General features: G+C 36.3%; 1 protein-coding gene and 1 long non-coding RNA gene across 19 annotated transcripts; both read right to left on the bottom strand.

Annotated features, from left to right (window-relative positions):
• Positions 1–22384: 22384 nt before the first annotated feature.
• Positions 22385–26292, bottom strand: LOC110881578. Of its 18 annotated transcripts, none has more exons than XR_004873035.1 (13): positions 25510–26292; positions 25089–25315; positions 24929–24984; positions 24791–24839; positions 24513–24593; positions 24341–24400; positions 24194–24236; positions 24059–24118; positions 23630–23713; positions 23394–23525; positions 22929–22960; positions 22793–22855; positions 22385–22703 (listed from the first exon to the last, which is right to left on the bottom strand). It is a non-coding gene; the product is annotated as an uncharacterized LOC110881578 (long non-coding RNA). The 18 variants fall into 18 exon arrangements; XR_004873033.1 differs by having other exon boundaries at positions 22793–22841; XR_004873036.1 differs by having other exon boundaries at positions 22385–22691; positions 22793–22841.
• Positions 26293–31676: 5384 nt separating this feature from the next.
• Positions 31677–32279, bottom strand: LOC118484054. The gene is made up of 2 exons (XM_035979943.1): positions 31984–32279; positions 31677–31884 (listed from the first exon to the last, which is right to left on the bottom strand). Exons 1-2 carry the CDS (start codon positions 32277–32279, stop codon positions 31677–31679), a joined length of 504 nt encoding a protein of 167 aa, XP_035835836.1.
• Between the last annotated feature and the right edge of the window lie 39810 nt (positions 32280–72089).

Raw genomic sequence — 72089 nt, 5'->3', positions numbered from 1 at the left:
TTTATGTATAAGCTTCACTAGCATCGTGAGTTTAAAAGATACTGAATAGTGAATACGCCTATTCATTATATATACAACTTTTATTTAATATATTAAGTAGATATCATAACCAGTTTCATCTTATTTCTTGTGTAGGGTCATGTGGTGAAGGTTGTATTTTAAGAAATGAAGATGAAAGATTTATGGAACGTTATACCCCAACAATGAAGGATCTTGCATCAAAAGATGTTTCAAGATTTACGATCATGAAATATAAAACAATGTGTGCTCGATTGTTATTTAAAAGATAGTTCCTTTTATTTGTTTTTTAAAAAATGTTTCGCTTTTTATAATATATTTTTAATTAAACCTTAAAAAATTTATATTCATTCGTCGTTTAATAAAAGGGCTAATCACGAGAATAGCCAAGTTTTGGTCAAAGTTTCAAAAATAGCCAGTTGACACCCCATAAAATGGGCTTTCACGAATTCCCACACGGCTCAAATTAAAAGTTAAGAGCTTTCCCCACGACCAATCACATTTTGCCACGTGTGCAACTACAACTGTATTTGCTTCAATAATTCTTGACACGTTTCTGTTTAGTCCCTCTCCCTCTCTCCACTGCTTCCATCATCATCACCCCTACATTTCTAGGGTTTCATTCTGTGTATGTATACATAATATACATATCTTCTTCTTCTTCACCGAGCACCATCACCCTCTACCCACCGTACACCACCACCACCCTCACCGAGCACCACCACCCTGCAACCAACCACCACCCACCACAACCACCACCGTAAACCACCACGGTCCACGATCACGTACCAACCAACCACCATTATCACACTCAAATACTTCGGATTCACCGGAGCTATCAAACCGCATCCACAGCCTCGCCTCACCTGCCTTCTTCTTCACTTTGGCCACCGCATGAACCAGTTTCGCCGTCGAAACAACCTCGTTATTGGGAGACGGTGATTGCTCCGACAAAAGAAACGGAGATTCGACGGCCTTCTTGGTCGTCTTCCGCCGTCTGGTTGTGCTGCTGCTCCGGCGAAACGAGAAGGGGTTCGTTTTGCCCATTGGTTGACCCCTCAATCAAATGTTTGATGGGAAATTGGGTTGGATCTTGATGGATTAATTAATTAACGATATGTTGTGTTGATGGAATCGATAATGTGAAGGAGAAGGTTTTGTTGCTGAAGTGAAGATTAAGAAGAAGAAGATGTGCACATAATCATCAAAGAAGAAAGAAGATTTGCAGAGACAAAATGTATACAAACGAGATAGAGAGAAAAAGAGAAACACTTGGTGATGACAGAGAGAGACTGGGGGAACAGTGATGATGACAGCACACACGTGGCAAAATGTGATTGGTCGTGAAGAAAGCTCTTAACTTTTAATTTGATCCGTGTGAGAATTTGTGAAAGCCCATTTTATGGGGTGTCAACTGGCTATTTTTGAAACTTTGACCAAATATTGGCTATTCTCGTGATTAGCCCTTAATAAAATATGGTGTGCATAGTTTTTTAACAACCACCCATATTTGTAGACGAGTTTTACCTCTAGTTGATATAAGGGGGGAGATTGTTAAACGGGACTAAGACACGTGGCAATGGAAGTAGTCAATTCTGTCCTTGAAAAAGAAATAAGTAATTCTATCCTCCTGAAATAAATGGAGTACTATTTTGTACTTGCCAGACATGAAAATCTAACCTTTGATATTCTCCTCTAGCTATGTACCATGGTACATAGGTGCTAAACTATTGAAAGTTTTGCATTCTTTATAACAAGGACGAAAGCTTGTTAAAGTTATTATGAAATGAATCTTGTTTCACTCCCATCTAACCAATGAGATATACACACATATATATCATAGAATCATACACCAAACGAACGTTGTGAATGTGACATGACAAGACCACTCTTGATGTTTAACATTTATGCCTATAATTTCCTACGAAATTATTATATTGACTGGTGTACAACTCAAGGATCATATTTCAGTATTATATTGGTCGCTAAAATTTCCTACGAAATCTTAAGGGTAGTCATATCGAGATACTCTAGACGAATTTTGCTGTAAGAGCCTAAAGAGTGGGCAAAGCAGACTCTTTTAGTATATGGGTATAACTAATCTAATAGTTGAGTCACCAAGCATTCAATTACATTATCATGGTGTCTAAAATAGTGTTCTTCCCATTAGGTTGACGGTTTGAGTGCCATGGTGAAAAATAATATAGCTTAAGAGTAGGATTAAATTATTGTTAAAAAAGGTGTATAGACTTTGCATCCCAAAACATTTCACATCAAGGAAGACATCAATTAACAAAATTAAATGTGTCATTTTTTTCGTTCCAATAAAAACGTGTCGTTATAACTAAATTTATCTTTGTACTTTTTGGTCGATGTAATTTTATTAACCTCATCATTATTTACGGTATCTAGCAATAGGTAAGGATTTTTCTACAACGAACATTTTTCCTAAAAAGTGTGAGAATTCTATGTTGTAAATTTTAGGTATGATGTTTTAGATTCTTTTGACATGGTATTAGATAGAAAAACATCAAATGTAACAAATTAGAACACAAGTAAATGTATTCTAGGTATAAAATCTAAAAGACTATGCGAAGAAAGTTAATCAGTGTATTTAAATTTAAATTTGATTGTATTTTAAATTGTTAAATTTAATGTTTTTTAATATAATACTAGCAAAAAAAAATCTAAAACATTATATCTAATATTTAAAACACAATGTTTACATAGACTTTTAACACTTTTTTTTTTCAGAAAAATGCCCCTGTAGCTCTAGCAATATATTATTACACAAAATCATTAGTGGCGTTGATGTTGTTTCGATCCCAAGCTAAAATAAGGGTGAAGGGGGCACCCCCTTAATTAGGTGAGGGAAAACTTTTTTTAACCCAATCATACGTTGCCATGTCATTTCCCCTCTATAACTTTCCTCTTGTCCAAAAACGTACGGGGTGCACCCCTCTTAGGGGAATTGTTTTTTTATTCAAAAAAAAAAAAAATGAAAAATTTTCATTGGTCCATCAGTTCCCTCTCTCCTTCCTTTCTTCGGTGACTCCCCACCGATTTGGGCCCCCGAATTCTGTCACCGCCTGGATGACGGCACCACCACCGAGCGGCAACAACGGTCCCTGCAAGGGGTTACCGATTGTGCCCCGCTCACCCTAAACATAATATAACTTAATGAGAATTCTTTATTTCAGGTATATGATTTGATTATAATATTTCCTTTCTTGTTTTCTTTCATGCTTTTTGTAATAAAAAAAAGCCTTGTCTAATACGTTTTAGACGAGACATAACCACATCACTAGTTATATATTATAGATTGTTCTTTTAGGTCACAAGTTTAATTGAGGATTAACAACCGGCATGTGTAATCTAGTCATGAGTCACTCAATGTCTTTTCTGATTTCTAAATTTGAATTACCCTTTTGAACTTCAAGTCATATGTTTTAGTCTGAGGATCATTGCTATATAATAATAATAACAATTCATTTTAAATAAGTTCATTTTTATTCTCTCATTTTATGGAAAGTTATACAATTCACTAATCAATTATTTAATAAGAATCATAACTCTAAATATTTAGTTGTAAATAGAAAATTATACACAACACATATTTCTAGCCTTTTTTGATGTGTCAAATTCATACATTATGGTATAGCGAATGAAACTAGGCTACAAAACTTATATTTCTTAGATAAGAAATATTCAACTCCTGGTTAGGACTAATCTTAAGATCGATAATTGAAATATTTTTCTAGAACCGATTATAAATGCTATATTAAGAATAATAACAAGAATTACTTTTCTAGACCCATTATAAACACTAATATTAAGAAATAAGAATGATAGTATTATATAAAACGTTTTAAATATATGTCTTATGGCCTATTCCTATAGTACACAATGCATGGTGCATGCACGTAAAAGCATGAGACATAAAGTTCTTCAACCCTTGTGATTAATCAACATCATCAATGAATGTATTGAAGACTAAATTCCAATCTAAAGCATAGTGTTTCTCTTATAAGGAATGTTACCCTACCTTCCTCTTAAAGTCGCCAACAAATCACACCCTTCAAATACCAATCTTGTCTTTCTCAATTAAGCAAAAGTTTAGCATCTTTCTAATCAGAAAATTTTGTTTGGTACATACTCTAGACAAGCTACCGGTCAAAATTGCCTATGATATCGATAGAAACCCGATAGTTATGCATATCAACATGTGTTTCGCTCATTTTTAATTACGTTACATGTATGTCATGTTTATTTACCGGTTGTGTTTATTTTACAAATAATAATATCAAAAAAATATAAACAAATGTTGAGAGTAAAAGATATTCATCATAATAACGCAATTAGAGTATGAAAACATACTTAACTTCTATCACTATTATAATATACACACGTTGGACTTTAAAAAAATATTTTTTTAACAGCTGAGAATAAATTATATTTTTTTAACAGCTGAGAATAAATTATATAAATAACCCGATTAGCAAGCAATTAGCCAGAGGAAATACCGTTAGAGATACACAACGATTTATTCAACCACTCAACCGAAGTAATACAAACCTTACTATTCTAATGACATATAAGGCTATAGGGTGTGGTCATGATACTTATGGTCACCATGACCCTCCACATCAGCGTCATGTCACCCACTTCTAATTCGTCATCTAAAACCAGTACCCTAAGGGTGTGATCATGACCCAAACCACTATTCTCTTATTTTAATTATTTTTTTCTGAAAAGGAAAGGTTATATTTAAAAGGGAAAGGAGCCGCATGGTTGTCATGGTTTAATCCATGCAAACCATGATGTATGAGGGCAAGGGGATGGTGTAGCAAACCATTAATGGTCCTACATGGCGATTGATGAACTCATGCCCCTCACACCCTTCAGCCTAAGAATAACTAAAAATAGAATTAACAATCATCGCATTGACTGTTTATTACTCTGAAATATAAGGTGTTCAAAACCGGATATCCGAAATTTTCGGATACCAGATTTCATTATCCGAATCCGTATCCGAAATTTCGGATATCCGAATATCCGAATATCCAAATTTTTATTTAATTTTTATTTTTTTATTATTTTTTTTATTCTTAAAATCGGATATTTCAGGTAGTTTCGGAAATCCGAATATAGATATTTTGGTTATGTTCGGATACTTTTCGAATATTCGGATATCCGAAAAACATAAAAATTATATTTTCGGATATTTCAGATATCCGAAATATTCGAATATTTTTAAATTCACTATCCGAAAATTCGGATATCAGATAATTCGGATCGGATTTTCGGATCGGATTTTCGGATACGGATAGTTTTGAACACCTCTACTGAAATATAAGAATGTTCACGTACGGCCAATTAAACCACCAAGTCAAAAAAAAAAAAATTGAATCAAACCCACTTCATCCTCCATGAACCAAACCCACTTATTTGGTTAGTTTGACAAATGAAATGGTGTAACATATCTAATAAAGAACTCAATTGCGACGCTTCGACCCCTCCTATAGTTAGGCGACGCCAATGCCATGCCCATTGACTACCACGCCTTCGATCTGTAATCCATCAATCTTTCTCCAATTCTAACTACTACAATCTCAAAAATATGGATCAGCGTGGTTCATTCCCAGCCCAAAAAAGCGAAGATTTACCATTATGTTTCCTCGATGATGAAAAAGGAATTATTCCTATTAACACCATGTGTAGTGGGAGGGAGAAGACCCCTGGGCATTTTCCATCAAATGGCGGTCGAGTCAGCATGTGGCATTGTAGGACATTATGTTAAAAGGTGTTTAGTGAAGCTTGAAATCTTGCAATGATTAGATATTCTAATAGAATTAAATAAAATAGTAAAATGCACGGATAGTCCCTGTGGTTTTGCAAAATAACACCTATAATCCCCAACTTTTGAAAATTACACCGGTGCTCCCTGTGACAGTTTGTTACTCGGGTAGTCTCTGGAGTGGATGACGGTTAGTTTTCTCTGTTAAGTGGATGTGAAATGACAAATTTACCCTTCATCTTCTCCACTCTATACAAACAAAACAACCCCAACCCACCCACTCCCCACCTTTCTCTCTATTTTCTCCCACCATTAACCGCCAACCACCACCCACCACCCACCTCCCACCTACACCACAAAAGTAACCACCTTCACGTTGAATGAGCCCATAGATTGAAACACTTGCACATAGAAACCTATCAAGCAGATTGGATGAAACAAATCTCCTCCTTCCACTAGATTGTGTTATCGCTCTCATCTGCCTTTTTGTTCTCTCCCACCATAAAAACGAGGGTTTTGAATGGAGTGTCATCATCTTCATCATCCGTCTTCAATTGTTTAGTCAATTTGTCTGTGCTGATAATTCTGCGCATTCATTGATTAGTCTTGTTAGGGTTTTGTTTATGTTCTGATGCTATCGTATACTTTAACAATAATAATAATAATAATATCTGTGATGCAATGAATTTCAACTAACATTTATATTTCCAAATGAGATTGAATCAACACCCTTTCATAGTGAATTTCGATTTCCATCGCCACCGCTCATCTACCAATCCTGTGACATTAGCTTTGATTTCCTATTTTCTCTTCACAAAACTTGCAAAGAAATGGTTACAATTCCAAATGAATAGAGGTGCAAAGATCAGATAGTAAAATGTTTCAATCTGCCGCAGCAAGACATGAGTCGGGCAAAGCTCAAAACTACCGACAGAAATCTTCATGAGTACATTAATATGCTTAACGATTTGCTTTGGATCTTATCCATTAACAAGAAAAGATGGAACTTGGAACAAGACTCAAGCTTCCGCCATTACCACCAAAGGTGAAACATCTTCAACTTTCTTCCCCTTTTCACAAATTTCATGCTCAAAAGTTACTATTTGTTTCATCCAATCTGCTTGATAGGTTTCTATGTGCATCTGTTTCAAATCCAAATGGGCTGATTCACCGTAAAGGTGGTTACTTGTAGTGTAGGTGGGAGGTGGGTGGTGGTTGGTGGTTAACGATGGGGGGAAACAGAGAGAAAGATGAGGGGTTAGTGGGGTTGTTTTGTTTTTATAGAGTGGAGAAGATGAATGGTAAATTTGTCATTTCACATCCACTTAACAGAGAAAACTAACCGTCATCCACTCCAGGGACTATCCAAGTAACAAACTGTCAAACCACAGGGAACACCGGTGTAATTTTCAAAAGTTAGGGACTATAGGTGTTATTTTGCAAAACCACAGGGACTATCCGTGCATTTTACTCTAAATAAAAATTAAAAAAACCATAAAAAATGCTATTGGCCAAAAAAACAAGTGAAGGCGTTTAAAAAAGGACGCCCCACCATTTTTTTTTCCAAAAATAATGCCCCCAAGGTCGGTTCCAAGGCGTGTTTGAGCGTTTTTTAGGGATAAAACGCCCAAAAAAAACCCACTACGAGTGGTCTAAGAAAAATCAACTCTTAGGGGTGGGGGGGTGGGGGGGGGGGGTTTAGGGGTGGTCATCACTCATCACTTACTCACAGCTTTCAATCAAGTTCCGCCATGTCATCAATCATTATTCCATCACTAGGGATGGATTTTAGTGGAAATGTCCATCACTCATCACACCAAACAATTTTCCCTCACAACCAACAATTTCCCTCATCACCCAATACCCCATAACGCGTGATATATATAACGCCTTGTCATTTTGACGCGTTTTCATTTGGAGTGGCGGTGGTGTTATTCTCCCCATCACGTGTGGTCATCTTTCATCACGGGGAAAACCATTCCCACCCCGGGTCCCCTTTTTAAGTATGTATGAAAATATAGTAACTTTACGCATTTTGTATCAGTCTTGAATTAAGTTTTAAACTTGGATTACATTAATTAAAATTAAAATACAACAAATGGCTAATAGTCTAGTATTATCAATTTATGTTTGAAAGATGTCCATCCGCATGAGTTTGAGAGTTCGAGAGTTCGAGACTCCTTATAAATAAATATACAGATTTAGAAGTATGATCGTAAAAAGTGTGCTAGCCATTAAAGAAACTTAAAAGTTAAATTCTAATAATACATACAATACCAACAAATGTATGAAAATAATTTGAACTTTTAAAAAGAGGATGATATAGATTTTGGTAACAAAATAAAAAACTGCAAGGGGAGTGGTGTATATTTGTGTATATTTGTATGTACCATGTACTCGTAGTTGATGATGGCATATATAGAATCTTAATAGGGAATGTATGCGAGGCATAATCACATGTAGATGGATGAAAAATCATCGGCGATCAGTCTCGTTGGGTGCATCAACAAGGTTATTTCAAAAGCTTTGGCAAATCGAATGAAATTAGTCATTAACGGTCTAATTTCCGAGGAGCAAACAGCTTTCCTGGGGAATAGAAGTATTTTGGACGGGCCTTTAATTCTGAATGAGCTTATTCCATGGATGAAGGCTAATAAAAAGGAGGGGTTTATTTTCAAGGTGGATATCGAAAAGGCCTATGACTCGCTTAATTGGGGATTTTTGGAATCCATAATGGAGCAAATGAAGTTTCCTGTTGTGTTTATAAAGTGGGTTATGGCTACAGTCAGAAGTGCTAGAGCATCTGTCCTAATAAATGGGTCGCCTACACAGGAATTCACGTGCTATAGAGGGTTGAGACAGGGGGACCCTTTGTCACCTTTTCTATTTATTATCGCTATGGAGGCTTTAACGGGAGTTATGAAGAAGGCATGTTCCATTGGAATCTATGAAGGTATTCGGTTAGCTAATCAAGGTTCGGTTATCTCCCACTTCCTATATGCTGACGACGTGGTTTTCACCGGCAATTGGGCAAACTATAGTGTAAAAAACCTTAGTAGAATTCTAAGGTGTTTTTACTTATCTTCCGGTCTTCGCGTCAATCTTGCTAAAAGTAGTGTTTTTGGCGTAAATGTAAGTAATGATAATGTACAAGATTTGGCTAATTATCTGGGTTGTCGGGTTGGGTGTTTTCCATTTAAACATTTGGGGCTTCAGGTGGGGGCGAATATGAACCTAGTGAAGAATTGGAAGCCGGTGGTCGATATTTTTAAGAAGAGACTTGCTATTTGGAAGGCAAAAACTTTGTCCTTCGGTGGTAGGTTGACTCTTATCAAATCGGTGCTCAACGCACTCCCGACGTATTTTTTCTCGCTATATAAAGCCCCCTCTGGTATTATTGATCAACTAGAGAGGCTTCGGAGAGAGTTCCTATGGGGAATAACACCGGAGAAAAGGAAATTGTGTGGAGTTGCATGGGAAAACGTAATGGCACCAAAAGAATTAGGTGGTGCGGGTTTAGGATCTTTAAAAGACGCAAATTTGGCTATGATGGCCAAATGGTGGTGGAGATTCAAAACAGACCCGGAGAGTTTATGGAGGAAGGTTATATGGAGCATACATCATAGTGAAAGATCATGGAATATGATACCTGGAAGAATGTCGATAACAGGGCCGTGGAAGCAAGTGTTTAAAATCTCAAAGGATTTCGAGAAAGTTGGAATAAATCTGATAGAATGTTTTCGGGCTATACCTGGAGCCGGAGACTCGGTGAGTTTCTGGAAAGAAAGATGGGTCGATGGTGGAGCACTACAAAACAAGTTTCCAGCCTTGTTTTTGCTGGAAAGGGTAAAAAATGTTTCCGTGGCGGAACGAGTTAAGGTTATGGATGGTGGGGTATTGCTGAATTTTGGCTGGTCTCGACAACCTGAAACATCGGCTGAACTGGCTGAGCTTCAGGCTCTTTCCCAGCTATTATTTGCGGCGGCCGTGGGAGATGGAGCGGACCGGTGGAGATGGGAACTAGATACATCAGCTTCCTTTTCGGTTAGAAGCCTCAAAAATCATTTGCAGATGGCGAGATTTTCTGATCTTGGAAACAATTTCGACTGGAATAATTGGATCCCTTCGAAAGTGAATTTCTTGGCCTGGAGGATTTCTTTGGAGAGGCTGCCTACGCGGGTTGCGTTAGCCCGCATGAATGTTGGAGACGGCCAGGTTATATGCAAAATATGTGAACAACATCCCGAAGATATTGATCATTTGTTCGTGAGTTGCGATTTGGCACAGCAGGTTTGGAACTACATTTCAGCTTGGTGTAAAATCTCGAGTATTTATGCTTTTCGAGCAAAAGATCTTTTGGATTGGCACAAACACGTCAGTGGAAATTCGAAATGGAGGAAGTTAATTTACGCGATAATGCAAGTTTCGTTATGGGTATTATGGCGTGGCAGGAATCACCTCACTTTCAATAACAAGGAAATAATATTGGCACGTATGATGGAGGAAATAAAACGTTTAAGCTTTCTGTGGATTGGGAATCGGTCGAGTATAAAAGGAATAACATGGGAGGAATGGAATAGATTCGAAGTTGCGAGTAAATGTATGTAGGTGTTGGTGTATTGTTGGTAGACATAAATTGGTGTATGTAATTGGTGTGGGCTAACCCGTTGTTGGCCCTATGTCTTTTTTTTATAATAATAAAATTTTGTTGGCCGTTCAAAAAAAAAAATGATATCGGTGCATGCTCCAATCATGGGTCCTATACCTCTGCCACTTCCCACGTTTCTGTACCCGAGTCCTACCCAACCCCACCTCATCCTCTATTTTCTTTACTTTTTACTTTTTTCTATTTTTCATCTAACTATTTCCTACTTTTTTTTTTTTTTGGCTTTTTACATATTTCCCCTCCTAAACTGCTTTATTACGTATTTATCCAAACCATAAAATCAAATACATATTTCCCCTCCCCAATTGATATATATTACATATTTCCTCTTTTCATTAAAATAACTGTTATTTATGACTATTTTACCCTTAATGAACTAGTAAATGAATATTTACATATTTCCCCATTCTGATATGTAAAATCAATTACATATTTACCCAATTTATGTATTATCACCCAAATTCTTCTACTTGTTACGTTTGTCAAACAATACACACAAAACTATAATATTGATGTGCGTGTAGTGTAATATATTTTTGATATATATTTTAAGCCCTTTTACACTTTTAGCCAAGTTTTAAATTTATAAAACACGATATTTACTAACACTAAACACACATATGGGCAAGTGCACCCATCGTGGACGTAGTATAGTGTTGGTAAGATACCGAGGTCGTCCAAGGACACAAGAGCTTTTAGTACCGGTTTATCCTCAACGTCTAATCAAATCAAAAAGTTAGAAAAAGGTTTTTAAACTAGAAAAATAAAAATTAACTAAATGCTGAAAAATAAAAATAAAATAAAAACAGATAGACAAGATAAATCACTTGGATCCGACTCGTGTATTAGTATAACCTTTGATTATTTTGGCACTTTTGCACTTGTTTAAGAGATTATCTTAGTTATTGTACTAGGCCCCTCTTTTGAAGGCGACGTTACCCTCAACCCAGTAGTTTGAGTCAGCAAGGATACAATCCTAAAGGGTTGGATTATTGGAAGATAATGAATTAAGTTATTAATGCAAATTGTGGTAGGCCCCGCTTTTGGCGGTGACGTTACCCTCGGCTAAGTAGTCTGAGTCAGCAGGGATACAGTCCTAAATAGCCGGGTTATAGTATTAATAGTAGTTAACTTATGAGGGGGTCAAAGAGTTTGGATCCCCGCCATCCAATACCTATGGGCATTGAAGGAGATCCTACTAAATTTGACCCAGGTCCCTTGCAGGACCTCTAAACGCTGAACAAGGGCAAAACCCTTACCAAACCGTTCCCTTAACCCCCGACCAGGTAGCCAACATACCTCCATATAGACCGTGGAGATATGAATGGTGAAAATCTTTTATTTTATATAGACAGTAAAATAATGCCAAGACACCACAGACAAACGATAAGGAAAGATCACCTTCAACATAAGCAACTAGTTATTAAAGCCATTAATACAAAACCAAATAAAAAGTGCAAAAGATTAAAAATAAAAAGTATTATACTAAACACTTGTCTTCACCAAGTGATGTAAGAGACTTAGGCAAACATGGCCTTGATTGTCAAGAACTCTTACGATCAATCTTGGATCCTGAGACGACTCACACACTCTACGATGGACAATGGATGATGGTAGTGGATGATGGTGTTATGGTGGTGGTGGGTGGTGGATGAAGTGTGAGAGAGGTGGTGTGCCAAGGGATGAGTTGGAATGAAACCAAGCACTCCTATTTATAGGCTAAACAGAAGGCTGGGCACGGCCCCGTGTCCGCTGGACACGCCCCCGTGCCCGTCTGACACTCTCTCTCTTCATTAATTGTAATTCGCAATTACAATTAATGCGCCTGCTGTACTTTCGCCACACCCCCGTGCTCACTGGACACGGCCCCGTGGTGGGCAATAGAAGCTTCTACAGGTTTGTCTTTTCTGCTGCTTCTTGGGCACGGCCCCGTGCTGGCTGAGCACGGGGCGTGTTCAGGCTTCTGTTTTCTCTTCTTTGCTTGGGAAGATGCCGTTGAGGGTTCGGGCAGTCTACTTTTGTTCCTTTTCTTGTATTTATGTTAGAATTAGCTGTCTTTTTGCTTCTTTTGTGAATTTGAGCTCATTTAATCCTGAAAATACAAAAGGAAGATAAAAACACTCTTTTTCCAACATTAGTACTTAAAAAGGGTTAGTTTTATGCCTCATTTGATGTAATTTATATGTTGCATTTTACACACATCAAATACCCCCACACTTGAACTTTTGCTTGTTCTCAAGCAAAACTCTTTAAATGTGGCTTACACTCCCAAATGGAATGGGTAGAAGAGAAGGTTTTTGGCTTGTCATAGAGTGTCGGGAATCCAAGATCTTTTTGGGTTTTATTTTTATTTATTTACAATCCTATTCGTTATGATTTATTTAGAACGTTTCATAAGATAAATTACTTATTTGGGCATAACATGCCTTTTTAAAATTTCATTTATATACAAGTTCACATACCTCACGGGAGAAATCACTCAACACTCGGCCGAAGGTGTATTTTTTTAGTGAATCACTCGAGAGCGGCATGGAACTTACGCCTACCATAGGCTTGCCAAGCAATCAATCCTCCTCCTTTTTAACTTTATACCTTTGTAAATATCAAGAGGACTTTTTGGGTGAAGGGTTAGGCTTGGGCTAAAGGTGGGTTGTTGGGTTAGTGGTTAGTAAAAGGGCGAAAAGCGTAAAAAGCAACACTTTGTTTTTAGTGACTTTTTATTTTGAAGTATTTCTCCAAACAAGCTTTTGTTTGCATAGCTTTGTTTGTTTTTAACTTCATCAATTTTTTTTTTTTGATGTCACACAAAATAACGAGCTTGCGAAAAAACCGAGCTTGTTACTAAAATAAAGGGTAAAAATAAAAAGGGTTTTTGGTGGGTAAAAAGGGTTTAGGGTAAAGAAACGAAAGGTTTAGGCTCAAAGGGGTTAACTAAGGGGATTTTGGGTAGGTGGTAAAAAAAAATTAAAAATAATGGTGTAGAAAGAAAAATGGTTAGTCCTAATGCCTCCATCATTTACTTACTTGGGTTTAAGTTGTTAAGGACCAGGAATGAATCGTCTTGGCAAGTTCTAGAGTTGTAAGAACCAAGCGGCTATTCACACAAGAAACGAAAAATGAGCATTTAGTCTAAGGATATAAATTTGTATGCTCAATAAAGGCTCAAAACTCACTTTTGTGGGAATGGGCTTTTAATGTGATCAAGTATATATAATCAAATTTTAACTAGACTTGTTATGCCGTTTCATAATTTTCTTATGTTGGTTCTTGTTATCACGACGCTCTCGGTTGTAAAATTTATAAAAATATAACCTTATTAATCTTAGGATTTCTAACTTAAACTTTAGACAAGTAAAAAAAAATGAAAATTTTTGAAAAAAATTTGGGGTGTTTAGCGGTTCCAATAGAGTTTTGTGTAAGGCTTGTTGTTAGGACTTGCAAAATTTCAAGGTGTTAGCTTCCCCCCACACTTAAATTACACATTGTCCTCAATGTGTCCCAAAAATAAATTTTTAGGTTGATTGGATGTGTAATGTGGTGTTAAAAAGCAAAGATTTATGTTACTGGTAGTCTGGACACGGTCCCGTGGGGACCGGACACGGCCCCGTGTTCAGGTGCCAGTAACAAAAATTAAAGAAATGAGACAGAAGCCTAGACACGGGGGCGTGTCTGGTGAACACGACCCGTGTCCAGTTACCTGAACTGGGCGTTTTTCTGCAGGTGGCTCAGCACGGGGCCGTGTTGGTTGAGCACGGCCCGTGTTGAGCCTTCTGTAATGGAGATTTGTGTCGGGTTGCTTCGTTCTTTGTGCATGGGGCCATTTTTCTCGTTCCCTTTTTCATCCTTTACCACCGTGAGTGTGTTTTATTTATTATAAACCATCAAACTTTAGAAACCATCATTTCATTGCAAACATAGAGAGACATTACATAAAACTAAATATGAAAATACATAAATGTTAAGCCATGGAGTTCTAGCCCTATGTTTTATTTTAATTAGAAAAAATTTCCAAGAAGCTACTAATCTTTGTTAGATAAGGCTTTTAAAACTCCTTCTTCCCGGTGTGGCCCGCCTCACATGTCGGCGAGCCACTCCTCTACCTCCCTTGGAAGGAGAAAGGAGGGCTCATTTGCATTAGTTTGAGGAGTTTCGATTTCCGCTGGAATCTCTTGTTGGTGTCCCATGGGAGGTTCCGCTGGGAAGTCTTCCCACCCGGTAGGGTTGTTAACCCCGAGTGCCAAGTTCCAATCCTGTTGTGGAAGGACTGGTTCCATCGGGGGTGCTACAAGAATATTTAACCTCTGGTGCAAGAGGTTAATTTCTTGGAAGCTGCTTTCGAGCCCCACCGTAAGATCGTTAATACGGTCAATTAGGACCTCCTCTACTGATGTCATTTCGTCGAGAGCCTCCCTTAATGCTATCACATAGTGCACAAGTGTAGCTTCAACGGAGGGCCTCCTTCCTCTTCGGCTGTTTGATGAATGAACGGATGATGTTTCGCTGTTTTCACTCGACATTCTATGAAAAATAAACCGAAAAATAGTTTATTTGATGAAACAGTATCTGGACACGGCCCCGTGCTCATTGAGCACGGCCCCGTGTTCATCTTTCTGCAGAATCTTGAAGCAAGGAAACTTGAAGTTTTAAGTTATTTTCTGAACTTGTGTGGGCTTTTTAAACATTAATAACTTAAAACAATGTTACATAACATGTTTTTACCAAGATTCCTTGATCAAAACCCATTGTTTCCTACCACAAAGTTTGAAGAATTCAAACTTTTAATGATAGTTCTTGGAGAAAGATGAAAAAGAAGGAAATGGCTAGAAGAGGAAAGGACAAGATGGGTTGTTGGAACCTTCTTTTAGACTTACCTAGGATGGTTTGAGAGAAGATTCCTTCAAATCTCTGTCCCAAGTTGGTCCAAATGTGCAGAATTCTTGGCTGCATTTATAGAAAACAACAGCATCCTGGACACGGCCCCGTGTCCGTTGGACACAGCCCCGTGTGCAGGTGAAATTCTGACATAGTTTGTCCGTATTCTGACGTACTGATCAGAAGGGAATCTTTTGGTGAACACGGGGGCGTGTTGGCTGGACACGGCCCCATGTCGAGGGATCATTTTATGAAGTTGTCTAGTTTTTAAGGAGCTTACCTGTATCGGGTGGCTCTTGATTGGTTGGAACAACCCCAAAGTGCCTAAGATTCCTTAATTGTCCTATACTAAGGCGAGAACGCAAGAGGTTGTCGGTGAGGGTAATTCCTATTTTCATTCTAGGTGGACAAGTCCAACCCTTTCCCGGGCTCTCGTTAAAGAAGGTGTATGCCGAATCGCTCAGGTCTATGTATGCACCGAACGAAGTCGATGGAGAGTCCTTCACGGCACAATCGGCACAGGGACGACTATCGTCCAAGTCTTTTGCTAGGTATGAAGGTATTTTCGGGAGCAACGAGGTTGTCGGAATACGGTTCCAACATTTCTTCATGGTCATCGTCTTGGGGCGGATCAATAAAATCCTTCCTAAGTTCTTTTGACCAATTTAGAATTAGTTCTTCTAGTTGAAATAACTCGTCAAGGAGCATTTCCCCTAGAATATCTGGCTGAGCGCATTCGAGGGAGAGATGGTGCTTATTTTTACTTTCGCCCCTCTTAAGGTTACAAGGAATTGGTGGGTCTATATAGTGGGGCCTATAATTTAGAAAGTAACATTTTAATTCTTCATGTTCGCCTCCACATAATTGACACCACATACCATAAGAGTGCCGAAAGTAAAAAGAATTACTATCACTCATGTTTATGTCAGAAATTACCAACCGCCGGGATCTAACGGTTCTGTTTTCAGTAAGAGAATCTTGGGCACGGGGGCGTGTTGAGTGAGCACGGCCCCCTGTTCAGCTTACTGTCTGACTTAAAACAGGATTGCTAGTTCCAATGATTGAGCACGGGGGCGTGTTCAGCGGGCACGGCCCGTGCTGAGCTCTGCAGAAGCTGAAAAATTATGAAAAATCCTAAAAATTTAAAAGAAAAATAAAAATATGATTAGGCCGTTGATTCCTAACTTTCTTAAAATCCTTGTGTCCCCGGCAACGGCGCCAAAAACTTGATGTGCGTGTAGTGTAATATATTTTTGATATATATTTTAAGCCCTTTTACACTTTTAGCCAAGTTTTAAATTTATAAAACACGATATTTACTAACACTAAACACACATATGGGCAAGTGCACCCATCGTGGACGTAGTATAGTGTTGGTAAGATACCGAGGTCGTCCAAGGACACAAGAGCTTTTAGTACCGGTTTATCCTCAACGTCTAATCAAATCAAAAAGTTAGAAAAAGGTTTTTAAACTAGAAAAATAAAAATTAACTAAATGCTGAAAAATAAAAATAAAATAAAAACAGATAGACAAGATGAATCACTTGGATCCGACTCGTGTATTAGTATAACCTTTGATTATTTTGGCACTTTTGCACTTGTTTAAGAGATTATCTTAGTTATTGTACTAGGCCCCTCTTTTGAAGGCGACGTTACCCTCAACCCAGTAGTTTGAGTCAGCAAGGATACAATCCTAAAGGGTTGGATTATTGGAAGATAATGAATTAAGTTATTAATGCAAATTGTCGTAGGCCCCCCTTTTGGCGGTGACGTTACCCTCGGCTAAGTAGTCTGAGTTAGCAGGGATACAGTCCTAAATAGCCGGGTTATAGTATTAATAGTAGTTAACTTATGAGGGGGTCAAAGAGTTTGGATCCCCGCCATCCAATACCTATGGGCATTAAAGGAGATCCTACTAAATTTGACCCAGGTCCCTTGCAGGACCTCTAAACGCTGAACAAGGGCAAGACCCTTACCAAACCGTTCCCTTAACCCACGACCAGGTAGCCAACATACCTCCATATAGACCGTGGAGATATGAATGGTGAAAATCTTTTATTTTATATAGACAGTAAAATAATGCCAAGACACCACGGACAAACGATAAGGAAAGATCACCTTCAACATAAGCAACTAGTTATTAAAGTCATTAATACAAAACCAAATAAAAAGTGCAAAAGATTAAAAATAAAAAGTATTATACTAAACACTTGTCTTCACCAAGTGATGTAAGAGACTTAGGCAAACGTGGCCTTGATTGTCAAGAACTCTTACGATCAATCTTGGATCCCGAGACGACTCACACACTCTACGATGGACAATGGATGATGGTGGTGGATGATGGTGTTATGGTGGTGGTGGGTGGTGGATGAAGTGTGAGAGAGGTGGTGTGCCAAGGGATGAGTTGGAATGAAACCAAGCACTCCTATTTATAGGCTGAACAGAAGGCTGGGCACGGCCCCGTGTCCGCTGGACACGCCCCCGTGCCCGTCTGACACTCTCTCTCTTCATTAATTGTAATTCGCAATTACAATTAATGCGCCTGCTATACTTTCGCCACGCCCCCGTGCTCACTGGACACAGCCCCGTGGTGGGCAATAGAAGCTTCTACAGGTTTGTCTTTTCTGCTGCTTCTTGGGCACGGCCCCGTGCTGGCTGAGCACGGGGCGTGTTCAGGCTTCTGTTTTCTCTTCTTTGCTTGGGAAGATGCCGTTGAGGGTTCGGGCAGTCTACTTTTGTTCCTTTTCTTGTATTTATGTTAGAATTTTTGCTTCTTTTGTGAATTTGAGCTCATTTAATCCTGAAAATACAAAAGGAAGACAAAAACACTCTTTTTCCAACATTAGTACTTAAAAAGGGTTAGTTTTATGCCTCATTTGATGTAATTTATATGTTGCATTTTACACACATCAAATACTCATAATAAAAACATTAATTCCGTTCATAATAATTTCTGGTCAAAAAACATAAATCCCGTTCAAAAAACATAAATTCCATTCATAATAAATACGATACCACAAATTCAAAATCAACCGCTCATCTTTGACTAATTACTTTCACGTCTTTTTGTACTTTTTCCTCGTCCCCTTTTACTTGTTGAGGCTTGTTGTTGAGTAGGATCTTCAGGTGCTGAGTTTTTGCATGTCTTTTCACGGTGTCCATACTCACCACATCGTGGACATTTTTATCGTTTTTCGGCTCGTTACCTGGTCTAATTATGTTCTTTCTTGGTCTCCCAGGTGGAAGTTTGATTGCAGGTGGGTATGTCTTCTCCTCGTTATCTATATGCACCCATTGATCCTTTGTAGGCATTGGAGCAACGTCTAAAGCATAAGCTAATTTAAACTTCTCAATAGTATAAAATGGATCAACATACATGTCCCAGTTAACATCCATTGTGAAAATAATAAAAGATGTTGCATGCACACACGGAACACATTTTACCTGCCAAACCCGACAAGTACACTTTCTCTCATCAAGGGAAACCCCCCAACGCTTGTCCTCGTATTTCACCTCAGCTCGATTTTCACCACTTCTACAAATTTCATATGCACCTAATTTCTACATACAACATTCAAAATATTAAAAAATCGTTAACCTACAATATATTTGAAATATATGTAAAAAGGGAACATTATACGAACCTTAGAGATTTTGTCGAGGTTAGTCTTAGTTTTAGGTACTAAGGTACCCTTCCATTTTTTTGAAAGCCTCCTTTTTTGTCAAATCGTACCATAATCTTCTCTCTAATGGAATCAAGTAATTCAAGAACCGGTTTTTGTCAAATTGTACCATAATTTGCAGCTCGTCATAAATTTCTTGTGAATAAATCACCACGAAAACACTTCTTGAAATTACTAAATAAGTGTCTAATGCACTCTCTATGCTCAACATTAGGGTAAACTTGTGTAATTGCAATGTCTAGACCCTTTTGCATATCTGATGATATAACTAGTCCATTAGGCGTACCGATTGCTTTCTTAAGTAACTCAAGAAACCATATCCATGAGTTCTTGTTTTCAGATTCAAGTACACCATAAGCCACCAGAAAAATAGAATTGTTACCATCAACACTATTAGCAGCGACTAGTACCCCATTAAACTTGCCTTTTAGATGGCATGCATCTAGAGAAATATAGGGATGACAACCAACAAGAAATCCCTTCCAACAAGCTAGTAGTGAAACCAAAAAGCGTAAATATAGTTTCTTATAATCGATGAACAGGATCAAACCAGTTAAAATCGATGAACAGAATCGAACCAGTTAAAATCGATGAACAGGATCGAACCGGTTACAGTCGGAAAAAAACCACACAATCTATGAATAGGACCGAACCAGTTAAAATCGATGAACAGAATGTTTGTACAGCCTATAGATGAACAAGATTCGAGTTTTTGAACATACCTGATGAAGAAGATGAACGTCGTCTTTGTTGAGGGAGAAGAAAAGTCGTTCTGTGTAGGGGTTTGGATGAGTTGATTATACGAATGGGGATATACATGTAGGAGTTATTTGAGGGTAATTAGGTAATTTCTCGAAAAAGGGGAAATATGTAATTAATTTTATGGTTTGGGGAAATACGTAATAAGGATACTTAGGAGGGGGAAATATGTAAAAATCCTTTTTTTAAGTTTCCAACTTTATTCCTTGTAGACACAATGAAACTGATAAAAACTCGAGCTCCCCGTTTATTTAAATTATAAAACTTAGGGTGGAAGGAGTGGTCACCATTTGGGGAGTGGTAAACTTATTCTCTAGCCAATAATGTCATGCCATGTCAAGTCTCTACTTCACTTTCCATTTGCACTCAATCACTAGCAATGGTCAAACACATGATTAATCTATTTCTTTTTTTTATATATATTTTTCACTTCACTCCCCATTTAGTTTTCTTTTACCCAAATTACTACTTCTTTTTTACAGACACCTACCTTCTATTTGTAATATACAAATTTACTCTAATTATTTTCCATGATGCAATTATCTCTAATAAACTTTAAACTTTTGTCATAGAATATATAATGCTAGACATAAAATCAAAATACATTTTGGATGGCATCCATAACTTAAGACATAATATAATTATATGTATAATATGCACTTTTTAATAAAATAATACCAAACAAAATTACAAATATTAAATCTTTAATTTACTAATTATAACAAAGTCTTATTTTTTTTTTAAAAATGATTCAAAAATATATAACTAAACTTGTGACATTATAATCTAGTTAACCGATTTATCATCATACAACCTCTCAACTATTCAATCATATTATTTTTTTATCTTATATTAACTAAATAAACAAAAATTAATATTAAATCTTATCCTGCATCAAATATTGAATAGGATACTTATGTTTTTCTAATAAAATATTATCCTTAAATTTAAATTGTTAATTTAAGATATTTTTAAAACCAATTTATTTATCACCAAAACCAAACTTTGTATTAATATATGAGTAAATTATGATTTTGGCCCCTGTCATTATATCACTTTTACCCTTTTAGCCCAAAAAGAAATCTTTTAACATCTGAGCCCCCCAACATCTTTTTTCCTAACCCTTTGGCCACTAACACTAACTCCATCCATTTACTTTTAGGGGCCAAAAGAGTTAAAAAAAAGACATTGGGGGCTAAAATGGTTAGAAAAAAAGACGTTGGGCGCTCAGATGTTAAAATATTTCTTTTTGGGTTAAAAGGGTAAAAGTGATATAACTACATGGGCCAAAATCGTAATTTACTTTTAATATATTATTTATTTTTATTTTCATTATTAAAAAGTTATTATATCGATTTTATTACATAATTTTTAAACACATTGTATATAACTTTCAATATTACTTTATATATAAAATTAGATTTATCACGGGTTTTTTTATAAATATAATTTATATTTTATCACTCAAATGGTTGCTTATTTGCTTCTTGATTAATATGTTTGACCACTGTATTTTCTTTTTAATAATCATCTCTGCAATCACCATATCTATCGCATACCGACTATATCCGTTAGTTTTTTAAAATATTTTTTTTTATTATTTGGTATATAAAATCATATTTATTCAACCCGTGTAACACATGGGGACTTTTAAAGATATAACTATTTTTAGTTATTTGGTAAACAATAATATATTTATTCAACTCGTGTAATACACGTGGTTTTAAAGATATATATTTTTTTTATTTTATGGTATATAAAATTATATTTATTCAACAGGTACAATATATATGGTTCTTATAGATATAACTTTATATTATTTAATATATAGAATTACATTTATCCAACCCGTGTAATAAAAGAAGTTTTTAAAGATATATTCTTTTATTTTTTTGTATATAAAATTCAGTTATTCAATATGTGTAATACACTAATTATAACCTAGTTTAGTGATATAAAATATAAATTCAAAAGTTTTTGTTGCGTTAGTGTTATAAAATTAAAGTTAACTTTACATAAATTCAAAGAATTAACGCTGGATAGACTATTCATCATTGGTTTCAAATATGTATGACATTAGGTTAATGCCCACGTAATACGCGGGCTTCAACCAAAACGATATTATTTACTTTGAAATGAAATGTTACTTGAACATAAACTTATGTGTTTAAAGGTTCCATTGATACAGTCTTAACATACAAAGAAAGAAAAATCAAGTTACTCCCAAAGCTATACATATGGTTCAAGCTTCAATTTAATCCATTGTTCATGAAATCTCAAATCAATTATGCACTTCTTTACCAAATCAATCACAATGTTCTCCTGACCCAATAAATGAACTGATCTTGACAATAAGATCAATTAATTTAGATAAAATCCTATATATAAAGGCAATACTGAGTCAAACGCATTATATGCTCATGACACGCAAAGGAATGCAACAATATTGGTGCAACCTCCTATGATTAGACATTAGAGCCCATGTTTACTTTAAGGGATCAAAATAAGAGTTGACAAACTGAACACCTTATTGTCAAATCAAACAAAATTAAAATACAAGACCAGGCCCTTTTATCCATCAACCCAATGTTTTTTTTTTGAACAACCAACATAAACTTTATTCAAATTCTAGCAAGGCGCTAGCGCCAAACATACATCCACCAAACGGAAACTTACACCAAACTGAAAACAAAAACAGAAGCTTACAATAAACAAAACCCTATGCCAACACAAGCTACCCATTGTCCCTAAAGATGTCAAACCTGCACCAATCTTCCCAGTTGAGCGATTGATCCTTTGCTCGGGCTTTTATCCCAAGAAAGCTCATTCTTTTAACCTTCTCGACTATCTTCCCCACTGATGCTTGAAGACCTCTAAAGATAGCGTCATTCCTAGCCTGTTCATTTGACTTGTCAATAACAAAAAGTAACAAATTAATTGTATTTTACATCTAAATATTAAGATAATTGACATAGTTTCAGTTTCACCTACACATACCTTATTACTCTGATTCAAAAACCATCTCATATATTGAAAATGTCAGAACCTATTCACAGCAATCTACAGTTCTATAATAGTTCTATAATGATGGTTCTATAATGATGGTATTAGGAGGAATGACAAAATTACTTACTGTAATGAGAGCTACAATTCCAACCGATCAGTCTGTGTTGACACAAATCACAACAATTAAACTTCGATTAATAGAAAATAAAGCCAAAAATCGAATTCTAAGGCGTTTTTGGTTCTTTAACCTGTTCGGTTAATAACCAGTTTTTTGGTTAATTAACCGGTTTTTCCATTTTTGGTTTATTCAGTTAATCTGTAAATCCGTTAAAACCGGTTAAAAAATTGGTTAATAACTGGTTCCACTACTAAATATCATTAACCACTTGCTACTCTAATGGTTATTAACTGGTTTCATTTTCGATTAACAAACCGGTTATTATATGAACCTCTAAACTAGTTGTGGTTGCGAAATCTATATTAATGCCAAATTCCTTTGAATGCGCATAACAAAAAAAAAAACAGTAAACCATGTGAGTTCCCAGTTTACTTACAACTGTATTTAAAAAACAAAAATAAAATAAACGCTTACCCTACCCTGGAATGAAACTGAAAATCCTCCTCCTTTACTACAAATGGCCCACAATCATCGCCGCCCATACCACTGACAGCCTATCTTCAACCAGATTTTCCCACTCAAACCACCTACTCCACTCATGCCTCTCTATAAATCAATAATTTAAAAAAAACAAAACCTCAATACTTTACCAAATACTTGTATTAATTCATTTACCATAAAAGTTTAATTATGTCTCAATCTTAGCATACCAGCAATAACAAAAACCCTGAATCCAGTTAGTTCTTTGATCTCCTTGTCTTCGATATCAATGACTTGCAGCCAAAAAATTGACACTAATATAATTATGAAAGCAAATTAAAGATCAGTAAAAACACAAAAAGAATTATATAGGTGTTTGTTCAGCAACAACTTTCATTAAAGCGTGATTGATTATATAAATTGCAGTCTCGACAAGTCGATCAATTGTCTGCAAAATTGTTTCAGTAAAACATGTACGTGTATGGTTTTTGTTAAATAATAAAGATTGCTTGAGAATATATAAATAAACACCTCTTCATCAGCCTTGGTTCCCGTGATTGAAACAGAGTAAACAACATATTATTAAGCTATATAATAAATGTGATTGGGAAAACGTAAGTTTCCGACTATAATTTTGATGTTCAAGTTAAGTTCAAAACCTTTATAAATACGCCTCTCGACCACTTCACGGTGCTCTTGATAAATGTCTCTCTTAAAGCCTAAAAATTTTTGTAAAAGTTGAGAAAATACATACAATAGATAAATAATAGAGGATCAAAAAGTATATACAATACCTGAAATTCAGACATCTTGTCTTTAAACTTTTTCTTCAGTGAACTGCAAATGAAGATCATTAATTCATTACCAATAAAGATTAACTTTAAAATCCAACCAATTTCTTCCATTTATAATAAATTAACCGAGGGAGCATAGTACGTTACATTGTGGTTACGGTTCTTGATCGGTCTACTCTTGTTCCTTTTCCACACCCGGGTTTCTGTCTATTTGCCAAATTTTGTTCGATGATTAAAAGTAAGAGTTGTACGTTAAATAATTTAATTTTTTAAAAGCACAAAAGCTAAACATATGATGTATATGATCAAAAATTCTAACCTCCTTGTCAAGTTCCTCAATTTTTGATTTAATAAACCGTGCAACTTTTCCAACTTCGTCAACATCTTTCTCCATGTGTTGCTTGATTGGTGCATATTAACAAACAATTAATCATTAATTCAATAACAATATTTGGAATGTTTTTGATTAAATTGTGAGGATAGTGGGACACTTATTCTTTTAAGAGCATATGTATACAAAGTTGACCTTCTTCCAGCAGATAGTAGTGATATAAATATAAATAAAAACAGAACCGAAATAAAAGAATTGAAGTTTACATTTCATAGCAGCAGCCTTGGTTACACCCTTTGACTCCTCATGGGCATCCTATATAGAACTTTGTTAGCACAATTATTTCAGTAATAATTATTACTATATCAAGAAAAAAATTTATTCTAAAGACAACTCAAAAAGACCTGTAATTTTTTAGTAGTTTATTCAACTTCTCATATTGTTTCTCAATGGATTGAACCTGGTAAAAGAAAAAAACAATAATGGATTAAGTTAATGAAATTAGACATGTATAAATAAATAAAAATTCAAAAAAGAGAAGAAAATGAAAAGTAAATTTGTCACCTTCTTGAAGAATTCATCCAACAACCCTAATTCTCCAGAATTCGCGTTATGTTGTGTTCCCATTTCAAGATCTCCACCGCCATATTGTTGATTGCGAGGATTCTCAAATGGCTCACAATCATCGCCACCCATACCCACTGTCAGCACATCTTCGACCGGATTTTCCCACTCAAACCACCTACTCCACTCATGCCTCTTTATAAATCCACCATTTAAAAATTAAGATCCTAATACGAATCAATAAGATAAATCAACAATATATTAATAATTAGATACGTAATGCACTAACCTCAAGTTAATTGGATGATAGCCTAAGAGAAATTAATAATCGTATAAAAGATTCAAAGGCACCAGATCAATATCAATTTAAACAAACAATAGAAAATAACTTGTAAGAACCATAATCCCCTATTAACCATACCCTAATAATATCGAACCAAATCGTCGCAGAGGAAGGGAGAGATTTTGTCATCGTCATCCTCATCACCACGAGCCTGTGATTTACTATCCTCCTTGCCATTTACTTCACATGAACCATTTATACACAAAAGAAAAGGCAAAAGCTGGTAAACTGTTGGAAAGGAACCCTGCACATTACAAACAAAAAGGAAACATAAAAGAAACCCTGCACTATCACCTAGGATTATAAACCCTAAATAAAATTGAATCATTAACCAAAATCAAAATAGAAAAAAAATCATGTTCATAATCTGACCGTGGATTTATAAACCCTAAAGAACATTCAACCATTAACCAAAATCGGATGAAGCCGAATATATATCCAAAATCAATACCAAAACAAAAGTAAATCAGAGAATACTAAATTGAATACATTAATCGATCATCAACTAAACTTAATGCTATCACAGTCGATTGAAAGAACAAAAAAAACATAGAACCTTATGGAAATCACACCAATCGAACCACAAAATAAAACAATCCAGCCAAAAAATAGAAACTACCGTCGATTTAGAGTCTTGATATACGTTGATTGATGATGGAAAGCTTGGATTGAAGTCGTCGCCGATGATCTTTCAGTGAGAGAAACTCAGAGGATGATAATTTTAGGGTTAGATGAGAATGAAAAGTGGTGAGGAAGATTTTAGTGAGAGAAACCTCGTGCACAGGATGGATTAGGGTTAGATGATATCTCTATGGTTATTTTGCGAGAATGGGGAGAGAGAGGAGACAGCGTATGATTGAAGCCAATTGAATCCCCATCCGAGAGCAATGCCACTTGTCCAATTATTTGAGATTTGCCACATCATTGCCTATGTGTCTGCTGAGTTGGCTTGCACCATTGGGTGACATGTGTCCCCCAATGGTTTGCTTTATTAGAGATATAGATATAGATTATTTCACAATTTAATTTAGTTAGAGCTTAAATTTGGGGAGAATTGTTGTCATTAAATAACTTCTTGATAAATATTGAATGAAATTGATATAAATGAGACTAAACAAATATATTTTAATTGTTTCTTTTGGAACGACAAATATTACTTCTTAATTTACAACATTAATCTATACTATATTATAATGCATGAGCGAGGGGTATTTTAAGATATCAAAAAAATAAGAACTTTTCCCCCCTTTGTTTATAAAAAGACCCCTAAAATGAGGGTAGTTTTGTCTTTTAAACATTATTTATTTTTTAGCCCCTAATCTTATTACACTTAAATCTCTAAAGTTTTATCAAAATTATAGATAATTAGTTACAATTCATCCCTCCACAACAAACTTATAATTTTTACGCATTCTTGACATATCTTATAAACTATACTGTTTAAAAAAAAATCCAAAGCTAGCATGAGGACCTACACATTTTTGTCGACGTTCCGGTAGTTGTCTTGTTTAATATTGATGCACGGATTAAAAGGTACAAGTCGATAATGCTTTAATGTACAAGTAATTAATACTGTTGATCTAATGCGCCTAATCTACAAAGATGAGCTCCATTTATGCAAACAAAAACAAAAAATAATTAAAAGTACCGTAACATAAAATGAAGATATTATGTGTCACATTTTATTTTATTAAAACTGCCTAATATCTATACTTAGATATATCTTATAAAAACTTAAAACTAACCACAACAAACTTCCTAAATAAAGGGGTAACAAATCTAAAATTAAACCCTAATGCACTTCTATAGTTACTACTATAAATACGTAGCAGGACACCCTATATCTATTGCTAAACAAAGTTAAAAAATGGATCCAGTTCTGAATTTAATTGTTGCGAAAAACCAAGCATGCGAGATTGAAAATTCTAAGGTCAGTTTTCTTATATCGCAACAGTAAATAATTGTTTTCTTTTATTTACTTTTATATGAATGTTAACTTATTTGATTTTTCAGATTCAGTTGCATGATTAACATGCCAATTTAAACAACCCAGTTGTCGAACAAACTTCTAAGGTATTGATTTTGTTGGTTTTTAAGTATTATTTTTGCGTATATCTTTCATATTAACATTTTCCTTATGTTATTATATGCGTGTTTTATTACAGGATGATGGTGGTAAAAGTGTTGATATTATTTCTTATGGTGCAATGTTTAGTCCATACAAGTCTAATCTTCAACGTGAATTTAGTGAAGATGTATTTTTAAGGTTTATTTAATCTTTTTCTAACTTTTGTATTCAATTTTTGTCCTTTGTAAGGATCGGAAGTTTGAGACTCAAAGGAAGAGATCCAAGAGACTCTCTGAATGGAAATGGAGTAAGGTTATTAATTTAGACGATTCTGAGGACAATGACAAAGAAGAGGAATTAGAAGATACTCCCGATTCAAGCACAAACCAGAAAACCCGATTAAAAATACCTCGAGTGTCAATTCAGAAGCGGAACAGATTTTATGCAGTCTAATATGAGATCCATCAAGTGTTTTTATGTTTTTTTTTTCATTTTCAGTTTTTATGTTTGATCTAGAAATATGAATAAAGTTTATTTTATATTTGAACTTTATTTTTTGTGTTAATATAATGCAGTTATTGACCATACTAATAAAGTTCAAACTAAAGTTATTATCTATACAAGTCAACTGAACTTATATAAGTTAAGAGAAAGGTTAACATACTTCACGGCTTATCATACTTCACGTAGGAGATAATGATAACCGTTGGATCAGGGGTATAATCACGCATGGAACATATAATCACGCATGGGACCACATAATCATGCATGGGATCCAAAATCACGCACGTTATTTTGGTCAAAAAAATAATTACGCATGTTATATATTTCGTGAAGTACGTTAATGTACATTAAGATGTGAAGTACATTATACTTTCTCTATAAGTTAATATCCTAAAATTGCAATAAATAGATATTGCAATTATATATAGTTAAGCTGAAATTTTAAAATATTGTAGTTGTTCTTGGATATTAATCTAATAACTTGTATTTCTTAATTAAAAAATAATAAAATAATAAACTTTAAAGTTAAACTAAAAAACTGAACTTACTATGATATAAAGTTAACAAAAATATAAACTCTAAACATCTTAATTTTTTATAAAAAATTGTTTTTAAAATTTTATTACAAAGAAATTTTTATATATATAAGAAAGAATTTTAACAATTAAAGTTAAGGGTGTAAAACGTACTTACGAGTCAACTACTATTTTTTTTTACAAAAAAAAAAAAAAACCTTAAAGTTTATAGGATGATTACCATGTGAATATTTAAAAAATTTATGAAATTTAAAGAATAAAATTATAAAATTTATCATTTAACCAACAAAAGAAACTTACTTTACAACTATAACAACTTATCTTTAATTTTTTATCATTTGGTTATTATTTTTTATTAAAAAACAAAACTTTATGTGTGAAAAACAGTTTGTGTACTTTATTAATAAACAAAACATTCTGTTTTTATAAAAAAATATTTCTTTTATAAACATTTTTTGTAACAAGTAGTATAAATAAAATACTCAAAAATTTTACAATCTTACTCGATAAATACTAAATTGTGTTGCAAATTTTTAGGAATTATAAGTTCAACTATATTGTTATAGATAATATTAGTCAGTTTCAAAAGAATTCTCTACCAACTTGACTAAATACATAGGGTATGTTTGGCATGGAGCTTTATGGAGTTTCTAGCTTTAAGCTTTTAAGAAAAAACTCATACTCAATAAAAAGTCTTGTTTGGTTGAAGGAGCTTTAAGCTTTTAGGTTAGGAGCTTGAAACTTTTGGTTGAACGCTACTACTAGTAGCGTTTAGAAAGAGGTACAAGCGTTTAGGGAAAAAATGACTATTTTAACCTCTAAAAATAAGGAACTTTTTAATGCACCAACTTTCTAAATTTTTAGTTATGTCCATTTTGGTCATTTTATACATTTTATTAAAAGCTCCAACTACTCTACCAAACATCAAATATATCCAAAAAACTACAACTACTAGCTACCAGCTACAACTACCAGCTTCCAGCCACCAGCTTCCAGCCCACAGCTACTTTTGCCAAACATACCCATAGTAGATTGTCTTGCATATTTTTAGGTATTATAAGTTAAAAGTAGACTCATATAGATAAGATTAGTTAGGAACTAAAAATCTGAACTTAGTATGATATAAAGTTAATAAAGATATAAACTTTTAACATCCTATTTTTTTTTATAAAAACAGTTCATAAAATTTTATAAAAATATAATTTTTTTATAACTGTAAAAAAACAAAATTTAACAATGTAAGTTAAAGGTCTAAAACGTACTTACGAGTCAAATACTATTTTTTTTATAAAAAATGAAAATAACTTAAAGTTTATTAGATGAGTACTATATGGATATTTAAAAAAAGTTATGAATTTTAAAGCATAAAATTATACTTTATAATTTAACCAATAAAATAAACATATTTTACAATTATAACAACTTATCTTTTATTTTTTGTCTTTTGATTATTAACTTTTATAAAAAAACAACATTTTTTGTCTTTTGATTATTAATTTTTATTAAAAAAACAAAACTTTACATATGTGTAACACTTATTACATATATCCACCACAATAATGCTATCATAAATATTATATGATTAAGAAAACTACCAGAAACGAGTGCCGCAATGCAAAGTGTCGACCCCGCCGCATCGCGCGGGTACCCTACTAGTTCTAAATATACTTTAATTGTTAATGTATTGTTTTAATGCATAAATATGCTTTAATTGTTGTTTTAATGCGTAGACAATATTATATTATATCTCAAATACTTAAGGTTGTAAATGAACCGAATGTTCAGCGAACAGTTCATGAACTGTTCGGCGGGAAGTTCGTTTACGTTCGTTCGTTTAATAAGCGAACGAACATAAATAAGAAATTCCGTCCGATTAGTTAAATAACGAACATGAACAGAGGTCCCGTTCGTTCAATTGTGTTGGTGAACGTTCGGTAACGTGTTCGTGAACATTCGTTTATTTATGTTCGTTTGTTGTTGTTTTAATTAAAGATTTTTGGATTTTCATATATTTTATCTAAACTTTTTTATATTCTTTAGTTTTGATTTATTTTATTACCCTGACAATTAAACTAGGAAATCTTATTTCCACGTTATTTATGCACTGTTACTCTTTCCTTTCTCATTATTTACATTGACGAATACGATTGACAACCGTTGCAATATTAGGGCTTCAAGTTCCAACATTGTTCTATCCGCCATCCACATTTAGCTTCGCCGAATTTATTTGTGTTTGTGAACCGTTCATGAACACGCTCTTTTCCTTAATGAACGAAAACGAACATAAAATCTCTTCGGTAAGTGTTCATGAACCGTTCGCGAACACATTTATTTTCTTAACAGACGAACTCGCCAAGGCCTTGCTCGTGTTTGTTCGGTTCGTTTACAACCATATAAATACTTTCTTTGCATTGATTTTTATTACACTGATGTATGACATGCATAAATACATCTAAAAGAGGTTGATTTGAGTTTTAGAAAATATGTTTGGTGGGTAAAATTATCTAACAAAGTTTCCTAAATTGAAAAGGTGTAAAAAGACACAATGGATCGCAAAATATAACACAGTGTCGAACAATATATAACACAATGCCGAGAAATATAATACAATGTCGAGAAAAAAGACACAATGATGCAAATATAAAAAAAACACAATACTAAATAAATAGACACAATGATATAAACAAAAATTCTGAATCTACAAACTATAAATCCAAACGAGAAAACCTAAGATCGCATATCGTAGAGTCTGATGAGACAGTTTTTTTTGGGAAAAGGGTTACCCCGGTCAAATTTTATATCACTCAATCAAATAAAAACAAGTGGGAGCCAAAACACGAACCCCCAGTTCTCAAATACGACATGCCATATTTGAGTGAACAAGCAAAACTGCAAACAATAATAACTAGACAACCGACTACATACAAACTAAAGTCATAAAAAAAACACTACCCGCAGTCGTCATCCGGAACCAGTAAACCTCTAGGAAGCCTCCATTCATGCAAGACTCTATTAGCCTGATTTGTGGCCTTAAACTTCATAGTATGTAGCTTCATTCGAACCGTATTCAAGATCACTTCAATAAGTTGATTCGTACTCCTTTTCTTGCTTGAAAAAAGACGATGATTCCGCTCCTTCTAGACAAAATACGCGGACGCCCCAACCACTAGCTTCATAATCACATGCGCGGCCTTCTTAGACTCCGCAAACAGCAACAAATACATGTAAATCTCATCCCATGAAGAGTTAATCGATCCCATGTCCACCTTCCCCCTAACACCATGCCAAATTTGTGTCGCATAAGGACACGCAAAGAACGGGTGGTCATGTGAATCAGGCCCAGCCCTGCACAAGGAACAGGACATAAGATTGAAATTATAGTTACCCGACGAAGCCCATGTACTCATAACATCCTGCGTCTTTAGTTTATTATTAATAAGTAACCACATAAAGAACGAGTGACGAGGAATAGCTTGAGGATACCACACTAGGCTAGCCCAAGACACCTCATTCCGATGAGTCCGAATATCGTCCCACACACACGCAGTCTGATAATCCATATCCATGCCCGATCTCATTCTCCATACGACCCTATCCTGCACGTTCGGGTGGAACATAACCGGTTGCACGTTGTTCAAATCTGGGAACCGAATCAGCCATGTGTTCGGCCACTTCCAACCTCCAGGATCACAAACATTGGCGACTGTGGAGTTCAAGTCAAAACCCGCATTAGCTATCATCCTTGGAGTGATAACCGAGATCAGAGGACAAATCACGTCCCATTTATCAAAGCATACCTAGTTCTATTGCCATTTCCAATGTTAATCCATATACAGTCACGTAGGATAGGTCGAATTTGAAGGATTTTCCTCCATGTCCACGTCTCATTATTCCTACTCGGGATATCCCAGAAACTTCTACTACGAATACGATAAGCATGGATCCATTTGACCCAAAGAGACTCTCGACCCGAGGATACTCCAAACATGAGCGACCATGAGAGCAATATTCATATCCCACACTCTACGAATCCCCAATCCTCCTTTTTTCGGCAAACACACCTGACTCCATCTCACTTTAGCCTTCCCTTTTATGTTGTTACCCTGAGCCCAAAGAAAACGCCTCATCCTATCCTCCAGCTCCTTAAATAAACGCTTTGGCAAAACAAACATAGAGGCCCAATAAATGTGCATGGATGCTAGAACCGAACGAATTAGTTGAAGCCTACCTACAAAAGATAACGTCTTTGTTTTCCAGTCCGTTATTCTTGATTCCATACTTTCCACTAGCCGCTTGCAATCCTTGTAACTAAGTCTTGTTGTTATTAAAGGGACTCCAAGGTATCGGACAGGCAGCCTTCCTTCCTCAAACGGCATTATAGCACGAATACGGTCCTTCACAACGTTTGACACATTGCAAAAAAATACAGTGCTCTTATTCATGCTAGGAATCAGGCCCGAGATACTCTTGAAGGCGTTCAACGACTCCATAATAACTTTAGCGGAAGGTTGATCCCCTCGAGCAAACAAAAAAAGATCATCCGCGAAGCACAAGTTTATTATTCTCTGTTTTTGACATTTATTGTGAAATCTAAAATCATTCGACACTGTAACTTGCTTTATCAATATCAACATTAAGACCTCCATCACCAACGTGAAAAGATAAGGAGACATCGGATCACTCTGACGCAACCCTCTCTTCCCCTTAAAATACCCATACAGATTACCATGAAGCGCCACTGAGAACGAAGTGGATGTTACACACCTTCATTATCCAACACACCATCTTCCTATGAAACCCAAAGCCCATTAAAATTTGTTCTAAGAAATTCCAATCAACCGCGTCATACGCCTTTTGGATGTCAACCTTAAAAGCACATCTTGGGGGCCAGCATCTCGGTGATAGTTATGCATTAATTCCTGGGTTAAAAGAATATTATCCGATATCCTTCTTCCAGGAACAAACGCCGACTGATTAATACTAACAATATCTGCCAACCCTTCCTTAATGCGATTCGTAATTATCTTGCTGATACACTTGTACAGAGTATTACAGCAAGAAATAGGCCTATAATCAGAAATAGTCGAAGGGGTAGATACCTTTGGAATTAGAGAAATAATCGTGTGATTGAGCTCCTGAAACAGATTACCATTCTGGAAAAATTCTTGCACAGCACCACAAACGTCTTTTCCGATAACCTCCCAAGATTTCTTAAAGAAGACAGATGTGAAGCCATCTGGGCCAGGCGCTTTATTCCTCGCAATAGAGAATATAGCCGCTTTAACTTCCTCTTCCGTTACCATTCGCACAATGTTACTCGCTTTATCAGAAGGAAGCACTTTCTAGAATAACTCCGGAGTTGGTTGTAAGCTGATCTCACCCGTGCTACCAAAAAAATTCGTATAATGCTCAACCATCACTTGAGGCACTGTTCCCCCTTCGTGTAGAGTACCCGTAGCATCTCTAACAGAGAAAATCCAGCTTCGGTGGTTTTTTGTTTTCACGACATTATGGAAGTATTTTGTATTTGAGTCACCCACCGCAAGCCACTCTACCTTAGATTTTTGCTTCAAAAAGGATCCCTCATCATGAACGGCTTCCTTATATTGTTGAAGTAATATACCATGTTAAGCTAAAATGTCTTCATTTAACGGATCACCATCTAAACTCATTTGGCACATATCTAAAGCTTTTCTAGCACTCTTCACCTTCTCATGAAGATTGCCCTGTTTATGAAATAATTTTCGAAGCGGAGATTTTAACAACTTCAGCTTCCTCACCACTTGATACATACGATATCCATCAATATTAGAATTCCATATTCGCTTAACTTCTTCCATAAACCCATCCTTTTCAGCCACCAAGTTAACAAATTTAAACAGCTTTGGTTTGTCCCTAGTCACATTCGGCAGTTTCAAGATGCTAGGGGCGTGATCCGACACTCGATAAGGATGAAAAAACGCCGAAGCATTAGGAAACATATCAATACAATGGATATTACACATTATACGGTCAATCTTCTTTAAAATCGGACCTTTCTTATGTTGATTATTCGTCCAAGTATAATGAAGCCCCGAGCTATTAACATCAAACATTTCCAGCTCATATACACACTCCTTAAACTCCCGGTCCCTTATGTTTAGCGTAGAAGATCCTACACTTGTATCGTCACTAGATAAGGATGCGATGAAATCTCCCATCATCACCCATGGTTTGTCACGCATAAACATACGGTGCGCCAATAAGTTTTTCCACAAGTCCCTCCTTGTTTTGTAATAATTTTCCACATAAACAAAAGACACAAAAAGAGATTTTCTATCCAACTTAAACATCACCTGAGTATGCACCACTTGGTCCATTTGGTGAAGTATCATCACATCAACTAAGTTGGCATCCCAACCAACCATTATTCTAGTACCCTTCGTGCAATAATTTGCATTAGTAGCCCAAGTCCATGACTTGCAAACTTTTTACAAACATCAGAAACATTAGACGAATCCACATGAGTCTCTATAATCGCACACACTTGCAAATGATTATCCAACATCACATGCCGAACCTCTTTTTGTTTAGGGGTGCGGTTCAGACCCCTTATATTCCAAGACGCTAAGCTACCCATGGACACCATCTTTACCGGGTGTGCTTGCACCCTTAGAGTCTTGGTTCCCCTTCTTGTTTCCAACGAACTTCGGAATATCAGCTATTAAATCATCAACTCCCACTGTATCCACAATCACTTCCTCCATAGACGAGCTTTTGTTCTGATTCTGCTTAGTTTTTGTCGTATTCTGCTTCTCCACTCCACTCGTTTCAGCTTCAGATGAGACCTTTTGTTGATCCAGATCAGTATCATCACGCAGAACATCAAACGGGTTCGTAGTTAAGACCTGATTCTCGTTCAACACCTTACCATCTGTTTTTTGTTTTTGCTTAATTACTGGTCGATATATAAACTTCTGCTTCTGATTATTCACGTGAACTCCTTGATTATTCACTTTCTTATTCTTCTTCACATCATCATGAAACCCTTGTTGATCCTGCCCAACTGTCTCAGCAGACTTCGGTTTCTTTGGACAGGAGTTACCGTCATGCCCAAAAACACAGCATGTATGACACCTTAACGGAACCCAATCATACTCTACTTTTATCTCTGCTTTAGTAAAACCCTTCCCATCCAATGATGGGATCGCCATAATGATATTCTTCTTACATTCCATATTAGCGTGGACATCTATCAATGCTCTAGCAAAACTACTTCTTCCCCATGACTCCGCACACATAGTTGCCTTATACGAGTAACATCTTCGGAGTTCCAATCTTTGATGCTAAAAGACTGAGCCCATCCTCTGTAAACGCCTCTAATGGTACATCATGCATTTTGACCCAAACCGGAACCGTTGTGATATCCTCTTTTTCAACCGTGATACCTGGTGACCATTCCTTCAATATAATCGGTACGTTTCTTATCATCCAAGGACCATCTTCCAGTAGCTGATCAATACCTTTGTTAGTCTTAAACTTGAAGAAAAAGAATCCCTTAGCATTCATCATAATCCTTGACAACCCATACTTCACCCAGTTGTTATGCTTGACAAAGTAATCCACTACTGGGAACGCTAAGCGTTTACCCAGAAAATACCCATACAACGTATTAGCATACCTCTCCATAACCTGCTTCACCGATGATAATGGGATGACTACATCAGCTCCATCCATCGCATCCTCGGAGACCAACTTCCTAAAGTTCACTTTAACCTCCTCCTTCTTCGATTGAAGCACATTAGCAAACGATACACTTCCACTCTCCTTGTTATCCGAGGGCTATTTGTTATCAGACGTAGAAGCCCCCCATCCGAGTTAACAGGATACTTGCTCTCCATAAAAATACCTCCAATATCCACATTGTTACCCTTCATGACTTTCGTATTATGAGCAAATAAATTTTCCACAGGAGTAGAGATGCTTTCTAATCCATCCAGAATCGAGGCATTAGATGTAGAGTACATACCCCGTCTTGGCATCATAGTGTTTCCTTTTATGTTCGTAACCCTCAGTCCTATTCCCCGAATTGGTGCTGTAGCAGGTGTGTTACCCCCTTCATCCGAAACTAGTTCATCATATATATTCGGACTATAATCATCACCTTTACTAGATTCCCATCAGGTTCATTACGTGCATCCTTAATAATATCATCAACTCCCTCCATCAGCAAAAAATCAGATCACCATGCAAAGAAAACAAGAAACACCAGAAGACCACAGATCGCGTAAGAAGAAAACCCTATCTAGCCAAAATTCTTCACGAAATCAAATAGAGAACCCGAATAATCAAGGTTACTGCCTTACCAGTAGGACTGAAAACCCCAATTCTCTATTCAATCAGATCCGAATGTATGAACCAAGGTCGGCGATTAAACAGAAAAAACGAAAGACAAACCCTAAAATCTGATCGATCAAGTAATGCTAACGAGTTCGTACTAAAAGCTTGATAAATCAAACTTCCAATAACAGACTGTTATGCATCAAATCACGAAGAAACAGTAGGGTTTCATGAGAGACAAAAATCGCCTTGCTAGAGAGAGAGAGAGAGAGAGAGAGAGTAGGGTTTTGAGGGACTTGATGAGACAGTTCTAATGTCGCTTTAATGATATCAATCAGAGTTCATTTGATACCATTCTCACAATCGTTGACATCTGCGCACAAGCCCTACCATCATCATAGTCACCACCTTCATCACTACCCCCTCCCACCAACACCAACACCAACATTGTCATCACCGCTCACATCGTCCCCACTAACAACCATAAAAGCAACTATATAACTTAATTTTATACCTTTTATTCTTCTATAACAACCCATTTCGTTGTGAGATCATTATGGTTACGACATTCCTTGACCCGAACCAAACTTATGCTTTTTAAAAGCGACCTGTTTGATCTCAACACATTTTTCGTTCTAACCTCCAATTTTGCCAGAACCCACTCTGCTCCGAGCTTGTTTTTACAATTATCCGACCTGACCTGAAATGACCCGTCCCTTTTACCATGCTTATGTAGTTCTAAAGTTTGTATAAAAAGTGACTTTTTTAATATGTACCAGGAGTGTGTTCAAAGATAACCAATATGAAGTAGATAACAGCAAGATCAACAACATAAGTACATAGTGCTAATTAGATATAGTGGTAGAGGGAAAACAATATGATTATTGTAGTTCTCCATAGTATATATATGAGTTTGTAAATAACAATCCCCTCTGTAAATTTTTTATCTTCTATCTTCTATACCTAATGAATAAGTAAATAAGAGTGTCATGTATCATAATTTTGTGAAACCAAAATTCTATTTCTCGTTTCAATAGAAGAGTATTATAGTAAATATATAACTAGATTTATTGCCCATGGCTTTATAGCCTAGTGGCATCTTAGAGGTGGAATAAGGCTTTGGGACCAATAGGTCCTGAGTTTGATTCCGACAAGGGGGTTTTTCTCATGTTTATTGGTTTCCTCCTGAATTGGTGGATAGGCATAATGCCTAGTGGAGATGGATATGATCGTGTAGTTCCGCTGGTGGCATGGTGATACTCCAATGGTCCGTCAGTGATCTAAATTTGCCGTTTATATATATATATATATATATATATAGATATATAAGAAGGATCTATTAGGAATTGTGAGTGCATTAATGTCTATCACCTTCGTCAATCGTACAACATAGCAGAAACATAACAAGACGAGACTTAAATGAACATTTGCCATAGGGAGAGTCCATCCGGACGGATGGAACATTGCCCATCCAGACGGATGGAGAAAACCCCATCCGGATGGATGAGGAGCCTCATTTAAGTGTTGCCTATAAATAGGAGGGTCTTGTGTTTCTTTTAGAACTTTTGCAACTTTTATCTTTGGAGAGCTTTGGATTCTAAAAAGAGAAAGTAGCAAGAAGGTGATTCAAGGTGTAAACACCGTCATACGATTAACCGAACCGATCATCTCGGGACCAAAGCTCCGTCAAACTTGCCGGATCCTGGAATCATAATTGGTATCAGAGAACGGTACCGATTTAATGGATCTAACAGTTGATTGAATCACCTATGCTTATAGTTATTGGACTTGTAGGGAGTTTTGACGTTAAAACATAGAAAAACATAAAATTGAGGATCAATTCATGGACAAAATTCAAAATTGAAGACATCATTCTGTTAGTAACTGATTCACGCACAACCTTGTGAAATTTCATCATGAAATTCAAAGAAATAAAGATTCTGGATCAAAAAATGTGATTGTGAGTGTTCTTGGGAAGTTTGAACATGCTCATTCGGATGTACCCATCCAGACGGATGCACTCATCCGAATGGACAGGAGACTCCATCCGGACGGATCAGCATGTTCACATCCGGACGGATGAGGTGGGGAAATGTACATCCGGACGGATGAGCTATGGTCACTCACGGTTTTCAAGTTTATTCGTTACAGAATTAGTCCATTCAAATGTGATGTCCAATCAAGTGTGATGTGATAAAAGCATGGTGGATACGCCACTGATACTTCCTATATATAAGTGTTTTTGTCGTATTACATTTCAAGGGGATATCGAGCATGATGATGCGATCACAGGTTGTGGAAATTAGTGGGGTAATCATGATACTGGTGCAGAACTGTTATATTCTAGGTGTATCTGAATATTTATGGGCCAAAACTGTTAAATCTGCATAGATAAAAATCTGACATCTGGTGGCAGAACTGTTACATTCTTCATAGAGTTGAGTTTTTCAAAGATGTCAAAAGACTGAATTGCTCGGTTTAAGGGGGAATTCAGTGATAGATATGTCATCATTTGCAAAAATGAGGGGGAATAAAAATTTCAATGTCATATGTTGAAATTCCGACATTTTTGAAATTCGTGACACTGCAACAGTATTCAGGTGGTTCTGACTTCAGAATTGTCAGAGAACGTGAAACTGATTGTGGATGAATGCTTCCGAGATCGAGATTATCCGAGAGGGTGATTCTGATTGTGGACGTATGCTTCAGAGATCAGTATACGTTAGCAGATGATTTGTATTCCGATAAAAATTTGCTGATTGTGGAGAATACCATTTATCTGGATCAATCATTCTTTCGGTGCTTTAAAAATTGATCGTGGAAAACAGGATATCAGATTTTCAAGGGGAATTATTGATTTGAAGTTAACCAGTGGGGTATTTGAAGTTTCTATCAATTGTCGGTTGAGTTTTTGATACATTATTTAATCGAGCAGGTGGAATGCGAGATGGTGGTGCTTAAAGGTTTTATCTAAAAACTGAACGCGAATGTGGTTAAAGCTGAAAAAGAGAATGCTAAAGTGATTAGTTTCAAGTTGGTGATTTTTTGTGAAGATTACAGTTTAGTAAATCAGAGGAGAGTCGTGAACTGTGCAAATAACCTGAAGATTCATTTCAGGGGGAATGTATTTAAACATTGTCAAAGCAAACCCGGATCATCAATCAAGGGGAAACTATTGAAGATTTCAAGTTGCCTAATTGAAGTTGCAGAAAAGTTGAAGATTGTAGAATATTCAAACACAGCTCAAGGTTTTGTGACGATTCGACAGTGACAGCCGACGGGGAATCTGTTGGTGCATATTTCGTACGTCTGCCACTATGTGAATAGCTCGATAGAGTGTGTGTTGAATATTTTATAAAGTAGGATCAGTTGGACATGGTGTTGATACTGTAAAGGTCCATCCGGACGGATGGACATCATTCTAGTCCAAACCCCATCCGGATATAGGTATTGCATTGTAAAGTCCATTCGGACGGATGGACAATAGGCTTTGCCTATAAATAGGGAGTTGGGGTTCCCAATTGGACAAGCGTTTGAATCCCTGAGGGGACATGCTGTCCGACTGGTCTCACGGTGCTGTAACTTTCAGATATGAATACAGACCAGATTATAAGTGACTACTCGGTGTTGTTTCTATCTTCTACTCATTTCTTGTCATCGAACCCATCATCTCGGGACCAAAGCTCCGTCAAACTCGCCGGATCCTGGAATCATAATACAAAAAGATTTTGTTTCCGCTTTATTTTTGACAACCGATGTCTGAAAGTTGAGTTTTAAGATCTAAGTATGTTGATCATGTTTCTGAAAATAAACAAGTTCATTAAATTGAAACTTGAAGTTTTAAAGGAAAAATCCAAAACAGTTTGTGAAATCTCCAAGGTCATTAATTTGGACTTGGATGATTATTTGTGAAGTTTTGGATGCTTAAACTGTCAAATTTATAAAGTGATAGGGGGAGTAGAGTCGGGTAATACTGGATAAATACATATTGTTACATTTGTGCAATAGAGCCAGATTCTTGATCCAAAAATATTTTAAGAGCCAGGTCATCATTCCTGGAAAACCTAAAAAGCTTTCACTGTCACATATTTGAAATACTTCAGCTTATGTTTAGAGCTAGGTTTTCAATCTTAAATTGCCAAATTTTTATAAATGGTTTGAGATTTGCAGATGAAAGAGCCAGATTACGATCCTGATAGCCGAGTCTAAAGGGGAGTCTGAAGACGAGCTCATTGCAAGGGGGAGCTTGTAATCAAAGAACCAGGTGTCGATCCTAAAGCACGAAAGCTTAACGAAAGGGGAGCTTGAAGAAAAAGTCAACCGAAAGGGGGTAGACGATTCAGAATGCAGAATCAATAGAAGCTTGAAGAGGGAGTCTGTAGTTACTGAAGATGTCAAAGCTTCGTGAAGACTCAGAGAGAGAGAGAGAGAGAGAGAGAGAGAGATAAGATAGAAAGCTAGGAGATTGACTGCGGTAATATCCAAGGGGGAGTCTGTGAGTGCATTAATGTCTATGACCGCCGTCAATCGTACATCGTAGTAGAAACAGAACAAGACGAGACTTAAATGAAGATTTGTCATAGGGAGAGTCCATGACGGATGGAACATTACCCATCCGGATGGATGGAGAAAACCCCATCCGGATAGATGAGGAGCCTCATTTAAGTGTTGCCTATAAATAGGAGGGTCTTGTGTTTCTTTTAGAACTTTTGCCACTTTTATCTTTGGAGAGCTTTGGATTCTAGAGAGAGAAAGTAGCAAGAAGGTGATTCAAGGTGTAAACACTGTCATACGATTAACCGAACCGATCATCTCGGGACCAAAGCTCCGTCAAACTCGCCGGATCTTGGAATCATAGGAACCACCCTTTATTACGAGAACCGCGAGAACCAATGTAAACACAACCAAAAATACCTAAAAAATCTAAAAAACACAAAAAAAAATTATATTTTTAATAAAAATATCGCTAATTTTCATCATCAAAAAAAATTTTGATGACGAAAAGTAGCGAATTTTTTTATAAAAAATATTAAAAAATTGTGTGTTTTTAGATTTTTTTAGGTTTTTGGAGGGTTTAGCTTTATGGTTTAGTTTTTAGCATTTAGCTTGGGTGGTGCGTGGGGGGGGTAGGTTTTTGGGGGGAGGGAGTGGGGGGTTACGTTGTTTTTAGGTTTTTTTTGGGAGGGGGGTTTAGCTTTAGACTGCGGGAGTAGGGGGCTTGGGTTGGGGGCTTTGCTCGGCACGTGGCGATAGTGGGGTCCACAAGCTAATACTCAAAAACTAGGGGTGTGGTGGGGCGTCGCTTAGCTAGGCATGGTCAGCCCTATTAAAATTTTCATTTAATTAACCAGCCAATCACACCCAGCCACCTCAACCCAGCCAGCGCCCCACGCCAGGCACAATACCAACGCTAGAGGGGCAACGACCAAAACCAAGCCCATAGGGGATGGTGTGCAAGACTTTCCCACGCCCATTTCCAAGCTCACTCCCAGCAGTCTTATGGTTTAGTTTTTAGCATTTAGCTTGGGTATGGGGGTTAGGTTTTTGGGGGTTGGGGGGTTAGGTTTTTTTTAGGTTTTTGGGGGATGGGGTGGGGGGGGGTTAGGTTTTTTTTAGGTTTTTTTTAGGTTTTTTTAGGTTTTGGGTGGTGGTGTAGTAGGTTTATTTTGTTGTGTTCACATTAGTTCTTGCATTTCTCGCAATAAAGGTGGTTCTCGCATGAACCCTACCCTATATATATAGGGAAGCGTTCATTGGGTAACACTAAAAAAGTGGGGAACTAGTGAACACTTTTAAAAATTCAACTTAATATGTTAAAAATCAACTTTTTCTAAAAAAAATTCGGCGCTTTTCATTATAAATACATGTAGAAACATTTTTAATAAAAAAATAAAAAACTAAAAAATATAAAAAAGTGTTTAAAAAATATATCTTATAAAATTAACTTAACATGATAAACATCAATTTTTTTAAATTTTTATTTAGCGTTTTTCCTTATAAAAATGGGTAAAAACTATTCCAATAAAAAATGATTTTTGTAAAAATTTTTTTATTAAAAATGATTCTAAAAGTATATATAAAGAAAATCGCCGAAAAAAATTGATTTTTAACATGTTAAGTTAAATTGTTAAGAGTGTTCCCTAGTTTCTCACTTTTTTAGTGCTTCCCAATGAACTTCACACACACACACACACTCTCTCTCTCTCTATATATATATATATATATAGGTACGGGATCAGGAGAAAAAGGGGAAAAGTGTGAGAACGGTGAGAACGGATCCTGGCCGGCCACGTGGTTTAGCGCGCTAGATTATGTGTAGGGGTAAGATTGTCATTGTCCACGTCCCGCTAAATAATGGCGTTATGATTTTGTTCCAAACAAAGTTTCAATAGAAATGTCGTTTTCATCGTTATGCTAGTTTTCGATGTCGTTTTTTATAAAGCATATTTTTCGAAAGGCGTTGATGTTTCAATGGCGTTCTATCGATATCCAACAGATATGGCGTTTTTGTGTTTTTTACTTGTTTTTATTTAGTTTTTTAACCCTTTTTTAATGTTATTTATGTTTCAATGGTTACTATTTGCTAATTATTCAAATCATGGCGTCTTCATTAACATGTTTCATTTTATTTTTTTATTATGGATTACTAGTCATGGCGTTTTCATTGATTTCTCACATATTTGCACAAATATTATCGAAAATCACACAACGAAACATGTAGATGCAATAATCTAAAAAACAAAACACATTAGTCAACACTAAAATTATACAATCCATGCCGTTTAAGATAATCTACATATAGAGTCATCCTTTCTTGTATTCTCTTGTCCCCTGTTTGATACAATTCATTTATTCTTTCCCCCCTAAATTCAAGAATTTTCTTACAGATTTGGTCACTTGTGTTCTGTTTTCATTTTCGCTATGAAGCAGGATTTTTACAATGTATTTCACCCTCAATTCACTTATCTATCTTTGCTGTAGTTGATTTGGGGCATCTTTTTTTGCCAAACCACATGTCCAACCAACTATCTACCCCATATATGCTTCCATATGCCTTATTGCAAAAACCCCACAGTCGGCCATGTTAGACTTTGTCCTCCATTCCATCTTTTGTCTGACAACGGGTGCTGACTTCATGATCTTATACTTTGGGTGTTTTTTAAGACGCAAATAGTTTGCAAAAGCATCGTGCTGCAGTTTCACATTTTTTGCATATATTAGTATGGCGTTTTGTCAACATAGTTTCTACATACAAAGTTTTTAAGATACTTACCAATTTTTCCACCCATCCAGCATACTTTTTTTAATGCTGAGTTTATCCTCGTTAGCGCTGTTATCCAATACATCAACTCTTTTGTGTTTTATGTTGAAGCAGACAACATAGTAATGTCTTGCCCATATTATTGGGATGAAGACCAGTTCATAATCTTTGATGTTTCTGTATTTCTGGTCTCCTTTGAAACGAGCGTTTTTCAAAACCGTTGCCATGTTTCTGTTGAATTCTTTGTATCGAAAACTGTCTTTCGTTGTTTCGTTGTACGCGGGATGATTCTGTAATATTCAGTACCACATTTTAAACAACAAAACAATGTCCTAATATAATTTCATCAATTAAATATAGCAAAAGAGTTACCAGCATTATTTCTGTGCAAAAGAACCTTGAGGGTGATTCTGGAGCCTTGTATCTTTCTTCGTAGTTCAGGATATATGCGCCCAACATTGAATAATGCCATTGTGTGCATCAAATCCCGGTCTCATGCTCTCACAAAACACCCTTATGAGTTTAAACTCTCCTCCCATCTTGAACACGACAGTCCTAAAAAAACATTGTATGGCGTTTTAGTTATACAAACTCATTCTATTATAAGACATGGCATTTTGAGCGTTTTTACATGCATATTCAAGCAAACGTGATAAATGCAAAGTTTGGTGTTTTTGTTTGAGAGAAGTGTACATACTCGTATTTACTACATCCAGTGAAGATGTATGTGGCAACGTTGGTTTCATGGTTCTTCCTTGGTTCATTTATAACCACTTGCCTTCTTACATAAGGTGACAACATGCCCTGCTCATTTTTGTATCTCTCTTCTCCCACAGTCTTTTTGTTTATATTTTTATCTTTTTCATCATCTTGATCAGGTTCTTCATCACCAGGCAACTCTTCAGGGTTTAAAATTGTATTTTCTTGCATCAACATTGTGATGTCTGGAGTTTTGTCCTCATCACCCTTCTCCTGCATATATGACCTGTTTGGCCTTTTTGGTGGTGATATGTTGATGGCGTTTTCATCTTGGGGTTTATTGGGTGTCTCTTCTTCTTCAAAAGTTTACAAGAGGTTCTTCCCACTTCCAGATGGTGGCTCCTCACATGGCGTTTTTATCAAACACTACACCTTGTTGGTCAACACTTTTGTTCACCATCTCCCCTTCAGTTTTTTCTAGTTCAGTGATGAACGCCTGACTGTATTGTGTTTCTGTTGGGGGGGGGGTGGGGATGTTTGGTGTTTATTCAAATACATGCATTTTTGGGGTCTCTTCAGCAGGTTGTAGATGTTTTTTTTATTGCTTTAATCACTTCATCCACCATCCTTGGACAATGTAGACCTTCTTTTATTTCAATCATTTGTTTTAGATCTTGTCCCTGTAGTTCCAAAACCTCAGCAATATTGCTTTTAATTATTTTTTCCCCATTGTATCTGGAAATGTGATATTCAAGTATCTTGAAATCATAATAATATCGTTTTCGTTTATATCTTCATCTGAGAATATAATATTCTCATCATCATCATCATCATCATCATATATGGGGGCTGTTGTAGCAGTTGAGGGTTCGGCGTTTTGTTCTCCAGCTATATCCCCTTCTCTTTCTACTCCCCTTTCCTCCTCTCCTTCCCCTTCACCTTCCCCTTCTCCTTTTTCTTCTCATTTTCCTTCTCCTTCTCCTTCATTTTCAACTTCATTGGCGTTTTCATCAACTGTTTCCACTTCAATGGCATTTTGTATTCCATCCATCTCCTCCTCCCCTTCTTCTTCATTTTCACCTCCTACTTCCACTTCATTTTTACCTTTTTCTCTCTCAGCTGCCATTTCCTTGGTGTTTTCATCAACAAATTTTGACATGTTCTCCAACAATGTCAGAGATTGTGAGTATTTAATGTGTACCAGTGTCACACCCTGACTTTTGCGGAAGCGTGTTACGTGTGACTTGCTTAATATCATTGCATTCAACCATAACAAACTATTATATGATAAAACTCATGAAGTTCATCCATTAAGAGGTTTTAAACAAAATACAACCAACATTGTTTTAGAGCCAACACAGACTTCAAGTTAAGAATACATAACAACCAAAGTTTAAAATTCCATACTGGACTTGACATAAGACACTAGTAAAAACGAGGCTTTGAACCATGTATCCTATCAAGGATAAAACACACGATTCAAACCCTTAAGTACTGGATGACATCATTTATTTGAAGATACAATTTGAAGATCCTTGTACTCCCAGCAGATCCATAATCAGTTTCCTGAAATACATGTAGTTTGAAAACATCAACAAAAGTTGAGCGAGTTCATGTGTTTGTATGTGTGCACGAATAACCTTGTAAACATTTGTATGTATGCATTTGTAAACCGATATTAAAGCAACAAGGAAACAGATCAATTAATGGTTTACAAGGCCATTAATATGTGTGCAACAATGTAGGAAGGCTCAACCCTTTATGCGTATTTCGTACCGGGCCATCCGGCGGGCACGACATAGTCACCACATGGTCCAACCCGCGGGCCCATGGATGGGGCTCGCAACACCCAATAGATCTATCACTCATGCCCATCGGTCCTTATACAAGGATTAATGGTCTTAAGTTAATCGCCTACCCATTCACATGATCTAACAGTTCATTCCTTAACTAACCATACCATTTGTAATCGTAATCATTTATAACATGTATTTCACCCCCAAAGTTATAAAAACTGAAAACAGTTAAAAGAAAAGGGGGACATGAACTCACAGTCTTGCGTTCTTTGATCAAATAACTCAAAGATTCTTCTCAATCGCACGGCTACCTACAAACATGCTACGGTTTATTAGACGGGTGGGTCGTGCCTTGAATTTTGCCTTATTTGTTATGACTTAGTATCTTTGAGTTACAATTCTTTGTGTCATAATATTATCCTAAAGTATATAATTATTTGTTAAAATAATATATTTTAACTCGATTCGTTATATACTTATACATGAATATCTTTCCCCAAGGATGGGTATTCTTACACTTGTATTCTTAAACTTGTGTATTTTGCCAAGTATTGTTGGCGTATTCCGGTGTGTATTTATACGTGCGAGAATACGTATTTTCTTGTATTTATTAAGTACTCTTATACTTAATTTTTTTGTATTTTAAACTTCCGGAATATTATTTCTTAATAAAAATTCACCAATATATATTCTTAAAATTTTTTTTAGGAAAACTTGTATAGAATATTATTTATATTTCTTCCGTGGCAAAAACATTTATATTTTCATATAAGCCCCGAAAATAATATATTTTCAAGATTAACTTAGAATATATATATAAATTCATTTTTCACCCCTAAAATAATATGTTCTAAATTTTGTTTAAGAAAATATATATTTCCTCCAAAAATATTATATTTTTCTAATTTACCAAGTAAATATATGTTTTTCTTTACTAAAAAATAATATATTTTCTCCTTGACAAAAATATGACATATTTTGTAATAATTATAAAAATCATATTTCCATTCTCTTGGTTTCCAAAATACCGTATATCAAAATATACTTACGAATTTAATTCCGAAATATTTTTTTAGCTTAAGTTCCTTGTTCGGTTTGTCCAAATTTTAGGTGTAAATTATATATTTATTTTCTTGGGATTTTGGTAGTATTTTATACTGTATTCTTGGTATCTTGGTGAGTTATATTATTTCAAGTCCTAAAATAATATAACTAATACTCATAATATACAAGTAATCACACACATGGTGACATCTAAATATATATTTTCCTAAATACATATTTAGTCACTTTTATTATAAAAAATCAAACTCCAATATTTGTAATTTTTGTAACAAAAATTATGGCAAATTTTATATGAAAAATCATGGTTAAAACACACTTGTAAACACTTGTTTAAAAATATTTTTCTAAGTGTTTAAATTCTAGGAAAATTTTGCCATAGTTTCCCATTAAAAATGGAGGTTTCCATGCTTTCAAAGCATATCATTTTATTTTAAAAATCACCATAAATCATCAACAATTCAAACAATACTTACCAAGTGCCAAAATCATACCATTTACACTACTTCATGAACTTGAAAATTTATAAAATTTTTTAGTAACTTTGTATGGTGTTAAGTAAGCTTAGTTACCCTTTAAAGTGTGGTTATTTGTTGAATCACTAAAAATGTGATTAGTTTCTTTAAAAATCAAGTTTATGTAAATCTTGTAATTTCACTTAGTTTCTTGAGAAAACTAGTTTTGAAATCACCCATCTGCATAATTTATATTATACTTTGATCATCATTCAAGAAAAACACTTCATATTTCAAGTTCATGCTTACATAAAGTATGATCATCTTGGTTTTTCACAAGATCATCCTTTCATCTTGCTAGATCATGTGTTTAATCACAATCTAGCAAGTTTCATATATCAACAATCAAGTAGCATATAAACACTTAAACAACATAGATCATGATGATTTAGAGCTTTATGTTAGTGATTATGTTCTTGATTCTTTATGTTCTTCTTGATTAGTTACTTATATCATCTTTTAACCAACATAAAAAGATGTAAAACGGGATTAGAAGGATCTTACTACTAGCACAAGGCTAGGGATGAACACAAGTTGATGAAGATGATAAATTAGGTGGATAAAAGCACTTGAGAGAGGTCTTTCACCTTCCAATGGCTCCTAGCTTCTTAATCAAGCTCCTTACACCTTTGTATAACTTGAGAATGGATGAATATGAAGTGAAGATATTGGTGATGGAGCTAGTGGCTCACGGCCGTGAATGGAGGAGGAGGGAGAGAGAGTTTTTGTGTTGGTGAGTTATGAAGAAATGAAAGGAAATGCACTTGTGGGTAATATAAATAAACTTCCAATAATTCTTAATCTCTTGTTTAATGTGTTCACCAAAGTATAAGACATATCTATTAAAATATGTAAAGAAAATCAAGTGTGGGCCACCCTTGTGTGACCGTGAATATGAAGGGGGGGGGTTGGTTAAGTTGAAATGATAAGTTAAGTTATTTGGTTGAAATCTAAGTGTCTAATTTGTGTATTTAGTTATTATGTTGCTATAAGAGGTGTTATGATGTTCGGGGACCATAACTAGCTCGGAAATGATAAAATAATGCTTCTAGTGAAAATTTGGTGTTTCAGGTAGTGGCCGGTTGTTCGGTTAGTTACCGGTTTGTTAAGGTGCTAAACTACGCAATTTAGTGTGCTTTATGTTACCTTTTGTGACAGTTTTGTTTCCTGACACTTAGGAAAGTATTCTGGACCATTTACCACAATTCTGCATAATATTTAGTTGTGTAAATGCTGATTTTTGCTGAATTCTGCAGAATTCTGTAGTTTGTGTGAGTTTTAGGCACTTTCCAGCACTTAAACTATTACTAGGAAGGCAGTTTTATGATCCTTACTTTCCTACACACCATACTAGTGTAACTCTTGGTTTTCTGGCCCATTCTGTGTCTCAATACCATGTCTGTCTGAGTACTGAATTCCCTTCTGTACCTCAAATTTGTCTGATAACTGTGCTAACTTTGTTTCGTGCATCATTTGAATCATAGAGTGTTGCATGCAATAATGATATGAAATCATGCAATATGTGATGCACTTGTATGTATGTGATAAAAATCAGAAAGCATTCATGTCATAAATTTTGAATCAAGCACAGTCATTAAAGCACTAATTACTGTTTAATTAATGTACGAATACATGGAATTTTGACAGTTGTCACATTCTCCCCCCGTTAAGAAAATTTCGTCCTCGAAATTTAGACTACGTTAACTCCTTAGAGTTACGTTATGCGTAGATGGATATGAATAATACCAAAGTAAATAACCACGAAACCGAATCAAGACTTATTCGAATCAGGTGAATCCAAGGACATATTACAACAATAAAAACCCAACGGTTAAGAGGTATGTGTTTTAGAATTTGATGTCAACGGAAACGAGACATATAGATGTATCAACTAGTGTGACTTGGTTAACAGGGGTTCAATAAGAGGAGTTCCAACCAATACAATTCCAAACGATCATTCACAATATGCAAATGAGTTCTAGAAATATTAACATCCGTTAGATAAACAAGCTCAATGTAATAGTAACATGAAAATGATCCATCAACTTTCGAACAAATTAACGAATAAAATTAGCGTGTTGACATTATTGAATTGTGGGAATACACCAAAATGGAATACAACCGAACCTGGTGTATCCTCGTCTTAATTCGTAGTTGCATGAAGAATGTTTAAGTGGCGAGTCAAGCGAAAAGTATATGTAGTTTCGTATGAAACGGTTGACCATGATTAGCACAAGCTACAAGTTTATACCGATGCCACAAGGTGTCGTAGTGAATGACATAATTCAATAATAGCAGTGACCGAACAAGTTCACCGTGTTTGAAATCAAATGAAAGCGCACTGAAGCTACTCTGAAAATTTGATTCAAACGATATCATAGGATTTTCAATTGAATATAGAACATTAAAGAACAACTGTTGTGACAACTGTCACTTTTCCGTACATTCCGTACACTAATTGAACAGTAATCTGTGCTTAAATAATTGTGCATGATCTAGTTTACAAGACAAATGAAATTTTGATTACTGTTATATACATACAATGGCATTTCATGATACAAGACTTTATTCGTTGCTACATGCAACACGAGATAGTTCAGATGATACACAGAACAGAATTGGCACCATTACCAGACGAACAAAAAAAATGCTGACGAAGTTCAGTACATAGACAAACAACATTATGAGGCCCAATACGAGCCAGAGATGACGTATTACACTAGTATAGTTTGTAGGGAAGTAAGGACCACAAAACTGCCTTCCTAGTAATGACATAAGGTACCGGAATGTGCCAGAGACACACTAAAAGTGCAGAATTCTGCGGAAAACAACCAAAATTCAGCTATTTTCAGCTTTTTAACAGCAAAATAAAATGCAGAATTGTGATATAATGGTCCAGAATACTTTCCTAAGTATCGGGAATCGAAACTGTCATAAAAGACAACATAAAGCACACTAAACTACGCTATTCAGCACTTTAACGAACCGGTAACCAACCGAACAACCAGACATTACCCGGAACACTCAAATATTACTAGAAGCATTGTTTTAGTGTTACAAAGCTAGTTACGGTAACCGAACATCATATTACATCTAATAAATATTAAATACATAAAATACCTAACTAGCACCATTGAATCCTAACTAAATCACGTAACTAACCATTAAAAGTTACACTTTACCCCCCCCCCCATTTGATGGCCGGTTAGGGGACATGGGTCCCACACTTGATATTTAGTTCTATTTTATAAGATTATGTTGGAGAATATTCCAACATAATATGCCATATGCTTATAGAATTTTATAAAAGCCAATAAATTAATACACTAATCATTCATCATCCTCCACCCACGTAACACTCCTTCTTCTTCCTCCAAACTTACGACCCAAACACTCCCACCATAACCCACCATTTTCAATTCATTTCAACATATTTCAAGCATAACCTAAGGTGACTCAAGCCTAATTAGGAAGGTGGGAAGCAAAGGAACTTGAAGGACCTCTCTCTAGTGCTTTTATCCACCTAGTTTATCATCTTCATCAACTTGTGTTCTTCCCTAGCCTTGTGCTAGTAGTAAGTTCCGTTAATCTTGTTTTTACTCACAATTTTAGTGGTTAAAGTATGAAGTAACTTGGTAAACTAAAGATCATGAAGAAACATAAGCATAAACATGAACACAAAGCTCTAAAACATGAAGATCAAGTTGTTCTAGTGTATGTATTGGGTTTGTTTGATGATTTCTTGTGTTTGTGGTGTAGATCACCTTATGAAGCTTGCTAGATGATGATTAAATACATGATCTAGCAAGTGTAAGGATAGATCTTGAGAAATTTGTAATGATCATCTTTTATGTTAAACATGAACTTGAAAATAAACTTGTTTTAGTGTATGATGATTTGTGATACATGCTATAAGACTTGAAAATAAAAGATTTCAAGAATAATATTTTCAAGAAACTAAAGTTATTTACAAGATTTACAAGATCATGATTTTTAAAGAAACTAATCATGTTTTTAGTGGTTAATCAAGTGTAGAAATGTATATTTAACAAGAAAAATTCAAGAAGAAATATTTTTAGAAAATCACTTTACAAGTTGTGAAGATCTAAATTATTCAAGAATGATATTTTCAAATAAATAACCACACTTTAAAGGGTAACTAAGCTTACTAAGTACACTAGTAAGTTACTACAAATTTTTACGAAGTTTCAAGTTCATGACATAGTGTAAATTTCATATTTTTGACATATGGTAAGTGTTGAATGATTTGTTGATGATTGGTGATGATTTTACAAAAGAAAATGATATGCTTGAAAGCATGGAAACCTCAATTTTTAGGGGAAACTATGGCAAAATTTTCTAAAAATTCCAACACTTAGAAAATATTTTCTAAACAAGTGTTTACAAGTGTATTTTTAACTATGATTTTCCATATAAACTTTGCCATAGATTTTTGTAACAAAAATACAAGCATTGGAGGTTGGTTTTTACAAATAAAAATGGGTAAATATGTATTTAGAATATATATATTTACATTAAAATCATTGTGAGTGATTATGTGAAATAGTTATATTATTTTAGGAAAAATAATGTAACTTACAAATACCAAGAACTTGCAAATCCAAAATAATACCAAAAATTAAATGAAATGAAATATATAAGTTACACACTTGATATTGTGAAACCGAACACAACAACGTAACTTACGAAATATTCCGAGAAGTACTGCTACAATATATTTTTGGTAAATATTATTTTGGACACAAAAGAAACGAAAGTATGATTTTTATCATTACAACGTATATAATATTTTCGACAAAGCGGAAATATATTACTTTTGGAAGCAAAAATATATTTTCTTAGAATATTTAGAAGATATATGATTTTTGAAGAAAAATATGTATTTTCTTGACGATACATTATTTTTGGACAAAACAAGTCTATGTATATTTTCTAAGTGAAAATATATTATTTTGGAAACTACAAATACAAGAATACGAGAATACATGTATGAAATACTCCCATCCTTGGGAATGAAACGCGAAAACAAATACTTGAAAAGTATTATAACTCTGGATGATGTAAAGACATAAAGAAAACGTAACTCAAAACATGAATACTAAGACAAGGCACGACCCGCTCGTCTAATAAACCCTAGCACATTGTAGGTAGTCGTATTTGCTGACGAGATTTGAGTTACAAGTACTGAAGACGCAAAACTGTGAGTTCATGCTCCCCCTTTTGTTTAGCTGTTTTTGGTTTATAACTCTCGGGGGTGAAATACATGTTACGGATACTTAAACGGTATGAAATGTCTATGAAATGCAATACTAGATCATGTGAGTTTAGACTTAATATTGAAATGCCATAAATTCTTGGTGAAAACTAGTACCAAGTTGTAAATACATAATTAGGGACGAGGGTTAGATCTAACGGGTACGGCCGAACCCCACTCATGGTCACAACTAGTACCTAGTAGTGCTTCAGAGTCCCAGTCGAGGTTAATCAATATAGTCGAGGGTAATCGACACAGTCAAGGTAAATTGACACGGTAGAGGTTAATCGACACAGTCGAGGAAAATCGACAAGGGTATGAGCCATTACGAGTGCCCCCTACGAGCCATTACGAGTGCTCCCTATGAGCCATAACGAGTGCTCCCTATGTCCTAACATGCCTTAAAGTTCTTGTAAAACATTCATGTTCATACACGCTTTTCATACTTGTTTACAAAGGAGTCTCTCAAACATTTACAAGAATTACAATATACAAACAAGACGCATGAACTCGCTCAACTTTTTGTTGATGTTTTCCAAAATTACATGTATTTCAGGTAACAGGATGGATCTTGGACGCAGGTGTCGTAACTAGAAGTTTAGATGTCATCCACTTTTGTTGGTTTGTAACCTAGTCGGAGGTTGTGTTTAAAAAACTTGAATAAACAATGTTTGTATTACATAAATTTTATGAATGGATGAACATTGTTTTGATTATGTAGTTGTTTATTACGGTTGAATGCAATGATATTAAACCAGTCACACATCATACGCTTCCGCAAAAGACAGGGTGTGACAGTTTGGTATCAGAGCTTCGATTGTAGTGAACTAGGATTCCTTCTCGAGTCTAGACTACAATCACTAGAGTTCTCTCACGAAAAAAATTTTATAAAAAGGTTTTCATTGCATTCACATAAGCGTCAAGATCCACGAGTCAAATACTTTTCGAAAAGAGACATGGCAAGGACATTAGTAGGGAATACCCTCAAGATAAGGTGCCCATTAAGGCATAGTCTACACGAGTTAGACTTGCCAAAAATAAAATACACTCTTGGTGATAACTAGTACCAAGTAGTGTTTTTGTCGTGAATCGGCAACTAGAAAAATGACCCCCCAAAAACGAGAGTTATATGTAATATGATGCATCGAAATGCCTGTTTGTGCTAAGCAACATATTTGTTTATCAATACATACATACGAATAAGTGTACGGAATAAATGTTGATGTGAATACATACAAATAAGTGTACGGAATAATTATTGACGTGAATAAGATACTTTCGACTCCAACTCCTATTACTGTACGTAACTCGCACGATGAAAGCTATCGACCTTGCCTCCTTGGCAAAGCTCATGGCTAGAGTGATTACCAAACAAGATTCTGAGCTTGCTTTCGTAGGAAATGGCTTCTCTTCCCTTTCGATAGTGAAGGTGCCTAACTACGGTGATGATGACGAGGCAGAGGCGACAACCTTGAACGAATTCTTAATCAACGGGACGAGATCCCTGCGGCTTATGTGAAGCAAGATTGACGACATACATGGCCAGAAAAGGAAGATGAAGTATTCATCTCAAAGGTGCCCCTCCAACTACTAGGAATTCTCTTTATTCCTATCATTGTACCTATACGCGCATAACGATAACGAGTGTTAGCGCATGGACCATCGCAATGGTCCTTCCCATGACAGAGGTATAAGGACAGTAGTGTCCCCTCCTTGATTGATCATCTGCTTGGATGAGTGGAAATTGGGGTAACTGTGTAAGACAATTTATTATTATGGGGGCCCACGTAATAACAACTTGTAGTGCATGGAAATCCTGGTGGACTCTGCGGGCCAAGCTAACGATCAGTGCACAAAAATAAACTCTAGGTGTTCACACCTTCAAATGGTATAACAATGTCTAGATCGGTGCTTTAGCACTTTATAAAGTAGGAAACCTGTCTTGCCTACTTCGTGACTACCCGTGTACGAGACGTTTGAGGAACGATATTTAAGCAAGAGAGGAGGAATAACATTCAGAAAGATTCAGTGAAGTTTCACCCTACCACATCATGAAACTTGTACGACCCAGGGTGATGTAGCCTCAAATACATTATTACAAACAATAATCCAAGTCACCAAACCTATGTGAAGGCTCAGTAATTGTTTCCTCGCTCATACAATGATAATTATATATATACATGTGATATTGGGTGATTACATGATGGCTTATGGTGCTATGTACCTCATAGACAATTATGGAATGATTGTCTAACCTACTTCATAACTTTTGACAGAAAAGGAATGCCGCCCAGACGAGACACAAACGCCAGTACGTTACCAAGGACAGAAGTCGAGCTTCAAGAATGAATCTCACAGGCAATTGCACGATATGAAGCCCTCCGCTCTGAACACAGCGGTGGCACTACCGGAAATAACCCTCCAACTGGCTGCACCTATAAGCAATTCCTGGACTGCAAGCCATTAAACTTTGACGGCACAGGAGGTGCTGTTGCGTTTGTTCGTTGGACAGAAAAGACTGACTCCGTTCTAAGGATGAGTAACTGCTCACCCCAACAACGAGTTACCTATATCTCAGGGTTATTCTTAGATGGCGCACTCTCCTGGTGGAACCTTCAGGTTCAGACCCTTGGTGCAGATGCTGCTTATGCACTGAGCTGGGATGAGCTCAAGGAAATGATGGAAAAGAAATACTGTTCTAGGGCTGAAATCTAGAAGCTTGAGGTGGAGTTCTGGAATTTGAAAATGGACGGACCGAAGACTCCTGAATACGTCCAGCGATTTCACGACTTGTCTAGAGTCGTCCCCTACTTAGTCAAGCCGGAATTCAAGAGGGTTGAACGATTCATTTGGGGACTTGCACCCCAGACCAGGAGCATGGTTACTAGCTCGAAGCCCTCAACCATTGCAGAGGCTATCGATTTGAGTGTCACTCTCACTAAAGAAGCTCTACGCACGGGAAATTTTCAGAATCTAAGGATAACAAGAAAGAGACTCATGTGGAGTCATCAGGAAACAAGAAGAGAAAGTCTTTAAACCTAAAGTCAAGCACCAAAGTTGGCTATGGAAGCTCTAAAGACAACAAAAGAAAGAAAGTGAATCCGCCACATGGCAAGAAAACTGATGAAGCCACTAATAAGGCCGGTGGTAAAGTTTACTCAGGGACTAAGCCAAGGTGCAGGGAATGCACTTTTCACCATGAAGGTCGATGTCTGAGGCCTAAGTGTGGAAAGTGTGGAAAAGAAGGGCACAACAAGGACGCCTGTTGCGCGAAGGACCCAGATGGAAGAAATAAGAGAGTACCAGGTTGCTACAAATGTGGTAAAGCAGGGCACTTTAGGAAAGATTGCCCTAAGAAGAATCAAGCAAGGAAGGGTTTTCACGATCAAAACTCGTGAAACGTGCCAGGATCCAGATGCGGTTACGGGTACGTTCCCTATTAACCAACCCTATGCATCTACCTTTAATTAATACTGGCATCAACTTTAACCTTGCATGCTTAGAACTTAAGAAACTACTTGACCTAATTTCAAGTAAAATAGATGTCCCGTATTCTTTAGAAATGGGCATATAGAAGGCTAGTTAGGCAGACGAAGCAATTAAGGATTGTATTCAGGGACTCAGAAGGCCGGAACTTTCTGTTACCGTTGACTTGAGAAGTCTTAATATGATAGTCAGCATGGATTAGATGTCCAAGTATAGAACCTGAGAACATCCCCGTCATGGAAGGAGTTCCAGAAGCCTTTTCTGAAGACTTGCCAGGAACGCCCCTCCACAGCAACAAGAGGAGTTTAGGATAAACCTCGTGCCAGGAGTGGCACCAGTACCGAATGACGTCTTACCGACTAGCTTCGTCCGTGAAACATGAGCTTCCGATATAACTGCAAAAGCTGCTAGACAGAGGGAGTCAAGGACACGAGGAAAAAGTTGACAGTTCCATTTTGCATAAATTCCAGAGAATTGAGAATCAAAATCCCTTACGAAGGATTGAGGACATGAATAGACAAATCGTAAGGTTCTAGTTACTATTCGAATACCGACTTGAGGACAAGATGCCCTCCACTGTGAATACAAGAGGAAAATACCCCTAAAACGACCTTTAGGACTCGCTTCGAGCATTACGAGTTCCTTGTCGTACCATTCGGCTTAACTCATGCATCGACAATATTCATGGACCTCATGAATCGAACGTGTGAGCCATACCTGGATAGATCATGATTATACTTATTGACTACGTTCTTATATGGCCAACGACCAAGGAAGGTCGTAAGCAACAGCTGCAATTTACCTTGCAACTCGTAGAGAAAGATCAGTATGTGTTAAGATAATGAAAAGCGGATTTCGAATTCGCAAAGTGAGAACTTTAAGATACATGGTGGATAAGAACGAAATTCATGCCAACCTTACAACCAAGAGCTAAGGAGCTAGAGTTGCAATTATGTGACGCTTCTCGACAAGGTCTCGGTTGTACGTCGATGCAACGAGACCACAACATTGCATACGCGGCACATTGATTAAGGAATCATAAGAAGAAACCTTGAGCTAGATACAGTATTGCGCGCCGCAAATTTGACGTCATTACCTGAAAGAAAACGCTGCACGATCTCTTCTGATCACAAAGATTGCAGCACACCGTTGATCGTAGGAACTTAAATATTAACATAGATGGACTAAACTACAGAACGATGCAAACTGTATGGACATGATACGTAATTGTGTGATAAACTTTGATGAAAAGTTGGAACACTCACTTGCCCTTAGTGGAGTCTTCCTACAACAGTATTTATTACACCGTCGTTCAAACCGCTTCGTGTGAAGCTTTAGATGGAACATAATAAGTCGATCCCCGTAGTGTGGATCAGAGACCGGGAGTAAGCAATCTACTGGCTCGAGTCGGTTCAGGAAGAACTAGAGGCAAGATCGTTCAGATATGTGATCATGTCGAGACAGCCCGCAGAATACAGAAAGATTGCGCCGATGAGCGGCAGAAATCGTAAGAATTTGAGATAAGAAGTATGACTTAAATGGGAGCCTCGCCTAGAGAAGGCATGATGTGATTTGGAAAACTAAAAGGGTCGAATCCCTGATGTAGGGATCGGAACCATTGCTCACAAGATGTAACTACTAGAAAAGATCCGTAGTGATTGCGACAGATTCTATGTGTCTAGTCTTAAAGGAGTCTGACTCAAGGAACAGTCGTAGTTCCCACAAATAAGATTCACGTCAATGACAAATGACAAGAATTACTATAAAAACCTGTTAAGGTTTTGGACCAAGAGTCCACAATACTATAGAAACCTGTTAAGGTTTTGGACCAAGAGTCCACAATACTATAGAAACCTGTTAAGGTTTTGGACCAAGAGTCCACAATACTATAAAACCTGTTAAGGTTATGGACCAAGAGTCCACCAGACACAGAAAAGACATAAATGATTTACTTGAGTACAATAGAATTCATAACATGACCCAGAGTACATGGGAACATGAAGAAAAATTTTAAACATAAGTGACCACATTTGATTCACAACTCCCCTGCGATCGAAGGCATCGCTTGAATTTCGGGACGAAATTCTTTTAACAGGGGGAGACTGTGACAAATGTCACTTTTCCGTACACTCCGTACACTAATTGAACAGTAATCTGTGCTTAAATAATTGTGCATGATCTAGTTTACAAAACAAATGAAATTTTGATTACTGTTATATATACATACAATGGCATTTCATGATACAAGACTTTATTCGTTGCTACATGCAACACGAGATAGTTCAGAATATACATAGAACAGAATTGGTACCATTACCAGACGAACAAAAAAAAATGCTGACGAAGTTCAGTACATAGACAAACAATATTATGAGGCCCAGTATGAGTCAGAGATGACGTATTACACTAGTATAGTGTGTAGGGAAGTAAGGACCACAAAAATGTCTTACTAGTAATGACATAAGGTACCAGAATGTGCCAGAGACACACTAAAAGTGAAGAATTCTGCGGAAAACAACCAAAATTCAGCTATTTTCAGCTTTTTAACAACAAAATAAAATGCAGAATTGTGATATAATGGTCCAGAATACTTTCCTAAGTATCGGGAATCGAAACTGTCATAAAAGACAACATAAAGCACACTAAACTACGCTATTCAGCACTTTAACGAACCGGTAACCAACCGAACAACCAGACATTACCCGGAACACTCAAATATTACTAGAAGCATTGTTTTAGTGTTACAAAGCTAGTTACGGTAACCGAACATCATATTACATCTAATAAATATTAAATACATAAAATACCTAACTAGCACCATTGAATCCTAACTAAATCACGTAACTAACCATTAAAAGTTACACTTTACCCCCCCCCCCCCATTTGATGGCCGGTTAGGGGACATGGGTCCCACACTTGATATTTAGTTCTATTTTATAAGAATATGTTGGAGAATATTCCAACATAATATGCCATATGCTTCTAGAATTTTATAAAAGCCAATAAATTAATACACTAATCATTCATCATCCTCCACCCACAAAACACTCCTTCTTCTTCCTCCAAACTTACGGCCCAAACACTCCCACCATAACCCACCATTTTCAATTCATTTCAACACATTTCAAGCATAACCTAAGGTGATTCAAGCCTAATTAGGAAGGTGGGGAGCAAAGGAACTTGAATGACCTCTCTCTAGTGCTTTTATCCACCTAGTTTATCATCTTCATCAACTTGTGTTCTTCCCTAGCCTTGTGCTAGTAGTAAGTTCCGTTGATCTTGTTTTTACTCACAATTTTAGTGGTTAAAGTATGAAGTAACTTGGTAAACTAAAGATCATGAAGAAACATAAGCATAAACATGAACATAAAGCTCTAAAACATGAAGATCAAGTTGTTCTAGTGTATGTATTGGGTTTGTTTGACGATTTCTTGTGTTTTGTGGTGTAGGTCACCATATGAAGCTTGCTAGATGATGATTAAACACATGATCTAGCAAGTGTAAGGATAGATCTTGAGAAATTTGTAATGATCATCCTTTATGTTAAACATTAACTTGAAAATAAACTTGTTTTAGTGTATGATGATTTGTGATACATGTTATAAGACTTGAAAATAAAAGATTTCAAGAATAATATTTTCAAGAAACTAAAGTTATTTACAAGATTTACAAGATCATGATTTTTAAAGAAACTAATCATGTTTTTAGTGGTTAATCAAGTGTAGAAATATATATTTAACAAGAAAAATTCAAGAAGAAATATTTTTAGAAAATCACTTTACAAGTTGTGAAGATCTAAATTCTTCAAGAATGATATTTTCAAATAAATAACCACACTTTAAAGGGTAACTAAGCTTACTAAGTACACTAGTAAGTTACTACAAATTTTTACAAAGTTTCAAGTTCATGACATAGTGTAAATTTCATATTTTTGACATATGGTAAGTGTTGAATGATTTGTTGATGATTGGTGATGATTTTACAAAAGAAAATGATATGCTTGAAAGCATGGAAACCTCCATTTTTAGGGGAAACTATGGCAAAATTTTCTAAAAATTCCAACACTTAGAAAATATTTTCTAAACAAGTGTTTACAAGTGTATTTTTAACTATGATTTTCCATATAAACTTTGCCATAGATTTTTGTAACAAAAATACAAGCATTGGAGGTTGGTTTTTACAAATAAAAATGGGTAAATATGTATTTAGAATATATATATTTACATTAAAATCATTGTGAGTGATTATGTGAAATAGTTATATTATTTTAGGAAAATTAATGTAACTTACAAATACCAAGAACTTGCAAATCCAAAATAATACCAAAAATTAAATGAAATGAAATATATAAGTTACACACTTGATATTGTGAAACCGAACGCAATAACGTAACTCACGAAATATTCCGAGAAGTACCGTTACAATATATTTTTGGTAAAAATTATTTTGGACACAAAAGAAACGAAAGTATGATTTTTATCATTACAACGTATATAATATTTTCGACAAAGTGGAAATATATTACTTTTGGAAGCAAAAATATATTTTCTTAGAATATTTAGAAGATATATGATTTTTGAAGAAAAATATATATTTTCTTGACGATACATTATTTTTGGACAAAACAAGTCTATGTATATTTTCTAAGTGAAAATATATTATTTTGGAAACTACAAATACAAGAATACGAGAATACATGTATGAAATACTCCCATCCTTGGGAAAGAAACGTGAAAACAAATACTTGAAAAGTATATAACTCTGGATGATGTAAAGACATAAAGAAAACGTAACTCAAAACATGAATACTAAGACAAGGCATGACCCGCTCGTTTAATAGACCCTAGCACATTGTAGGTAGTCGTATTTGCTGACGAGATTTGAGTTACAAGTACTGAAGATGCAAAACTGTGAGTTCATGCTCCCCCTTTTCTTTAACTGTTTTTGGTTTTATAACTCTCGGGGGTGAAATACATGTTACGAATACTTAAACGGTATAAAATGTCTATGAAATGCAATACTAGATCATGTGAATTTAGACTTAATATTGAAATGCCATAAATTCTTGGTGAAAACTAGTACCAAGTTGTAAATACATAATTAGGGACGAGGGTTAGATCTAATGGGTACGGCCGAACCCCACTCATGGTCACAACTAGTACCTAGTAGTGCTTCGGAGTCCCAGTCGAGGTTAATCGACACAGTCGAGGGTAATCGACACAGTCAAGGTAAATTGACACGGTCGAGGTTAATCGACCCAGTCGAGGAAAATCGACAAGGGTATGAGCCATTACGAGTGCCCCCTACGAGCCATTACGAGTGCTCCCTATGAGCCATAACGAGTGCTCCCTATGTCCTCACATGCCTTAAAGTTCTTATAAAACATTCATGTTCATACACGCTTTTCATACTTGTTTACAAAGGAGTCTCTCAAACATTTACAAGAATTACAATATATAAACAAGACGAATGAACTCGCTCAACTTTTGTTGATGTTTTCCAAAATTACATGTATTTCAGGTAACAGGATGGATCTTGGACGCAGGTGTCGTAACTAGAAGTTTAGATGTCATCCACTTTTGTTGGTTTGTAACCTAGTCGGAGGTTGTGTTTTAGAAACTTGAATAAACAATGTTTGTATTACATAAATTTTATGAATGGATGAACATCGTTTTGATCATGTAGTTGTTTATTACGGTTGAATGCAATGATATTAAACCAGTCACACATCATACGATTCCGCAAAAGACAGGGTGTGACAACTGTTTTGGACCGAAGATGACAAAGCAATAAATATCGCAAGGCGTTCGATTGATAATGAAAGAACCGTTAGGAGGTACGCTGGAATATAAAATGAACTTATGTACCATTGTCTTAACACATGATTGCGTTAAGACTGCTTTAATATGATAAATCAGTGCGGATTTAGAGCAAAACAAATAAATAATTAAATCCATGCATGAGATACGTAAACGAGATTAGCGCAAGCTTCAAATTAGTGAGACACTACCACAAGGTGTCGAAAAAAACAACGACTTAATGGAGTCATAGACCAAACAAGTCTACTACGACTCGGAACAAATGAAACGCTTGTTAATACGAATTTGAATATGATGTTTTCAATACATCAAATGGTGTCTTGAATCGAATATGTGTAATGGACAAATTCAAACAATTGAACTGGGTTTCGGCGCAATCCGACAATAAATACATGTGTCGACAAGGAAATTTCAACATGGTGACACGATATACCATGTATTTCCAAGAAATGAAGCAAATGAGTATTCGCTATAATGAAAGAAATGATCGTGTTACAATGACCATTAAGAGGGGAGTAGAGATGTGAAAATCTACTCACTAGATGCAAAAGTCGGAATCTCAATAAAAGAATTTAAGGTCTTTACCTGGGTTTCATGTGACGACCGATTGTTAGGTGACATTACCATGGAATGTCGAACATTGCGTATTCATTGTTAAGGCGGTAGGGGAAATGCGGAGACATACGTCTTCTCAAAGACCGTGCCTCATAAGTCGTATGTGACGTACTTCAACCTCTGTTGATGTATAGATTAGGTTTCGTGTAATTCTGCATGCGGGCACTTCGTTTTGCGTAGGTTACATGCTCAGTCAACTAAAATGGCATACACAACATAATAATGGCGTCTGCCCGAGTTAATAGATGTGGTTCCTACGTGATAACCTTTTATGAACTTCGACATAAGTTCCCGAAGGTCCGAAGTGCATGTTTCTTAAACCCTTAAAGTTTTGTATTCTGTGTGTATCTGTTTTATGTACCGTGTATAAAACAAAACACTAGCGCATGTCTAAAAACAAATTTTTGACTCACTGTTCTTCGGTATTCTTTCTTCCTGAATCCGCAGCTAATGATAAACCAATCGAAGATCAATCTTGGAATTGTAACTGGATCCTTGCAGTTGGTCAAATAAATCATTAATCCTCGGCAAGCTACCATCCTTCTTTTTGAAGAACGACGCTGGAGCTCCCCAAGGAGAGAAGCTCAGCCTTATGAATCCTTATCGAGTAACTCCTGAAGCTGTGAGGATAACTCTTGCATCTCTGAAGGCGCGAGTCGATGAGGTGCCTTGGCTACAGGCGCGGCGCCTGGAACCAAGTCAATGTGGAATTCGACTTGTCGTTGAGGAGGTAATCCTGGCAAGTCTTCAGGGAAGACCTCAGGATATTCCCTTACCACAGGGATATCTCTAAGCTCTATAACACAACCTCTAATCACTTCCTTTGTCTCTACTAACTTCCCGTTAGCCAATTCTATCGAACACTGGATGTCTAACTTACTAGCAACTAAACCAAGCATGTTCTTAAGGTCTAGAGATACGAAGCTAAAATCGGCACCAATATCAAACAGCATAGATGCATAACGTTGATTAATAGGGAACGTACCAGTAACTACGTTCGGATCCAGGCATGCTTCACTAGCTCCAATGTTGAACACTCTTCCACGTGCCTAATTATTTTTAGGGCAATCCTTCCTGAAATGCCCTATGTCACCATAGTTAAACCAACCTTGACCACGTCCTTGATCATTACCATTCCCACGCTGATAGTTGTTGTTGTTGTTTCGTCCACGATTTCCACTACCGTCCTGGTTCCCATATCCACCAGGATTTCCATTACTACCTTGACCTCCATTTCCAAGTCCAGCACCATGCCAACACGTCTCCTTGGCATGCCCTACTTTGCCACAATTATCAAATTTTCCATACCTACATCGCCCGGTATGATGACGTTGGCAATTGTCGCACTTAGGTAGGGTACCCATGTACCCTTTTCCCTTTAGCATTGTTGTTGTTATTCGCCCGAGTACCCTTCTTGAAATTAGTGAACTTTCTTTTGTTCTCACCAGATGACTCCACATGAGTCTCCTTTTTCTTCTCCTAGATCGCTTCTTCAGTGAGCGCCACACTTAAGTCGATCGCTTCAGTAATTGTTGGAGGCTTAGATGCTGTCACCATGCTTAGAATCTGAGGGGCCAATCCCCAGATGAAACATCATTCACATAAGGCATTAGCAAAGCACGCTTGGAAATGTCCAGACGTTTTGTAATGTGTCTTTTGTGACTAAATATTACCGTTGGGTGGGTTATTCCCTGGGGTACCTCCGCTGCGTTTGGAGCGAAGGGCCTCGTGTTGTGCGATGGCCTGTGAGATGCGCTCTTGTAGTTCCGCCACTGTCGTGGGCAGAGGGTTGTTGGTATCGATATTCCTTCGTGGCAGCATTCTTCTTCTAAGAAGAAGGTCGGATAGGTCAGGTCTTATTCATTAACTAATAAATAGTTGTCTAGAGGTCGTATGTACATATACATATAAGCAATCATCATATCAAGCAGTCATGCAACTACATAATCATAGCACAAACATGTAAATCAACAATGTATTTAATGAGAACATGACTATTGAGCTCTCATTAAAGACCAACCACAAGTTACATTGTTTCTACATTGCATCGTATCAAAAGAGACATAGGGTCACACCACCCTAGTCAAATAGGTCTGTCAATGTACAAAAATAAAGATCAAAATATGGTCTTCGTATCTGCACTGTCTCGGCTCAATTGTAATGCTTTCACCAAAAGTAGTGCATCTGCATAAAATCAAAAACCTACTGTACTGATGGCGGGGGAGGAGGAGGGAAGAAAAGCAAACTGCGAACATGTACAAGCTCCTTCTCGAGCTCGTAGACACGATGAAGCAAATAGCTAATCTGCTGCTCGACTGTAAGGGAGCGGGCACCAAAACCCGGGAAAGGGGCAGGAGCAGCAGGTGGATGTGCAAAAGGAGATGACGATGAATGTGGAGGAACAAAAGTAGATTGGCAGGGACAAGGAGGGCATGAAGGAGTCAGCTCAAGCTCCAAAACTCTGCGACTCAAAATCTCAAACTGCAACTACAGGGACAAAAGCAACTCATCCCGTGTGTATCCGATGAAATGTGAGGGATGGTAGGGGTCTGAGATCGGCATAGAGTATGGCGGGAACCACCGAAATGTCTCGTCAAGCGGTGTAGATGTGAAGGGAGCAAATGGTGTCGCTTGAGGGATCGGAGGGAAAACTGCTGAAGCAAAAGGGTCATAACTAGGGGGCTGGCCCAAAGGTCGGATAGGTCAGGTCTTATTCATTAACTAATAAATAGTTGTCTAGAGGTCGTATGTACATATACATATAAGCAATCATCATATCAAGCAGTCATGCAACTACATAATCATAGCACAAACATGTAAATCAACAATGTATTTAATGAGAACATGACTATTGAGCTCTCATTAAAGACCAACCACAAGTTACATTGTTTCTACATTGCATCGTATCAAAAGAGACATAGGGTCACACCACCCTAGTCAAATAGGTCTGTCAATGTACAAAAATAAAGATCAAAATATGGTCTTCGTATCTGCACTGTCTCGGCTCAATTGTAATGCTTTCACCAAAAGTAGTGCATCTGCATAAAATCAAAAACCTACTGTACTGATGGCGGGGGAGGAGGAGGGAAGAAAAGCAAACTGCGAACATGTACAAGCTCCTTCTCGAGCTCGTAGACACGATGAAGCAAATAGCTAATCTGCTGCTCGACTGTAAGGGAGCGGGCACCAAAACCCGGGAAAGGGGCAGGAGCAGCAGGTGGATGTGCAAAAGGAGATGACGATGAATGTGGAGGAACAAAAGTAGATTGGCAGGGACAAGGAGGGCATGAAGGAGTCAGCTCAAGCTCCAAAACTCTGCGACTCAAAATCTCAAACTGCAACTACAGGGACAAAAGCAACTCATCCCGTGTGTATCCGATGAAATGTGAGGGATGGTAGGGGTCTGAGATCGACATAGAGTATGGCGGGAACCACCGAAATGTCTCGTCAAGCGGTGTAGATGTGAAGGGAGCAAATGGTGTCGCTTGAGGGATCGGAGGGAAAACTGCTGAAGCAAAAGGGTCATAACTAGGGGGCTGGCCCAAAGTACCTTCCCCTGGACGGGGTGCAGGGATGTCTTATAAGAAAACAATCGGCAAATCAGTGCGATGAGTGTCAGACTCTACAGGAGGGAGAGGAGCAACATCAGCGGGTGGAGGTGGAGGAATAAATGGCTCAACAACTGAAAGATCACCAGGTGCAGGTACCGGGTCTAGAATAAGAGGTGCAATATCTGGTAATCCAAACAGGACATAATTAGGATCAGGAATAGGCTCAGGGTCAACAGGTGCAACATCAGACTGACCAGAAGGAACAGGGTCTGGCTCGGGGACATGCCCTGGGTCATGTGGAGGTGCAGCAGACATCAATGTGTCATCATCAGAATCGGCGGTGTAAAGCTGCAGGTCGGCCGCCCGCAGGGATGAGGATGTCACATACTCAAAGGAGTCTGAAACTGAATGTAAACTGGAGTCAGAAGATAACTCGATAACTGGAATAGCAGGAGGTGGGATAGCAACAACCTCGTCATCAATCTCTCAGTCGCCCTGAGTGTCAGCTGGGGGACCATCCAAAAATAAGTCGACATCGTCATTGAATAAGTCATCGATGGGCCAATCCTCGGGAGGAATGACCACAAGAGGAACGGCATCGAGGATTAGAGCCACAATGTGCTCACCATCGGGGTGACCAATGATGAGATGATCGTGAACAGGAGCAAGAATGTCAAAAGGATCCTCAATGGGAACACCATCAGCTATAGGTAACTCATCGCCAAAATCTGGTAGCGCGAATGGCCGGAAGTCGTCCTCATCCTCGGACAACATATCGGGACCACTCTCGGTGTCCGATGTAAATATCTCTGGCTCGGGCATAACCTCGTCGTCCGAAACGATGGCCGTCGGGTCGCGGGCGTCAGATAACCCACTCTCAGAGGAATACATGGGTGCCTGTAGCAAAATAATCATAACATGTGCACATATATTAACCACTAACACTTAGTATATGCAAACAAAACAATCATCACTCAATCATGTATTCACATCTTCTTTCATGAAACTTTTCTATCTTTCCTAGTCTACCCCATGCAGATTAAACCACCAATGTGACCTTGCATTGTGTTCCTTGTCTTTCCTTTTGTAATACGTTTGTTCCATGGATCTCGGAATTTTGTGTATGCAATAAAAGATATGTTGTAAAAATATTTTCGTGAGAGAGGCTTACTGATTGTAGTCTAGACTCGAGAAAGAATCTTAGTTTGCTACAATCGAAGCTCTGATACCAAACTGTCACACCCTGACTTTTATGGAAGCGTGTTACGTGTGAATTGCTTAATATCATTGCATTCAACCATAAAAAACAACTATATGATAAAACTCATGATGTTCATCCATTAAGAAGTTTTCAACAAAATACAACCAACATTGTTTTAGAGCAAACACAGACTTCAAGTTTAGAATACATAACAACCAAAGTTTAAAGTTCCATACTGGACTTCACATAAGACACTAGTTAAAACGAGGCTTTGAACCATGTATCCTATCAAGGATAAACACACGATTCAAACCCTTTAGTACTGGATGACATCATTTATTTGAAGACACAACTTGAAGATCCTTGTACTCCCGCCAGATCCATAATCAGTTTCCTGAAATACATGTAGTTTGAAAACATCAACAAAAGTTGAGCGAGTTAATGTGTTTGTATGTGTGCACGAATAACCATGTAAACATTTGTATGTATGCATTTGTAAACCGGTATGAAAGCAACAAGGAAACAGATCAATTAATGGTTTACAAGGCCATTAATATGTGTGCAACAGTGTAGGAAGGCTCAACCCTTTATGCGTATTTCGTACCGGGCCATCCGGCGGGAACGACATAGTCACCACATGGTCCAACCCGCGGGCTCATGGGTGGGGCTCGCAACACCCAATAGATCTATCACTCATGCCCCTCGATCCTTATACAAGGATTAATGGTCTTAAGTTAATCGCCTACCTATTCACATGATCTAACAGTTCTTTCCTTAGCTAACCATATCATTTGTAATTGTAATCATTTGTAACATGTATTTCACCCCCGAAGTTATAAAAACTGAAAACAGTCAAAAGTAAAGGGGGACATGAACTCACAGTCTTGCATTCTTCGATCAAATAACTCAAAGTTTTTTCTCAATCGCACGACTACCTACAAACGTGCTACGGTTTATTAGCCTTATTTGTTATGACTTAGTATCTTTGAGTTACAATTGTTTGTGTCATAATATTATCCCAAAGTATATAATTATTTGTTAAAATAATAAATATTTTAACGTAAATTATATTTATTAGTTTTTGGAATATTAGTTAAAATAATATATATTAACTCGATTCGTTATGTACTTATACATGTATATCTTTCCCCAAGGATGTGTATTCTTACACTTGTATTCTTAAACTTGTGTATTTTGCCAAGTATTGTTGGCGTATTCCGGTGTGTATTTATACGTGCGAGAATACGTATTTTCTTGTATTTATTAAGTACTCTTATACTTAATTTTTTTGTATTTTAAACTTCCGGAATATTATTTCTTAATAAAAATTCACCAATATATATTCTTAAAACTTTTTTTAAGAAAACTTGTATAGAATATTATTTATATTTCTTCCATGGCAAAAATATTTATATTTTCATATAAACCCCGAAAATAATATATTTTCAAGATTAACTTAGAATATATATATAAATCCATTTTTCACCCCAAAAATAATATGTTCTAAATTTTGTTTAAGAAAATATATATTTCCTCCAAAAATATTATATTTTCTAATTTACCAAGTAAATATATGTTTTTCTTTACTCAAAAATAATATATTTTCTCCTTGACAAAAATATGACATATTTTGTAATAATTATAAAAATCATATTTCCATTCTCTTGGTTTCCAAACTACCGTTTATCAAAATATACTTACGAATTTAATTCCGGAAATTTTATGTAGCTTAAGTTCCTTGTTCGGTTTGCCAATATTTAGGTGTAAATTATATATTTAATTTCTTGGGATTTTGTTAGTATTTTATACTGTATTCTTGGTATTTTGGTGAGTTATATTATTTCAAGTCCTAAAATAATATAACTAATACACATAATATACAAGTAATCACACACATGGTGACATCTAAATATATATTTTCCTAAATACATATTTAGTCACTTTTATTATCAAAAATCCATCTCCAATATTTGTAATTTTGTAACAAAAATTATGGCAAATTTTATATGAAAAATCATGGTTAAAACACACTTGTAAACACTTGTTTAAAAATATTTTTCTAAGTGTTTAAATTCTAGGAAAATTTTGCCATAGTTTCCCCTTAAAAATGGAGGTTTCCATGCTTTCAAAGCATATTATTTTCTTTTAAAAATCACCATAAATCATCAACAATTCAAACAATACTTACCAAGTGCCAAAATCATACCATTTACACTACTTCATGAACTTGAAAATTTATAAAAATGAGTTAATGTACGGATAGTCCCTGTGGTTTGCCTTTTTTCACCTTTAGTCCCTAACTTTCTAAAATTATAGCTATAGTCCCCAACTTTTCAATTTTCATTCCCGGATAGTCCATGTGCCAATCATCAGTTAGTTTTCATAGTTAAGAGGGTGTGAAATGACAAAAATACCCTTTCCTTAAAATGGGCAAACTACAGGGACTATCTGAGCATTTAATAAATAAAAAAACTAATTAATATTCAAATGGGCCCTACAACCTACCCCACCCTCACCCTACCCCCTATCATCATCTTCTTCTTTTGGCACTCCTTTCTGTATCAGTAGCTCAATTGCCTGGTTAGTTGAATTACCTGTAAGCCATATCACACAGAACAGTAAATCAGTTTGCAATCAAAACGATAATCATCCATCACACAGAATTTACAGAACTTCATGAATTCCCTGAGTTATTTTGGATCAATCAGATTGAAGAATTGTTTACCATGTTGCAAATTGTTAATAGTATATTAGTATTAATATTATTTTTATCATTATTAGTTTTTTCAATATTACATTCAACAGCCAATGGAATTACAAATTCATCAATAACAATTCTTTCTTTTGTTTACACGAGTGCGCATTTCTTCTCGTTTGACGATTCGGTTATGTCTTCTACTTGCGAACCGTCAGATCGCTGCAAAAACAGTTCGATTCGTGCTTGTTTCGTGTTCAGATTTGTAGAAACTTACATCAAAACGATCGACGCAGTGTATATAGCTCGATTCGAGCATGTAAAGTGTTCGGAACACACAGTGATAGACTGATAGTTCGATTTGAACTCGTTCAGTGTTCAGATTCATACAAATTATAAATAAAAAACGATAAACACATATAGTGATAGTTTGATTCAGTGTTCAGATTCAAAAAATTCAAATCAAAACGATAAACACACGCAGTGAGAGTTTGATTTGAGCATATGTTCAGTGTTCATATTCATAGAAAAACCTAAATCAAAACGATCAACAGATCCAATGGATAGACTGATAGTTCGATCCGAGCTTGTGCAGTGTTCAGATTCACAGAAAACTTAAATAAAAATGATCAACAAAGTGATATCAACACAATGATAGTTCGATTCGAGCTTGTTCAGTGTTCAGATTCATATAAATTCAAATCAAAACGATGAACACAGTGATGAAACAAATAGACGTAATGTGTAGTAGTACCTTATCATTGGGATCCATGGTGATGATGATGACGATTACAGTCTGAATGAAGGTGGAGATGGTGGTGGTGGTGTGGAGTGGGGTGGGGTGGGGATGATGAAGTGGGTAGGGTGGGTGGTGGGTTAAAATATTAATTATATTTCTTTTAATTTTTTAGTTATTAATTTGACAGTAAGGGTATTTTTGTCATTTCACACGTACCTAACACCAAAAACTAACCTTCATCCATGCCAGGGACTATCCGGGAACGAAATTCAAAAACTTGAGGACTATAGGTGTAATTTTAGAAAGTTAGGGACTAAAGGTGAAAAATGGGGAAACCACAGGGACTATCCAAGCATTTTTCTCTATAAAAATTTTTAGTAACTTAGTATGGTGTTAAGTAAGCTTAGTTACTCTTTAAAGTGTGGTTATTTGTTTAAAAACATCATTCTTGAAGATTTTAGATCTTTACAACTTGTAAAATGATTTTCTAAAAATATTTATTTTGAATTTTTCTTGT

This window comes from Helianthus annuus, chromosome 11 (assembly GCF_002127325.2).
Source record: "Helianthus annuus cultivar XRQ/B chromosome 11, HanXRQr2.0-SUNRISE, whole genome shotgun sequence".
NCBI classification, from domain to species: domain Eukaryota; kingdom Viridiplantae; phylum Streptophyta; class Magnoliopsida; order Asterales; family Asteraceae; genus Helianthus; species Helianthus annuus.
The sequence above is the reverse complement of the archived record's forward strand: the minus strand, read 5'-3'. Positions and strand labels throughout refer to the sequence as shown.

Excerpts from the sequence above, each read along its gene's own strand:
- LOC118484054 (XM_035979943.1), bottom strand. The coding sequence starts at position 32,279 with ATGATAGCTAATGCGGGTTTTGACTTGAACTCCACAGTCGCCAATGTT. Across the intron at positions 31,885-31,983 it reads CGTCACTCGTTCTTTATGTG|GGCTGGGCCTGATTCACATG; the intron begins GTTACTTATTAA and ends TTCCTTGTGCAG.